This window comes from Fundulus heteroclitus, chromosome 9 (assembly GCF_011125445.2).
Source record: "Fundulus heteroclitus isolate FHET01 chromosome 9, MU-UCD_Fhet_4.1, whole genome shotgun sequence".
Lineage (NCBI taxonomy): Eukaryota > Metazoa > Chordata > Actinopteri > Cyprinodontiformes > Fundulidae > Fundulus > Fundulus heteroclitus.
In genome coordinates this window covers 24,050,706-24,122,794 of record NC_046369.1, presented here as the reverse complement: position 1 = coordinate 24,122,794, position 72,089 = coordinate 24,050,706, and the positions used below count along the sequence as shown (strand labels likewise).

Below are 72,089 nucleotides of genomic sequence, written 5' to 3'. Positions count from 1 at the left end.
ACAGAAGTATTTTAAAGTCTATTCTCTGAGATATAGGGAGCCAGTGTAAGGACTTTAGAACTGGGGTTATGTGCTCTACTTTCTTAGTCTTAGTGAGGACGCGGGCAGCAGCATTCTGGATCAGCTGCAGCTGTCTGATCCACTTTTTAGGCAGACCTGTGAAAACACCGTTGCAGTAATCAATTCTACTAAAAATAAACGCATGGATTACTTCTTCCAGATCCTGCTGAGACATTAGTCCTTTAATCCTGGAAATGTTCTTCAGGTGATAGAAAGCTGAGCTTGTAATTGTCTTTAGATGCTTTTGGAGGTTCAGGTCTGAGTCCATCACTACTCCCAGATTTCGGGCCTGATCAGTGGTTCCTAGCTGAAGCTGTGTGCTAACTTTTGATCTCTCCTCTATTGGTCCAAATATTATTACTTCAGTTTTGTTTTTATTCAATTGAAGAAAATTTTGGCACATCCATGCATTGATTTCTTTTCTTTTTTTTTTTTTTTGATTTCTTCTAAACATTTCCTCAGTGCTTGAACTGGTTCATAGTCACCTGGTGACATGGTGATGTAGAGCTGTGTGTCATCTGCATAGTTATGGTAGCTGATGTTTTTTATGACGCATATCACAGATAGGAGGTCACTAAGATCATCAAAAAAGTTTAAAGAGAACCAGGGAAGTGCCAAATACTGAAGCTGGACACAAGGAGGATTCCTTCATGCTATATTCTCCAGCTTCTAGACAAACTGAGACTGATAAAAGGAGGAGAATAGCGTTTTGGCTTTTCCTGCTGCAACTGATTTATAAGGTATGTCTAACCAAGCTGAATGTTGTTGATTGCGTGAACTCAGTATTACATGAATAATAAAAACAACTGTGATGTGTTCAGTTTTTACTCTACTGAACATTTTTACTGTATTTTCCATAAAAAATTAGTCTTTCTGCTTAAAGAAGAAGAAGCGACACATATGGAGCCTTTCTCTGGATCCACATCAGATGCCTCAATTAATGTGTTGACAGAAAGTGAGCAGAACGGCCACATGTACTGATTCTAGTTCTTTGTCTTGTGTGTTTTAAGCTTACCCAACATGGGGCTGACTTGCTACATCAACTACATCCTCCAAAGCGTCCTTAACCTGAGCTGCTTCGTTCAAGAGATCCACAACCAGCTGCCGGTGTGGAGCTCTCACCCAAAGTCCCAGCTCTTCAGGTACAGCACTCCAGACAATACAACATAATCAGTGTGAAGAACATCCAGAACTGTGTAGATTTGCATTCATACTCTGCATTGCAACAATATTTATACCCCTTCAATGTTTTCATAGTTTGCCACGATAGAATTACCACCTTCTGAGCATTTATTGGGGCCTTATGTGAAAAACCAACACAAGTAATGCATGACTGTGAAATGGAAAAGACTCCACTTTACTCTGATGCCCCTAAATATAATCCACTGCAACGTCGAATAGCTCATTGAACAGTGCAATCTATGAGACAAACACAGAGAGAATGAATGGTGAAGGAAAGCATTAAGAGGCAGCCACGTTGGCAATTGTGACTAAGGAGTAGATGTAGAGATCCACAAATAAGGTGGAGTATCTATCTACTGGACAACTACATATATTGTATCAATCTGGCCTTTATGGAAGAGTGGCAAGAAGAAAGCAATTGTAGACAAAGAGCCTTAGGGGGCCTTGTTGAAAGTTTAACACAAGCCATGCAAAGGAGACTACACACATGAGGAAAATGTGCTCAGGTTGGTTAAGAAATTTGTTTTAACTTTTTGGCCAGCAACATATCTGTGGTGAAAAACTAAAACTCTGCATCACTCTAAATGTGTCCTTCTCACAGACAAACATGGTGGTAGCAGCATCATGCCTTAGGGATGGACAATGAAGTTGCCTAGTACTGATAGGAATATAGATGGAGCTAAACGACTGACTGAGCTTGAGCTCCTCTGCAAAAAGGGGGGACAAATATATCAGTCATGAGAGACGCCAAGCAAGCAGAGAAATACCTCAAAGACCTGCAGCTCTGATTAAATTAAATGATTCAATAAGGTACTGAGTCATAAAGATCTATACAAATACATGTCATACCTTTCAGATTTTTACCTTTACAAAATCACAGTTAAAAAACAAAACAATTTTCTTTATCTTGTCAAGATCTAAGTTGGATGGAAACCTTGGTGATCAATTACTATGACAAAGAGGGGCTTTCATTTATTTTAACCTAAAAAAAGGTTATGTTCTTCACTTCTGTTCTCACCAGATGCTTTCTAGATATTGAAGTCTGTCGCTTCACCAATGTCAGTGAGGAGAAAAAGTCGGTTCTATCCTCTTTTAAATGGACCGTAGCTGAATATAATTCAGATTTTGATGATGACGGGCAGATGGTTAGTGCAATACTTATTTATACTAGATGGCACAGTGTCAATCTTTGACAGATTTTGTTTAACTCCTATCTTCTGAAGCATTTCTTTGGGTTTCTGAGCAGGATGGCCATGAGTTCCTCATCTGTGTTCTGGACATGATGAGGTCTGTGTCATCAGAAGTTCAGCTGAGAGCATTAAACTTTGGCCTGACCTACACGTGTCCAGTCCATGAACACATTTCACTCCAGATGTTGAACATCAGAACCTGCAGGGGGTATGAATGTATTCCATTTACTCTGCTGACTTGTTGCATCTCCAGGAGCACTGTGGTTATTTTTCAACTGAACTGTCCATTTCAGATGTGGTGAGGAGTCCTATACAGTGGAGGACTTTGTTAACCTCAGTCTAGACCTGGTACCAGGGGGATCGGTGGGTCGGTGTCTGCAGGAGTATTTCAAGGTAAGAGCAAATATATCTGAAAAGTTAACTCAATTTTGAGAGATTTAAAGTAAAAATAATAATTGTCTCATGCAGGAGAGCCAGATAGAATACATGTGCCACTGTGGAGCGCAGCAGTAATCCCTACAGAGCTCATTCTCCACCCTGCCAAAGTAGGTTACACAACCACACTGTATTCACTGCCATCCAGTTGTTCAGGCTGAGAAGTTTCCTTTATTTGATCCTCTCTGATCTATTTCTCCTTCCTCTCAGTGTGCTGATCCTGCACCTAAACACTTTATATTCACAAGGTCCTACACAGTCAAGAAGATAAAGAATCCCATCGCTCTGTCAAGAGAACTTGTGGTGAAGGAAGAATTTATGGCCAACAAAAATGTAAGAAATAGAAATTATTAGATATAAAATGAAGAATGGGTCTCAGAAATAATAAATCAGTCAGCTGCTCATGTCCTTCAACAGTATTTAAACACTATGATGTTTTGTAGACAACTGCTCATTATTCTCTGGTGAGCGTCGTCAGCCACATGGGCTCCAGCTCTGACAGTGGTAAGTGTTTGTCTGAGGTTCTGTTTTTCTGTCACAGTTATTGAAGTCAACATTTGCAGGATTTACTTTCGAGGCTAAAAATGGTTTCCCGTTGCTCTCAGGTCATTACATCTGTGACAGTATCCACAGAAGGCGGGATATGGGGGATTCAGCAAAATCTTAGCTAACGTATGATGATGAGCGTGTTAGCCAGACAACAGGAGAAGATGTCCGCCGCCGTACAGAAACCAACGCTTTCCTGCTCTTCTATGAAAAAAAGGGTAACAGATTGATTTGTGTTTCACAGCTACATTTTATTAGCTACGCTTCTCTGACATGCTTGCATTATTAATCAGTGCTACCCAGAGATGATTTTGCATACTTAAAATGTTCTTAAATCCAACAAATCTGAATGTATTTGCGTTCTCTTTCCAGCCCTTAAAGAGCTAACACACCTGCCATCAGTTGCTGACTGAGCTCTCCAAGACTTGGACTAACTGCCCATTCAGCAACAGGAGCCCCATTTCAGGCGCTGTATCCCTCGATTGCGAGGCAATGGACGCCCATGGTCTTTATCCATCCGGTGGAAGTCCCGGTAGCTGCGCATCTCTGCCCAGGCAGCACGAGCCAGCTATCTATGGCTTCCCCCAGGCGCCCGACGCTGCCATTCTTGTCTTGTGTGTTTTAAGGTTACCCAACCTGAAGCTGACTTGCTACATCAACTCCATCCTCCAAAGCGTCCTTAACCTGAGCTGCTTTGTTCAAGAGATCCACAACCAGCTGCCGGTGTGGAGCTCTCACCCAAGATCCCAGCTCTTCAGGTAGAGCACTCCAGACAATACAACATCATCAGTGTAAAGAACATCCAGAACTGTGTAGATTTGCATTCATACTCTGCATTGCAACAATATTCATACCCCTTCAATGTTTTCATATTTTGCCACGATAGAATTACCACCTTCTGAGCATTTATTGGGGCCTTACGTGAAAAACCAACACAAGTAGTGCATGACTGTGAAATGGAAAAGACTCCACTTTACTCTGATGCCCCTAAATATAATCCACTGCAATGTTGAATAGCTCATTGAACAGTGCAATCTATGAGACAAACACAGAGAGCATGAATGGTGAAGGAAAGCATTAAGAGGCAGCCACGTTGGCAATTGTGACTAAGGAGTAGATGTAGAGATCCACAAATAAGGTGGAGTATCTGTCTACTGGACAACTACATATATTGTATCAATCTGGCCTTTATGGAAGAGTGGCAAGAAGAAAGCAATTGTAGACAAAGAGCCTTAGGGGGCCTTGTTGAAAGTTTAACACAAGCCATGCAAAGGAGACTACACACATGAGAAAAATGTGCTCTGGTCAGATAAGAATTTTTTTTTAACTTTTTGACCAGCAACATAATATCTGTGGTGAAAAACTAAAACTCTGCATCACTCTAAATGTGTCCTCCTCACAGACAAACATGGTGGTAGCAGCATCATGCCTTGGGGATGGACAATGAAGTTGCCTAGTACTGATAGAAATATAGATGGAGCTAAACGACTGACTGAGCTTGAGCTCCTCTGCAAGTAAGAGTGGACAAATATATCAGTCATGAGAGACGCCAAGCAAGCAGAGAAATACCTCAAAGACCTGCAGCTCTGATTAAATTAAATGATTCAATAAGGTACTGTGTCATAAAGATCTATACAAATACATGTCATACCTTTCAGATTTTTACCTTTACAAAATCACAGTTAAAAAACAAAACAATTTTCTTTATCTTGTCAAGATCTAAGTTGGATGGAAACCTTGGTGATCAATTACTATGACAAAGAGGTGCTTTCATTTATTTTAACCTAAGAAAAGGTTATGTTCTTCACTTCTGTTCTCACCAGATGCTTTCTAGACATTGAAGTCTGTCGCTTCACCAACGTCAGTGAGGAGAAAAAGTCGGTTCTATCCTCTTTTAAATGGACCGTAGCTGAATATAATTCAGATTTTGATGATGACAGCCAGAAGGTTAGTGCAATACTTATTTATACTAGATGGCACAGTGTCAATCTTTGACAGATTTTGTTTAACTCCTATCTTCTGAAGCATTTCTTTGGGTTTCTGAGCAGGATGCCCATGAGTTCCTCATCTGTGTTCTGGACATGATGAGGTCTGTTGTCATCAGAAGTTCAGCTGACAGCAGTAAACTTTGGCCTGACCTACACGTGTCCAGTCCTTGAACACATTTCACTCCAGATGTTGAACATCAGAACCTGCAGGGGGTATGAATGTATTCTATTTACTCTGCTGACTTGTTACGTCTCCAGGAGCACTGTGGTTATTTTTCAACTGAACTGTCCATTTCAGATGTGGTGAGCAGTCCTATACGGTGGAGGACTTTGTTAACCTCAGTCTGGACCTGGTACCAGGGGGATCGGTGGGTCGGTGTCTGCAGGAGTATTTCAAGGTAAGGGCAAATATATCTGAAAAGTTAACTCAATTTTTAGAGATTTAAAGTAAAAATAATAATCGTCTCATGCAGGAGACCCAGATAGAATACATGTGCCACTGTGGAGCGCAGCAGTCATCCCTGCAGAGCTCATTCTCCACCCTGCCAAAGTAGGTTACAAAACCACACTGTAATCAATGCCATCCAGTTGTTCAGGCTGAGAAGTTTCCTTTATTTGATCCTCTCTGATCTATTTCTCCTTCCTCTCAGTGTGCTGATCCTGCACCTGAAGCGCTTCGTATTCACCAAGTCCTACACAGTCAAGAAGATGAAGAATCCCATCGCTCTGTCAAGAGAACTTGTGGTGAAGGCAGAATTTATGGCAAACAAAAATGTAAGAAAATAAAAAATGTTAGATATAAAATGAAGAATGGGTCTCAGAAATAAGAAATCAGTCAGCTGCTCATGTCCTTCAGCCATATTTAAACACTACGATGTTTTGTAGACAACTGCTCATTATTCTCTGGTGAGCGTCGTCAGCCACATGGGCTCCAGCTCTGACAGTAGTAAGTGTTTGTCTGAGGTTCTATTTTTCTGTCACAGTTATTGAAGTCAACATTTGCAGGATTTACTTTCGAGGCTAAAAATCGTTTCCCTTTGCTCTCAGGTCATTACATCTGTGACAGTATCCACAGAAGGCAGGATATGGGGGATTCAGCAAACTCTTGGCTAACGTATGATGATGAGCGTGTTAGCCAGACAACAGGAGAAGATGTCTGCCGCCGTAGAGAAACAAACGCATTCCTGCTCTTCTATGAAAAACAAGGTAAGAGATTGATTTGTGTTTCACAGCTACATTTTATTAGCTACGGTTCTCTGACATGCTTGCATTATTAATCAGTGCTACCAAGAGATGATTTTGCATACTGAAAATGTTCTTAAATCCAACAAATCTGAATGCATTTGCCTTCTCTTTCCAGCCCTTAAAGAGCTAACACACCTGCCATCAGGGCTGCAATACTGACCACTGCAACCATTGCCACAATTTACTACAGTGGCTTGCAAAATTATTGACACTTCTTTAACTTTTCCACATATTGTCATATAGAACCAAAAATATAAATATATTTTATTGGAATCTTATGTGAAAGATAAAGTGGTATACAACTGTGAAGTAGAAATAAACTTATACATGGTCTCTTTTTTTAAACAATATTTCTTGAACCAGAAATAACTGGTTTCTGGTTCAAATTGCTGTGTTTCTAAGAAATTGCTATGTTTCATAGAAACACAGAAATTTTCGTTTTTCATTTATTCACTTTTACCTCAGTGATCCAAGTTTCCCCTGTTTCATGTGATGCTACTGAGCCAAGAAATGCAACTTCTTCACCATCATCACCTGCTTGCCATATTTATCTTCTTGTTCCAGATCTGCACTCCTGCATAGTGACCCTTTTTTTTTTTTTACACTGAGTACTCGGTGCATTTCATGGCTTGCCTGCTCTATAGACATTATTAGTCAGTTCATGAGAGAGTGTTCAGGGTCGTGTTCTCTGCGACTCTCTGCACCCTCGCTCACCTGGCTACTTTGTTGAGTCTCCGTCTTCATTGATGCATTAGCGAAAGATCACAGCCTAACTTCAATATTTACAGCTGTTTTATCTCAGAAGACAAGACACCTCTGAACAAAAGAGCTGTACAGTCACAGCAGTTGATACTTTTCCTCTTCTCCCATGCACAACACTGGTGTCATTTCAACATCTGGGCAAAGGGGGGAAACTTTTGCAAAAACTCTAGAACAATGCTCTTTTTAATTAATGATTCTTTTGTGGTTTAAATTGACACTTGTGTAACATTTGTTATCATTGTGTCATTTTTCTCATGTAAATGGAAGAAGAAAAAACAATATCCGCTTCAAGAATCGTCCCAAAACAAAACGTCCCCACGTATCAGTTATCGCTTTGCCTGACATCAAAATAATCGGTATCGCCCTCTGTTTCATGTGATGCTACTGAGCCATCATCATCACCTGCTGCCCATATTTCTCTTCTTGTTCCAGATCTGCACTCTTGCATAGTGACGCTTCTTTTTACATTGATTACTCAGTGCATCTCTGGCTGGCCACATGTAAAAGGGAATCTTTGGCTTTAATGATGTCGACGTTATATAGATTTTCCTGCTTAAAATTGTCTTTAAGAAGATCCTGCTGTTTCTTAACAAACTCACGTTGGTGAATCCAAGTCACTGCTTTTTCTATAGTGAACTCAGGATCCATTTGCAGTTGCTCAGAGAGCTGTTTATCTCTTATTCTTACGAGTCTGTCTCCCGTCATTTCACTGTGCAGCCTCCTATAGCCACAGTGTTCTGGCAAGGCATGTAATGGTGTAATAAAACCATCTGCAGTCGCACTTGCTTCTTGTTACCTTTGATTAAACTCAGCACATTCAAAGCTAATATTCCTTCCGACAACAACGTGCACATCCAGTTGGTATTTGGGGGTGAGGTACTCACCTTATCGTCGCATAGTTTCAGTGAAGGAATCATTTCCTATCCTTTGTCGCCCATTGTATATATATCAGAGTTTTAACCTGGTTTTCTATTGGCTGCAACCCAAGTCCAGATGATAACCTGACCTGCCCAAAGTGTCTGATACATTTGGACCACTCTGGTATTAAGAGATCAAACTTGGGCAGCAGTAACTGATAGCTTAGCTCTCTCTGTGCCTTTTTGTCCAGGCCTGCAGTTCTCTCTGGTGAAGAAGGCTTTTCTTTCTTGTTCTTCTACTTTCACCCTTCTGACTTGTTCTTTTTCATAATATTCACTTGGTGTCTCGCTATGGGATGCAGCCTCCTGCAGCCCCTGGTAGAAGCATTTATCTCAATCCGCCAATCCCGATAGGCCGGTGAAAGTGCTCGTCTTACGCCACACCCAGTAGCACAGTCTACTAAAGCGTGTGCAGATCACGTCACCTCAATTCAAAACTTCTTCTCACCCAAGAGCTTATCTCACATCAGATCCTTACTTTTCTAGCTTAACTGCCCACAGACGGACCTTGCTAGATTCCGTCGCCGGACGCTAGCACTGTGCTCTGACTTCTGCCCTGTCCGCTCACTCCAGACCGGACCGGTACCATTTAATTCCGTTCACTCCACGGCAGAATCTCTCTGGGCTCCCCTCCGTGGACGCTCGAGTCGGTCGAGTATTTGGCACACCAGCTACTTTCTCGATCCGACCACGCTAGCACGCGAGCTAGCCACGGTCCCTTTCCCTACCAGCACTCCAGCTCGTTGGTAAATGGCAACCGTCAAAGCTCCTCACACCAGAGGAGACTATCGTCTCTGTGGTTGCGGGAGTAAAATTTCAGGGAAAGACACCCACCCGGTGTGCAGTACCTGTCTGGGGGTTGACCACGCCAGGTTAGCCCTCGAAATTCCCAGGTCCTGTGGGCACTGCAATGTGTTCACGATCAAGAGCCTCAGACAAAGACTAGCCCGCCAGGTCAGCATCTCAGACCGTAACCCATTCCTCCCCACCGCTGCCCAAAGTGCAGCCGCGGAGGGGGACGAGGACATGGCTGGGGAGGTCCCAGAGACTGGCTACGACTGGGGTACCCAGTACGAGCAGCCCCGTGCCCCCCGTTTCATCCAGACGTGCTGGATGTCAGCCCCATGGAGGATGATGACGACACCTTGTTCCTCATATCAGAGGACGAGGAAGAGGATGACACCTTGATGGCCCCAGCCCAGACTGGAAAGCCGAAGCTGCTGAGCTCTTCCACCACGGAAGACTGGAGAGCGAGCTCACCAGCTCCCTCCCTTCACGTGGACCTGCTTGACATGTGCAAACGTGCGGCAGAGAAGCTGGAGATCCCCTGGCCGGTTGCAGTAGCGGAGCCCACCCGGTCCCGCTACGAAGACAAACGGCTTCCCCTTGCGCGTAACGCAGCTTTTCCCCGTCTTCCCCGAGTTGCTGACTGAGCTCTCTGAGCTTGGACTAACTGCCCATACAGCAACTGGAGCCCCATTTCAGGCGCTGCATCCCTCGATTGCGAGGCGATGGACGCCCATGGTCTTTATGCATCCGGTGGAAGTCCCGGTAGCTGCGCATCTCTACCCAGGCAGCGCGAGCCAGCTATCTACGGCTTCCCCCAGGCGCCCGACGCTGCCAGCTAAGCCTGAGCAGTTTCAGTCTGCGCTGACCGAAAGGGCATACAAAGCAGATGCCCTCTCTGGCAGAGCTCTCAGCACCCTCTCCATCCTCACTGCCTACCAGGCAGAGTTGTTTGGCGCATCCGCTGAAGAGCAAGACCCGGACGCGTGGGCGGAAATGGCCCACGCGTCTCTCCGCATCCAGTGTGTCTCGGTCCAGGCCACGAGCAAAGTGATGGCAAACGCTCGTCATCCAGGAGCGAGCGAGATGGCTCAGCCTCGCTAACCTGACCGACAGGGAGCGGGATGACATCCTGGATATGCCGATCATTCCGGAAGGCATCTTCGGCTCCACATTGGCCACAATGCAGCAAAGATGCAAGGCAAAGAAGGACAACAAGGCCCTCAAACTGTCTCCCTCGAAAAGCCCCCGCGCCTTCACCTCCAGCGCAGCGCAAAACCTTTGCACAAGCTGCCTCCCAGCCGCCGTTTTTTTTAAAATGCCGAGACGGCCACCACCACCTGGCCAGCCCCTCCTGATGAGAAAGGAGCACGGAGCCGGCTGGCATGGTAAATCTGCCTCCCTGACCGCTGCGCCGCCGCCGCGACCTCTGTCCCCCAGGCGAGGAAGAAAAAGAGAGCGGCCTGACAGCCGCCCCTTCTTTGGATGGTGTCTCCTGCCGTTTCCTGTTGCGCAGGCCCACCGTTTTGGCTTGTTTGTGTGCGCCCCGTGCCACTGCTGCCCATTCCAGACCCGGTCCGCAAAGAGAGGGACATCGCCTCGGAGTTTTGCGCTGTTGCGCCCCGAGCAGATTGTCTAGAAGCACGGACATACACACACGTTCAAAGGATGAACGGGGTAAAAATAAAAACAAATCTGTCACAACCAGGCCATGAGCCGAGGGTGCAGATACTAAAAAAAAAAACAAAACAAACAACGCTCTGTCCATAAGCAGCGTGGCCAATCAGATCCCCTGCAGCCCTGCTCCCGGGATGGGCGTCACCATCCCCTGGGAACAGAGCGAAGCGCCCCGTCGTACCTGCGGTGATGCCCGGGGATCATTTCCCGTTTCTACCACAGGGGGGCACAGGGCAGGAGCCGCAGTATGCTTTGCTTTCTCTCAAATGGGAAATCTGGAAAGCAACAGCGGCTCCACCGTGGGTATTACGCATGATTTCCCGGGGATACAGGCTTCAATTCCCCACTGTCCCTCCCCGTTTCTCCGGAGTAATACACTCACAAGCACAGGGAGTATCAGCTCGAGTCTTACAGGAGGAAATCCTCTCTGATAGACAAACGAGCGGTTTCTGTCGTATCCCCCGTACAGAGTCTGTCAGGGTTTTACTCCAGATATTTCCTCATCCCCAAACCGGGGGAGGGGGGGGGGGGTGTCCATTCTGGACCTGGGGGCTCTGAACAAATTCCTGCGGAGATACAAGTTCAGGATGCTGACACATGCAGCACTGCTGTGGCTAGTAAGACCGAGCGATTGGTTTTCGTCCGTGGATCTGAAAGACACGCATTTCCACATTCCCATTTACCCCTCTCACAGACAGTATCTCCCATTTGCCTTTCAAGGGGTGTGCTACGAATACCGTGTTCTACCATTCGGCCTATCTCTCAGCCCGAGGGTTTTCATACGGTGCACAGAGGCCACAGTAGACCTGTTCAGACGCCGAGGGATACATCTGGCCACGACTGGCTCCTGTTAGCGCAGTCAGAACAGGAAGCCAGGGTTCACACACATATTGTCACATCACACCTGATGGATTTGGGCTTTGTGATAAATATGGAGAAGAGCCACCTATCTCCGACGCAAGAGATGTGCTTTCTGGGGCTATCCTTGTGCTCTGTGCTCGCCTGTCGGAGGAAAGGGGGACAACTTTCAGAGCTTGCCTTGCGCACTTCCGTCGGCACAGATCTGTCCAGTTCAGACTGTATCTTTGGTTGCTGGGTCTGATGGCCTCAGCCATCCTCGTGATTCGCCTTGGCCATCTTCACATGCGGGACTTTCAGCGCTTGGTTGCTTCGCTCCGGATGGAACCCGTCCGTCATTGCGCACGGTGGATAACGGTCACGGCGGACTGTGTAACAGCTCTGCGCTGTTGACGAGCCCCGTCCTTCCTGACCCAAGGGGTGCCCATGGGCACCGTCTCGTCCAGGAAAGTTGTGACCACAGATGCCAGCCTATCCGGCTGGGGCGGCATTCACGAGGGCAGGTCTGTGAGGGGTCGCTCAAGCCAAGCTCTCCAGCGCCTTCACATAAACTTTCTCGAACTCTCGGCTGCGTCTCTTTCCCTGAGACACTTCCCCCCCATTCCTCTCGGGTCACCATGTCCTGGTGAGGACAGACAACACAACAACAGTGGCGTATTTCAACCGCCAAGGGGGCTTGTGCTCTCGTTTGTTGCACGATCTGGCACGCGATCTGATCCTCTGGAGCAGTGCCCACTTTCTCTCCCTGAGGACGACTCACGTCCCGGAGACTTGAACACAGGTGCAGACCTGCTGTCAAAGGGGTGCGCCAATGTACGGGGAATGGACGCTGCACCCGCATGTCGTGGAGCAGATATGAGCGTGCTATGGCCGCGCCAAGATAGATCTGTTCGCATCCAGGGAAAACGCTCGATGCAAGCTGTTCTTCTCTCCGAACACCCTGAGTGCCCCCATGGGCATAGACGCACTAGCGCACGGTTGGCAGCACGAGCTGCTCTACGCGTTCCCCCCGCTGGCCCTGATAACCCCTACTCTCGCCAGAGTGAGGGCATCCAATCAGAAGCTGATACTGATAGCTCCACACTGGCTAGGACTACACTGGCTGGCGGAGATGTTCCAGATGCTGTGCGCCCAGCCTTGGCAGCTGCCATTGCGCAGGGACTTCCCCTCCAAGGAGGGGGGGAGGGGGGTGGCTTAGGGGGGGGAACAGTGTTCCACCCGCACCCAGAGCGACTGCAGCTGTGGGCCTAGCCCGTGAGTGGTTCAATTTGACCACTACGGGGCTCCCTCAAAGTGTAGTTAATACCATCCAAAACGCCAGGGCTCCCTCCACTAGGTATCTATATAGCTCCAAGTGGGGACTGTTTGAGCAGTGGTGTCTTGAACAGGACTACATTCCCTTTCAGTGTTCTTTGCCAGCGATTCTTGACGTTTTTACATGACCTGATTGATAAAGGAAAAGCCTTTTCCACGGTTAAGGTCTATCTGGCAGCTATAGCGGCATGCCATATAGGATTTGGGTACAAAACGGCGACCCATTACCCTTTGGTGTGCCGGTTTATGAGGGGCGCACGCAGGCTTCTCCCTGTCTCCAACCCTTTGCTGCCCCGGTGGGATTTGACGGTGGTTCTGGAGGGGCTCAGAGGGCCCCCATTTGAGCCACTGTTGGGGGCCAGTCGCATGTACCCGGTTCGCCCCAGGGTACACGCGTACCACTTCCTAAAGTGGTTGGTTCTTGTTTTCCGATCGAGCTGGCGGCGTTCTCCACTTCCCCCGGTGAGCAACGAACGCACATGCTGTGCCATGTTCGAGCTGTACGCTCTTATATGGACAGGACACAGAATGTCAGGAGGAGGGATCAGCTCTTTGTCTCCTGGGCGGACACCCATAAGGGACAGCCGATCACAAAGCAGCGCCTCGCCCACTGGGTGGTAGAGGCTATAGCTTTGCCATATGGAAGCAGGGGTCTGCAGCCCCCGGTGGGTTTACGTGCACACTCTACCCGCGGGATGGCCGCGTCCTGGGCTTTATTTAAGGGAGTGTCCGTTCAGGACATTTGTTCAGCAGGGAGTTGGTCCTCGCCTCTGACTTTTGTGCGGTTCTACATGCTTGACGTGTCTGGACCGTGTGTGGCCAGTGCGGTCCTAGAGTCATAACTGAACCTACGGACCCTCCCCACCGGCCGGTACTTGTTCAATAAGCTGTCTGGCAATACGGGAGCTACCATATCCCATAGCGAGACACCGAGTGAATATAATGAAGAGCGTTTGGTTATCTAACACAACCCCAGTTCTTAGAATAATATGAGCGAGGTGTCTCACCAGACAACCCTTCTTGCTCGGCAGTGAGAAGAGGTTTGCTTGTTGAATTGAGGTGACGGGGCTACTGGGCGTGTCGTAAGACAAGCACTTTCACCGGCCAATCAGGATTGGCGGATTGAGATCAATGCTTCTACCAGGGGCTGCAGGAGGCTGCATCCCATAGCGAGACACCTCACTCACATTATTCTAAGAACTGGGGTTATGTTAGATAACCAAACGTTATATCTTATTTGATATAACAGCAATATTAATCAGAATAGGACAGCTCAGACTCAATTATACTTCTCAACAACTTCACATGACCACAAGAGGGTGTTACAAGAACACTGTACTGACTTAGTCATTAACATAACAACAATGGCTTTCTTCTTGTCTGTCTTCTATAAAAGACCACATTTGTGCAGGGCACAACTAATAGTTGTCCTGTGAACAGATTCCTCCACCTAAGCTGTGGATCTCTGCAGTTTATCCAAAGCCTCCATGGGCCTCTTGGCTGCATCTCTGATCAGTGATTTCCTTGTTTGATCTGTAAGTTCAGGAGAACGGCCTTGTCTTGCGAGGTTTAAAGATTTGCCATACTCTTTCCATTTCCGGATGATGGATTGAACAGTGCTATGTGAAATGTTCAAAGTTTAGAAAATCATTTTATAGCCCAAGTATGCTTTAAACTTCTCCACAACGTTATCCCTGACTTGTCTATTTTTTTCCTTCGACTTCTTGATGATGTTTGATTTCCAATATTCTCTTAACTAACATCTGAAGCCGTCACAGAGCAGAAGAATTTGTACTGAGATTAGATTACCCACAGGTGAACTCTATTCAGTCATAAATCATCAGGTAACTTCTGGAGGCAATTGGTTGCAGTCAGAGAAAAGGAGGTTGAATCCCTTTGCACGCAGCAATTTTCATTTATTTGTGATAAATGTTTTACATCATGTAGAATATTCCTACTTCACAATTGTATACAACGTTATGCTGGACTTTCACATAAGATTCAAATAAAATACACATTTGTTTGTGGATGTAATGTGACTAAATTTGGGAAAGTTCGGAAAAGAGCCGGAGGCACGGTCTGAGTTCATCTGAGTTTATTTATAAGGAGAACAACACCCTGGTTGTAATCCTGTCATCCTCAGTGACAGAAAGAAGGTAAAAGAAAACTTCACCAACTCCAATTTTATATTCTATAATTTCTAGTTAAACTGGTGTTATAGAGTTGTATTCCATTACAGAATAATATTTCCTTTTCTTTTATCTTTATAGCTGCAGCACAAATGAAAAGTCTCAGGTTGGGGAGGCTAGTGTCCAGTTCAGGGCTTCACTGTTCCTGACAGTCCTGTAGATGCTCACAATGAGCTGCAGCTCCAAGTGTGACAGTCGAAGTGTCAGTCTAACCATTCTCCACCACAAAAGAAGTGTATGAGTTTTACATTATATATATTTTTAGATCCAATGTCCAGTTTCAGTTATTTTTAAGAAAAAAAAAATACAATATCAGATTTTTTCACCTGAGGAATCATTGGTAATTTGATGTTCAGTTTTTCCCCCACTTAGCCGCAATTTCAACTAATAATTTTACATCTCATCTTCTGGACCTTCTTAATTTTTTCGCTTTCATGTCTTCTTCACTAGTATCAATTGCACTGTTGAACTTGAGTTATCAACTCTAAAGAGAACCAGGGAAGTGCCAAATACTGAACCTGGACACAAGGAGGATTCCTCCATGCTATCTTCCCCAGCGTCTAGACAACCTGAGACTGATAAAAGGAGGAGAATAGCGTTTTGGCTTATCTTGCTGCAACTGTTTTATGATGAGGTATGTTTAACCAAGCTGAATGTTGTGGATTGTGTGAAGTCAGTATTACATGAATACCAGAACCAACTGTGATGTGTTAAAGTGTCTTCCTAAAGAAGACGGGACACAGATAGAGCCTTTCTATGGATCCACAACAGATGTCTCAGTTAATGTGTTGAAAGAAAGTCAGCAGAACGCCTCGTTCTAGTCCGACTTCTTTCTCACCAACTCCAATAACCACATTTCTGACCCTGGTTCTTTGCCTTGTTTTTTTTTTTAAGGTTACCCAACCTGGGGATTACTTGCTACATCAGTAGCATCCTCCTAAATGTCTTGACCCTGAGCTGCTTTGTTCAAGAGATCCACAACCAGCTGCCTGTGTGGATCTCTCACCCTAGATCCCAGCTCTTCAGAAACAGCCCACCAGACAATAAAACGTCACCAGTGTATAGAACATCCACAACTGTGTAGATTTGCATTCATACTCTGCATTGCAACAATATTCATACCCCTTCAATGTTGTCATATTTTGTAAAAAATAAAGTAGGGCCTGTAATGATTAAGTCTGTGGCAAAAGACCTGGTGTAACTTAAAACCAGTGTTGAGCCCAGTCAAGCCCCTGACCACCAGGCCACACCACACCACCAGGCTTGGGTTTTGGCGGACGTGTCTTGTGAAATACAGACAGCAGGTGCAGGACGCTCCTGCAGCCATGCTGCAGCCGTCATGTGGAAGGTTAGTTCAGTGTACAAGTCATGACAGGGTTCCTATGCAAGTTGCACACTTCCAAATAAAGCCTGAGTGTTCCCCTATCAAGCTACCGTCCTGTTGTGATATGCTGATGAGAACCAGTGCTGTTGTGACATGTCCTTATCAGCAGGAATCCTGTGGGATTCCAACTCCATCTCCCCATAGTTTTAAGAACCATGAAGATTTCAAATCTCACGTAGGCAAAAGTGGAATGGCCCCACTTTTTTAGCTTCCTACTTGTGGTCTCCTACGGCTGTGTTACAGAGCCAAGACAGGTGGTGCAAGTCAGGCTGTTGAGAGCGTCTTACCTTTTCCACGCATAGCCCACATTACACATTGCACCAAGCTGAGAGAAATGTAGGATGTTTTATGAAACCTACATAAACCTCATTCCCACACAATCTGTTGCTGACCCAAGAGACCCAGAGTCAAAGTCACTCACAAATGTGGCATGATGCCAGAATTATGCATCTTACAGCAAGTACGGCCAAAAAAAGTCTCCAAGCGGCCCACAACTGACCGAGCAGAGTTCATCAGTGAGCATTTATATCCCACATTTATGGGCAACACAGCAACCAAGACAGGTCAAGCCCATGAGGAAAAGGCTATCAAGATGCTGGAGGAAAGAGGCAACTTGGTGGAGAGGAAAGACCTAACCCTACATCCAGAGCATCCCTGGTTTAGAGCCAGCCCTGATGGAGTCTTGAACCAGACACAGCTTCTAGAAGTAAAACCTCCACGGGGATAACCGGCAGCATTTCTGCTCGCGGAGATGTCCGACCTCTGCATGGTGGGCAGTTCCATCTGGCCAAATATGGAAAGGGTGGATACTATCAACAGGTAAGTCAAAGTAAACACAGAGCCAAAATCCACTGCTACTCGTCATGTGACTATTATTACTTTTTCCAGATCCAGTTGACCATGCTGTGTATGGTACTAGAAAGCTATAAGCTGGTGATTTGGACAGCTAGCGAGAGCAAAACACTCTGAACAGTCAATAATACAAGTAGTGTTAAGGAAACGCTTTGGAAAACCTGTGGCATTGTAGCTTTTATTGTATCACGGTGCAGCCATGGAATGAGGACGTTTGTGTTTTTAGCAATCCAGAATGTCATTGTTTTGCTGAACTGACTGGCAGACACTTTAAAGCGTCTCGCTAAATCACAGGTAACTAAGTTCAGTTTGTCAAGTTTTCCAAGTTGATGGAAGAATCTGTGACCAGGAACATCGCAAACCAGAGATCATCGTGAATAAAAATGCCACAAAAGGACGGGTAGACAACATAAGACAAGCTGGTGACAGCCTACAGCTGCAAATGGAGGACTCTACGCTGGCCACTGGTGGTATTCTTTGACATGTTGGACATTTCAGCATACAACACCTTTGCCATTTGGATGGCACTGAACCCGGAGTGGAACAGAGGGAAGCTCCAGAAGAGATGCCTTTTTCTGGAGGATCTGGGAAAGGCATAAGTGAGCCCACAAATTGAGGAAAGACATGTCCCCAGAACCCCAGCCTCTGCAGTCATCGTGAGGAAGATTCAGGAGGAGAATGCTGGTGCCCTATCCACCCAACCTGCAGAACCACAATCTGAAGAGCCTTAAGTGCGTGACGTTGATGTCTGGCACTCATGTCTTGTGTGCGAGAGAGGTGTGTAAAATTCCTGATCTTTTCATTATTCTAGGTTGTGAGTTAACCTGACGCCGCCAGATAGATTTGCTTCACATATCCATCTGGAAACCTTCCGTTGAAGTAATTTTGGGAAGGGGCGAAAATACTGGTTAGCTGATTGGCCTATGTTGGTGATAGACGGGCCAAATAAACCAATCAGATCAACGAAGCATATGACGTACTCGTCAACATGCTTCGTCGTCGCTCTGTTAGGGGCGACGACGAAAACACAACCACAAGCCAAGCTACTCTTGCTGCTGCAGGTAAAGGCTCGTTAGCTCAGCAGAGAAAGCCAACGCTGATTGGACGTTCGTTTGGTGAACGGCTCCAAATTTCCTTTAACGGAGAGTAGCCAGACTGATCTGCGAGTGAAACCTTGAAAGCTCGCGAGATCAGGATGGTCTCACGAGGCTAGTTGTGAGTACCAGTAACAAGAAAAAGCGGTGTGAAGTGTGTGGAACCAAGATGGACAGAAAAACACAATATAGATTAAGTGTAAAAAGTAAATCTGCAACACACACAGTAAAACTCTGCCCCTCGTGTGGTGTACAAGCTAGTGGCTAAAGGTCATGGGGCTGACGTGTTATCTTGACTGATTGGTTTACTCTGTTCATATGTTCAGCTTGTGTTATACACCAGAAAGGGTTCAATTTCTGAGTTCAAAGACATAAAAGTGAGTAGTTTCAAGAAAAGCCTTGCTTCACATGTAAATTTGTTTCCACTCAGTTCATGATTCCAATTAATTTGCTTTATTACGTTTTAAAAGGTTATAAATGGGATCTTAAATTGTACGGGGCAAATATTAACCAAATATTTTGTTTATACAACTTGAAATTGGGATAAAGTAAACATCTGTTGAGTGTTTGATTGTGAGGCATTAAAACAAATAATTTCAAGGGGCCCACCAGACCCACAAACATTAGCAGAGTAGAGACAATATGAACATCACACAAGGGTTAAATACCTGTTTTAACAACTTTTAAACAGAAAAGGGAGGTAGGGGATAGAGATGACAAAAGCACAAACAAGATGTGGATGAGGTCACAATCCTGTCCCCCTCAGTGACAGAAAGGAGGTCAAATAAAACTTCAACTGCAGTTTGACATTTTTATCATGTCTTGTTAAGTTGGTGTTATAGAGGTGTATGGCACTACATTGTTTATTTCCCTTTCTCTATTTTACAGCTGCAGCAACAGTGAAAAGTCTCAGGGTGGGGAGGCTAGTTCAGGGCTTCATATGTTCCTGACAGTTCTGTCTCTGCTCACCATAAGCTGCAGCTCCAAGCTGACCACAGAGATGAGACTGAAGAGTCAGTCCAACCATATGAGTTTCTTTACATTAAACTTTTTAGAGGCCATCTCCAGATTCAGTTATTACAAAGTAAAATATAAATATACAAATATAGATGTGATATTTTTTGCCTTAGGAATCATTGGTTACTTGTTCAGTTTTTCTCCACTTGTCCTAAAATTGAACTAAATAACAGTCTTGAATTTTTTATCTTCTTCATAGTATACAATGCACTGGTGATTTGGAGGATGTGGAAGATGGAGCTCTGGATGGCTCTCCTGCATCTTCCAGAGAAGGACACTCCCAAAGTGGCCAAAACAGAGTGGAAGAAACTGTCCTGCACTTAACTGCCATTAGAGTCTTTACATTAGACTTTTTAGAGGCCATCTCCAGTTTCAGTTATTACAAAGAAAAAAAATTATAATATAAATATGAGATTGTTTTGCCTCAGGAATCACTAGTTACTTGTTCAGTTTTTTCTCCATTTATCCTCAAATTAAACTAATAACTTTGCATCTCGTCTTGTGGGCAGTCTTAATTTTTTGTGTCTACTTCATAGTATAGGAGCTCTGGATGGTTCTCCTGCATCTTCCAAAGAAGATGTCCATATTGACCAAGACGGCAGCGCAGAGGAAACTGTACTGCCCTCTACTGCCACAGAACAGATGTGAGATCCTATTTAGAGCTCTATAATATTTAAGTTTTTGTGTGGTGATTTTTGTGTTGCTTCATTGCCAGCTTCAACAACCAAGAGGACTCCAAGGAAGGAGAGGCTGATGTCCCAGACGACATCCAACCATCTCCCGAAATTCAAGATGTGACAGAAAAGACTCATGAGAAAGAACGGTATGAAAACCGTCTAGTCTGGATTCAAGATGATTGTATAGAATCACATCTGCACTCCCACAATTGGGCTTTTTTTCTATTTATTTAAATTATTTCTTTCTCTTGTTATTATCAGCATTAGACACTTGTTTAGACACTTGTTTTATGATAAGGTATTGTTACATGTCTGTGAGACATGTTTGTGTTTTTCCTCCTCCCCCTCTTGTTTCCTGTTTTCCTCACAGGTTCAGTGTACAGGCTGGTGCCAATTGCCCTAATTGGCTCATGGACTGAAGGGCCACTCAAGTCAGCCCTATATAAGGTGTTCAGCTCAGGCCAGCTGGAGAGGGGTTGTGGGCTGACAAACCAATCCTTGTTGCACTGCTTGGCTGTCTTTTGTGTAGAGGTTTGTGGTAGGAGTTAAGGGACTAGGTAAGTTTGGGGTACCCTATACAATACCACCATGTAGGATGATATCTCTGTTACATACACTAGGTAAGTAGGCTGGTGCCACGCATGTAAAGTTTTTTGTTAGGCTTTTTGTTAGGCTACGATAGTTGGATTTTCTTTTCCTTTATTTTCACTACTAGATGGTAGAAGGTAGGCCCTCTTATGTTTTATTCATTGGCTTGACTCTGCACAGCCTAATGGTCTCTTTTTTTCCCCCACAGTTTGTAAAACCTTTTCTGGGATTTTTGTAAACACCAATAACCCCCCCCCCCCTTTTTTTTTATGTTCACAAGGCTCCTTGTTGGAGGGACTGTTTCTCGGCTGGCCTGGGAACACCTTGGGATTCCCCTGAGGAGCTGGCCTAGGTGGCTGAGGAGAGGGACGTCTGGGCCTCCCTACTGAAGCTGCTACCACCGCGACCTGACCACGAATAAGCAGAAGACAATGGATGGATGTCCTGTCTCATACTTGTGGTCGTTGCGTTACCCTCCCTCCTTCAGTTGGTGGGGGGGGGGGGGGGGGGGGGGGGGGGGGCATAACAGTTTGTTGAACCAAACTGAATGTTGTCGATTTCATCAACTCAATGACGCATGAATAACAAACAACCACAGCATGTTCAGTTTTTGCTGTACTGAACGTTTATACTGTATCTTTTTAATCACAAAAGAGTCTTTCCTCATGAAGAACAGGGGACACATATAGAGCCTTGCACTTTAGATCACGTCTGTTGTCCGCAGGCTGAATTCAACAGTCCAGGACTCTCTGCCAACTACATAACCAATAGCGTACCGCGCACGTGACGTCACCGACTCAAGAGCAACGCCCCTTTTGCCGCTTAGTAAGGGCATAAAGGTAGAGAACGCCCGTAGCAACCAGCTATTACACGCACAACAGAACCAGCGATATGACCGACTTTGCAGCCGTTAAACTTTCCCAAGACGATGTTCCAGGTGCACGTATTACTGGTCGTACTGTCGAAGAACACACCAACCTTCAACTCAAACGATGGCTTGAGTGTCGAGGGCTTAAAAAAACCCCTGAAAACGGGCCGAGTTGATCGAACGGTAAGCTTCGTTTTTTTTTTTTTTCCTGCGCGGCGGTCATGGCGTCGTCGGCTGTTTTTTTGTTTGTAATCACCGTCCAGGGATCGGTATATGTTTAATGTTTGTCTTATTTGAAATGTTTTTGAGTAAGCTATCCTGGTAGCAGGGTATCATGTTAGCGCCTGCTACCATGATAGCCTATATGCTATCATGGTAGCAGGCGCTTCAATATTAACATGTCGGCCACCAAAATACTCTTACCTGTTCACTACTTGAAGCCGCTGGAATTGGGTCAGGATGTTCTTCGGTTGGGCCCTTTCCTCCAACAAAATGCTTGCTACATATGTATGTGAATTTGGTAACTTTTTCCGGGTTGAACTGTTGTGTAGGCTGACCGCACTGGTGTACCCAGCGCACACATTTCTCCTTGGCAGTCTTGAAGAAAACATCCTTCATAAGCGGCCGATCAGCGTACCTCGAGTCGCTGTTGCACGTTCCATAGCAACAATGTTTAAAGACCATGGTTTTAGATTTGGAAAAAGCAGTCGTTTACCGAGTAAAACCAAGGGTAACGCACGTGTCTTTTACAGCGACACAGCGGCGGACTATGCAAGCTTGCTCTACTACGTACCACGTGATGTGACGTCATCGTGACGTTACGTTTCTAAAAATAGCTCGCTCGCGGTACGCCATTGGCAAAGCCCTTTTCAAGGAGCAAGGAAACCATCCCCAATCAGGAGCTAGTCTGCTTTGGGTAAACAAAAGCACGAGAATTGATAAATATGCTTTTTACAGAGTACATTTTTACAAAACCCTCTGCTCTAAAACTACTATACTACATTTGAAAACGGTTTAAACTGTTCCTAAGGATAAAAACTTCTGAAAATAGAGGATATCTTGGATAATTTTCTTTTTTGGACGATAATTGTATATCTAGACACTTTATTCATTAAACAAAAGGTTTTGGGCTTAATCCACACAATCCAAACAATTTGATAGTATTGGAGTCATTCCACTTCTCAATTGACAAATAATGTTTAAATAATGTTTAAATAACAGACATATTAATCAATTAACTGATCTGGAAAAAAGTTAATCTCAGTTGCTACTATTTGACAGGTCTGCATTGTTTAATGTTTATTACTCTACTTTGTTATCTGTACCTTCAGGGGCTCGTTCTTCGTACGTTGCTTAAAACATCCAAGATCAAACGAGACATCCAAGATGATATCATCGTGCTAATCATGATCCGGCTAATTGGGTTCTTCGAACACACCTGTTTATGATTAGTATGGCTGGATTGAGTTATCTGAGATAACTGCGCGTTCATGCATCGGTTTAAAAGGGAATATGTATCGATGGTAGAAACAATGATCAGCAGCGATGCTATTGGCTGTTCAACATGGCCAAAGATTGGCCACAGTTTTTCTACCAGCAGAACAAGAGCTTTTAAAAGAAGGTTATGCCGAATTTGTCGTTAATTAAAACGACAGGGAAAACTTCAAAGTCTGCTAAAGCCAGAGAGGATGGGTCATTGAGACTGGTAAATGATGATGAGGTGAACCCAAACAACAAAATTAAAGTTACCAGAGTGGATAGAAGACCCCATCTCTGTTTATTTGCACTCAAAAGATATTGGTCCAGGGGAAGAAATCACTTATAATTATGGTGATTCTGACTGGCCATGGAAATGCAAGGTATTTAGAAGTGTAACTATACTGTCACAAGTCATTCTACCAACTTTGTGTACTCCAACTAAGGTAAGCGTACCCATTAAGCCCAGGCACCATTTAAGCCCATTTGCCAATTTGAAGTCAATTTAAAAAAAAAGAGGGGCCCTGTCTAATGCTATTCATTATTTTGTCCAATCACACAATTTCTTAATTATATGTCAGTTTTTATTTGGCACCAATCACATTTGTCAATATTAAATAAGGCCCGCCTACATCCGTGCAGTCTCAAGGAGGCTCAGATAAAGTTGCTTCAAAACATTGGTGTTTTCGGACCCCTCAGAAAGAGCCTCTTTTCAGCTATTTTCAGCCACTGACTTGGTAAGTACATTCATATTATGTAAATTGGGAGATTATTGATTTGATTTTTGTGTGTAAACAGGTAATTCTTTGTCATATTTTACTATTTGGTTTTATGTGGAAAGATGAGTCATGCTAGTTAGCGTAGCGTGCTAATCATTAGTCAATACATGTAGACAGTGTTGTAGTACTCGAGTCCGAGACTCGAACTCGAGTCCGAGTCATTAGCTAAATTTAGAGACTCGTGACTTGACTTGGACTTGAGCACTGATGACTCGAACTTGGACTCCTACATTCAGATCATTCTGATTCGGAAATTGAGAAAAAGACTCTACTTTTTTTTATATCATTAGGCTATAATTTTAATATGTCATTAGAATATTATTTGGTGTATAATTTTAATATCTAAATGTCGTACAGCGCACGTGACGTCACCATCTCATGAGCAACGCCCCTTGCCGCTAAGGTTGGGCAAACAGTGTGAGAGCGCACGTAGCAACCAGCCATTACACATGCAATAGATACGATATGACCGACTTTACAGCTGTTAAACTTTTACAAGAGGATGTCCAGGCGCCCCTTTTACTGGTAGAACTGTGGAACAACATACCAACGTTCAGCTCAAACGATGGATTGAGTGTCGAGGGCTCGGAAAGACGGGCCGAGTTGATAGGAAGGTAAGTCGTTGTTTTTCTCCTGCTTGGTGTTCATGCCGTCATCGGCCGTTTTTTTTTTTCTGTTTGTAGTCACCGTCCAGGAATCGGTATAAATTTTCCGGCCCGCCGAACAATTTAGTCCGGTCCGGTGGCCAAATGCATTATCATTATCCAACGGCTGTATCTCCTCGCTGCATCGACCGATCCACACCAGATTTGTTGTGAGTCATGGGGGAACACTGCCGAACGCGTTTGTGGGAATCGCCCGGTGGACGAGCGAGGAAAATGCGTAACAGCATCTGCGGTGGCGGGCGGTCGGCGGTGTGCGAACCCCGCCCGCCGGCCGGCACCGCGAACCCCGCCCGCCGGCCGGCACCGCGGCGGTGGCCAATAGGCCGGAGCGCGCTGGCGTTGGCTGCGAGGGCCGATCTACGCCGCTTGCGGCTTTAACATCCTTCATATGCGGCCTATCAGCGTACCTCGAGTCGCTGTTGCGCGTTCCATAACAACAATGTTTAAAAACCATGGTTAGGAGACGTCTTAGACTTGGAAAAAGCGGTAGTTTTACCGAGTAAAACCAAGGGTAACTACAGCGAAAGAGTTATTAGTGCAATGGAATGTTACTGCTTCATGTCATACATCACACGTCAATAGTGACTCGACTCGGACTTGACTCGGATGAGTAGTGGACTCGACTCGGATTTTTTTTTTAATGACTTGGACTTGACTCGGACTTGAACACTGGTGACTCGAACCTGGACTCGGACTCGAGGCATAGTGACTTGACTACAACACTGCATGTAGATCTACTGATAGATACACTGCTTAAGGATTAAACATTTTGAGTATACACACTAAATGTTATCTGATTCATTTTACATAAATCTTCAAATTAAAAACACAAATAAGGGTTTGGATGGGTGAAATATTTTCAAAAAATGCCTTTTTTCCAAGGTGGGCTTAAATGGTACAGTGACCCAAAAAACAGCTAGCGTAAGCTAACTTTGAATAAGAATTCCTTGTTAATTCAGAAAGTTTGGCAAAAGAGGGATAACTATAATGGCAAGTTTTAAAGCTTATTTAGGCTACAGGCATTTCTGTATACATTTCTTGCATTTTGGTAACAGCATATTAGCTTTATTTCCCTGGTAGTCAGTGTAGAACCATTTAAGCCCAGTGTGTTCCATTTAAGCCCATCTCATGTGTTTCAATAGAAAATAATGACATTTTGAGGTTTGATAGCTTTTTACTGTAATCCTGTGTTTGATTTTCTCATACCTCACTAACTTCATTAACACAAGTACATCACAGATCACACACTGCCCAGAATAATTGTTATGTACGTTAATTTTGCATAACAATTTCACGGTAATTACAACAAAAATTACAACAAAAAGGAAAAATTACAGCAACTGTCCTAAAATCATCGAGGCATGTCACCTTTACCATGAGGGCACAATTAAGAACTTGTCTCTCTTAGCAAGATGGAGTGGACAGGAAGTCTTTGAGAGAAAGATTAAAGGAGAAAGTTAGTCTTGAGGCTCATCAGGGATGCACAACCTTCCTCAGTTCAGGAGTAGAGAAGGAGATTTCGGAGTGTCTTCAGGTAGGCTGTAAACAAGGTGTTAGGCTAATCTAAATAGGCAAATTAAGAACAGAATTAATGTTGTAATATGATCTAAAGATGGCTTGACATTCCTTGACAGAGGCCCAAACAACACCTACAACCTTCCCTTACGGGAGAAGGTGGAAGATGTGGAAAGGAAATTCATTCTTTGCCAAGCAAAGCTGAAGGGTGCTGGCCCTTTTCGTCTCGAAAATCACAAAGCAATTGAAAGTCTTTACAAAAGAAAGCTAAAAGAAATGAAAGTGGCCGATCAGTAACCTGTTTACAATGTTGGCCTATTTCATGTGTGTTTCAAAGATATTGTTGGTGTTATGTCATTTTCTACTTTAAAATAAATAAATTTTTTATTTTGTCAATATTAAATGAAACGTTAAGTGAAATGGTAAATACTGAAACCGATGAAATTTAGTTTTAGGCCTACTTAATCATGTTTGTGGTGGTCCATTGTTACAAGCCAAACATTAAATGCAAGTTAAAAAATTAAATTGTGTATAAGATGTATAACATGTTATTGAATAAATATGTGTTTACTACCAAAAAAAATAAAATAAATGTTTATATTTGTGTAAATAAATGTGGTTGTGGGCTTATTGGGCTTATTTGACTTTATTCATAACATTTCTTTAATTTGTTATTTAAAATATGGATAAGTAAATGAATACACTTTCAAATGAGAGATTAATCCATCATTTTAACAAATGATCATCTTTATAAACCATCTTAGTGTCTATGAAAAATATGTAAACTTGATATGATTTTGGTGGGCTTAATGGGTACGCTTACCTTAAATATACCCTTCAAATTTGTGTTCAGAGTTTCAATATAGTATAACTAGTATGTAATATATTTCAGTGTCTAGACACACGGGTCCTGTGTAATACTTAAGATGTGAGGTGCAGGAATAAGGACTGAGTTTTGCAGATTAGGAACAAAATCACATTCAGTGATTGTTCTTTACATTTCAGACATAAGGAGATGCTGCAGGCTGCAGATGTGGACGCATGCAGGTCCTTTTCAGGCAACACACCAGAGGTTATTTTAATGTCTAACGACTTTTTCACTTTTACTATTTTAAATATGAACTAATAAGAATTTTCATCCATAATGTTAAGATAATTTTCAATTAGGAACATAGAACATTTATTGGTATGGATATTCTACACTACACAATTGTCCGTTAGGATCAAACTCTTATTTTAGGATTGCACATTTTTGGGCAACAGGACTGTGATCAATATCTCGTCCCTGAAGAAATGTCAAGTTTAGAAAAATGAGCTACATGTGGAGGACCTTTTTTTGCCTCCGAAATAGAGTGGTTTGAGATGCAACGGTAATTTATTTTTTGAGAATGGAAGTGGGGTTCATCTGTATATTTTGAACGTGATTCTACATGAAAACTGTTCCATGTATAGCTCTGCTATAAGTTCAAAATGAGCCATTTGCTGCTGCACTGACTTTAAGTACTTAACATGCTACCTTTCTTTATTAATTCTTAAATTTCTCTGTCTAGTTTGCAACCAGTCCTGGCACAAAAAATGTTATGTTAAACACAAACTGGACATCTCTGAACTTCTGCAAGTGGTAAGCTTTTTAATAGAATTATTCTAAGTGAAATGCTATCTGGGTATACAAAATCTAAATGCTTTTTAATAATTCTTAAATCTTACTCTCCAGTAGCACATGATGGATTTCCTGAAGTTTCTCCTTTCATACCTTTTGAAAAGTAGGGATGGGTCACGCATTTACAACAAAAAGCAGTACTGCTTGTACTGTAAGCAGGGATTAATAAAAATTGCAAAGCATGTGGAGCGTGCTCATCATAAACCTGAAGTTGCACAAGCCACAGCTTTGCTCAAAGGCTCCAGGGAAAGACCGTTACACCTGGAGCATTTGAGAAACAGGGGCAACTTTACACATAATGTTAAGGTACTAAATAGCGGCACTGGAACACTTGTTCCACGTAAGCAACCCAGGAAAAATCTGAACCCAGAAATTAGCTTCACTGTACCTATTGTCAAGGATTATTCACAACAACAAAAACGTCTTCTGGAGGCACATGCTTATCTGCAAGTTCAAGCCAAATGTTGACAAAAAAAAAACAGGCAAAACCTGAGTTCAGGCTCTCTGTGCTTTTGCTGTTCCCCCTCTCACAGGAGTGATGACATAGTTCTGGAAATTTTTGAACACCACGATTCAAGATGAAGTTTACACTGCTGTAAAGTCTAATGAACTCACCATAGAAAATGGACGCCATCTTTACAACAGACTTGGATATGATGCCTCAAGACATGAGTACATTCGTCAAAAGATGAGAACTTGGAAGACTTTTGATAATTCAAGGAAAACGACCCCCATGAAGACGATTAAAGAGCAGATAAAACCTGCAAATTCTATGCTGGTTGTAGAATCTGTGAAACCACTAGCAGGTTTCGCTGTTGAAACAAACACCTACAAGTGCCCTAGTCTACCATTACAGGTGGATACAGCTTGACAGATATCACAGCTGGTGTCGAGCAAATCTGCAGAAGTACAGTGCAGCTAAAGATGATTTTGCATTCATAAATGTTTATGAATCCAGATGGCACGACTCTTGTCGGCTGCATCGCTGAGAACCCTCCAGAAATCCAAGAGGAATGCTCCACAGTTGCTTCCCTTCACTAAAGATGTCCAGACCCTTCATTCATGTCCAAGTAGGCAACAACATTTTTACAATGAACTATCAGCAGAAGCATCTCCACAGACCTGGATGAATCTGATTCTGTTCAATAGACGCAGAGCCGGGGAAATATCAAAAATGCCCCTTTCAGCTTAACTGTCCTCAAATACCAATAGTGATCAGGATGATCAAATTAAGAGGCTATATCTGACCTTGCCTTCGGCATTTTGTCAGCACCTGTGGAGCCAAAAGACCAGACACACTCACTTCAACAAAACCATGCAAGCACACAGCAACTGTCTTAGATTTTGAACCTGAGCAATACGGAGTTGGATCAACTGGCGAATTTCCTTGGTCATGATATAAGAGAGTTCATGGGTAGTTTTACAGGCTTCCAGAAGGCACCCTTCAACTTGCTAAAATTCGTAAAGTCCTCATGGCACTGGAGTAGGGACGTCCTGTTGACTTTAAAAGGCAAAAGCCTTGATGACACAACCATTGACCCTGAAGGTACTAGGTGTCTTTTTTGCATGTATTTCTATGTAAATTTTTACTTTCTATTTCAGAGGCTCAAGTCGCATTCATCAGGGAACAGAGACCGGATATGGACGACAGAATGCTGAAATAACAGACACTAGCACACCTTCACAAACCTGTAAAAGCGAGTCACCTGCAATGGGTAAAAGTATTCCATCCATCTGTCCCTCTTCTTCAGCACCTTACACAATTAATTTAGGTTTTAGTTTGAATTTGACTTTTTATGCATATCAAAGCCACATAGTGAATTTCCCTGCTTTATTCAGTAGGTTGTATTGCCCTTCTCTAATTTTCTTTTCCACAGAAGCAATCATCTTCTGCTTACCACTCTCCATGCTTTCTCGTGATGCTTTGCCTCGCTCTCATGAGTCCGGACCCCATGTGTTTTGCTCTGACCGCCGAATCCCATAACCTGACATAAGCCAGACGCATGTCGCTCCGCCCAGCTCCACTCACATACATCTGGGACATTGCCCATAGAGAGTGATTTCTCCAACCAATTTTATGGTCTGGCCAATCAGGACACAGGGCTGGAGTTTCATGGATGTGACGTAGTGGAGACGCGACTGTGACGTGAGACTGTTTTGATAGCAACGGCGGCTCGTCGAGGAAGCAAGCGTTAACATTTATGCTGCTATTTCTTCCGTGTTGTCCAATCTACCTAATATTGTTTCATTAAAAGAACATCAGAGAACGGCTCTGAAGGCTTTTGTTGGTGGAAACCATGTTTTCGCCCTTCTCCCGACCGGATTTAGCAAGTTTTGTTTTCCGGGGCGCGTCCGCTGCAGACGCACCCCGGAGCGATTAGCGCGAACCATGTTAGGAGGCCTTTAGTCCTCAACGCGGTCGGCCCGGGATCGACTCTGACCCGCGGCGCTTTGCCGCCTGTCTTCCCCCCTCTTCCTGTCAGCTCACTGTCAATAAAACGCGTGCCACTTGAGCCGCAAACACATAAAAACATTTTTTTCCTGCGTCGCTCTCACAGCGTCACCGGTTAGCTTCGGTGTGAGTGGTTGAAATAGCACGTTGATAAAGATGACAGACAAGTGGCTTATCCAATCATATGCAAGAATTTTTGATAAGGCCCAGCCTTCAGTAAAGGCAATTTCTATGGCGGTGTCCCAGATGTATGTGAGTGGAGCTAGGCGGAGCGACATACAGCTGGCTTGAGTCAGGTTACGAGTCCCATCCGAGACTATGTAAATCCACCCGATCCCGAGAGATTTGTGCCAGGTCCCGCGGGACTTCCCGCCCGGTGCGGGGCTCTACTATGAATCTCTCTTTTGCTGCCTAATCAACTATTTATTTTGATTTCAAGCCCATATTTCTTTTCTTTACATTAAAAAGGAGAAAAGGTGACAAAAATAGAGTAGAGGGAAGAGAGTGCAGAATAAGGTCCTCAAAGTCTACTTCTACACCTGCAGAAAGAGATACAGAAAGAACAAAACCAACAGAAAAATTTCAGACAACCAACGCTAATGGTGAGGCCACTGAAAACTACGCAGTATTATGTATATAGTGACAGCCAAAGCTAACTATAGGGTTTATATGTATAGAAATGTATCTGTACGCACCTGTAGGTGTTTGAGAGCATGAGCTTGTATATGATGTAAGTTTTATACATAAGCAAAATGCTCAATAGTAGTTATGAGGAGCCAAAGATCCGCCAACCGGAGCACCGAGGCAGACGCCAGAGAGACCAGAGCCCCAGACGTCCAAAAGGCCACCAGAGCACAGAAGGACCAACACAGGGAAAGCTGCCTCATACACCCCAGAGAAGAGCAAAGGGGGAGCCCCAGGAGATCCCCCAGCAGCCACAATGCTGAAGTGCCAAAGGGAGCTGCAGCGATGAGCCTGCCGGCTCTGCCAGCAGCCAGCTACGCCAGAGCAGCTCCAGCCATGGGCTTCAGTTTGTGACGCACTTTGCACGCCACAAACTCAAGAAACTCACAGGAGCTTTGCAAAAGTGATTTGACATGGCATGAGAGCGCCACGGTGATGATACAGAACATGAACTCACTTCACCGTCATCGATGACTCCATGTTGTTTCAACATTGGGGAATGTCATTACAATATCCGACGTTTGTTGAGCTTCAAAGTGAGAAAACACAAAACAAGCGCCGTCTGCGGAGTCCTGCGCGACGACTATAACTGAGCCTTACGTTAGTCTCTCTGGTAGCTGGTTAATGACAGTAGCTATATTTAAAATGTGTGCAGATAAAAAGGTAAAGAAAGTGTTCTGCATGCGCCGTTTACTGGCTTAAAATCAAATTATCCAATCATGACGTGCGCTTACTTAGCCTGGCCAAGCAGATTAAATTTTGTCTCTCTTTGATACAGCTGAAGTTAGTCTGGAACTGCTCCTGTGGCTCTACGCTTCCCCAGGAGTGAATGCTGCTTGTCGGGACTTTGATGCAATCAACTGGTTTCCTTATATAGGACATTTTTGACCAATCTGTATAATCTGACCCAATCTGTATAATATGATTGAACTTGACTTTGTAAAGTGCCTTGAGATGACATGTTTCATGATTTGGCGCTATATAAATAAAATTGAATTGAATAAAAAGTTTTTTTTCTGGGGCGGGCTTAACAGGCACAACATAAACCAATCAGAGAAACTGTAGACGTGATGTAAAAAAAAAAAAGGCACAATCAGACTTCCGCTGTCAACATTTCACAATATGATTCAACATGGCGATCCGCGATCAAGCGGAGACTACGGTGAATGATTTTACAGAAGAAAGCACACTAGCAAACAACGCTCCGTAGTGGCGGCATTCTGGTTTGTTTTGGCTGAGGGATTCTCAGGTCAGGGTTAGCTACGCAACATATAACACCCGTCTGTGATTGGTCGGCATCAGGATAGAGGGCTCTATGGGCGCAGTTCTACACTCAGTTTGCTGTATAGCAAAGCAAAAGAGTCTGGCTGGCCAGGCTAGCATTTACTAGCACCAAGCTTTATTAAGAGAAGAAACTCTGACGTTCATAGAATTGTTAGATTTCCCTAAACAACCGCAGATTTGTTTTACTTCTGTTAATGCGAAAAACAAAACTAACATAAGACCAATATGTTGTTTCTGACTGTTCTGAGTGCATTTAATGGACCTGCGCTATAGGTTCTGAGAGTGGCTGAGGCATTACTGGTTTCCATAATTAAACACCGGCCTCAGCAAGTCATGGTGCTGCAGATGTTGGGAGGAAATGATCATCCCTCAAAGCGCTGCTGCCCCGTCCTCCACATGCATGCGCAGCAAGTTCATGAGTTAAAATGGACGCTGATCGGATTATGGATCGGCATAAACCAGCCCTCACTCAACCACAATGTCGATCCGACTGATGGATGGTAATAATTTGTTTAACTTTAAAGTTTTAATTTGCTGACCAAATCTGAGTGAAGGCGCTATATAGTAGTGAGGAGCAAGGCTACAAATACATTTTTCTTTTGTTATGTAACCATAACAACATTTTGTTGAGACACTTATAAGACGCAGACCAAAATTAAAGACCCTTACAGAAAAAATTAAAACACAAAGTGTCCTTAAAAGGACATCCTCAAAAATGTAAAACCCTCACAAGAAGAATAAAATGTCTAACACCCTTTTTGACTCTTCAAAGAAGAGGTGAAAATTGAAAATGTTAATTTTTTTGTCCGATTCATCGATCAATCAAAAAAAAAAATTGACAGATTAATCTATTACAATAATCATTAGTTGCAGCCCTATATCTTTCTAGAGCACGGCCTTAATCTCCAGTCAGTCCAAAGTCCTGCAACTTTTAGATGTGTCCCTGGCAGGACATCGGCCCTCGGAGACTGGAGTTTGACACCCCTGTTTTGTTGTCTGGTGGGCTGTACCTGAAGAGCTGGGATCTGGGGTGAGGGCTCCACACCGGCAGCTGGTTGTGGATCTCTTGAAAAAAAACAGCTCAGGGTCAGGAGGCTTTGGAGGATGGAGTTGATGTAGCAAGTCAGTTTCAGGTTGGGTAACCTTAAAACACACAAGACAAAGAACCAGAGTGAGAACATGTGCTTTAGTTTCAACCCTTTTGAAATGTAGTATAGTAGATTTAGAGCAGAGGGTTTAGTATTATATTTTTCACAATAAGGCGCACTTAAAATCCTAAGATTTTCTTTAAAAAAAAAAATGTATGGTCTGCCTTGGGCGTAGTCCACTCCAAGGAGGTACGTGGGTACACGTATGTGCACAGCTCATTCTTTAAGACTTCTTGGTGGCAAAAAGTCTTCACATCAAACTGTTTTATATGCGACACAGAGCTTGATACACTGAGCTGCTCCAAGTAGGCGGTCGCAAAGACTCGCAGCATCACAGTCCCTCTGTTCTCACCACAAATGTGAGCCTGCTGGAAAAGAAACGGCTCTAGGTGCTCAGCTAGCTAATCACACATTTTACCATCCGTTCCGCCATTTCGGGCCACTGGCAGAAACTGTGGGAATTTGCCACAAGAAACGTAGGCAACAATACGCTCGACTATAAAAGGTAAAATGTCCCAGGAGAGTCAGCGTGGACTCCACCAAGCTCACAGTACGCATAAGTGAGAGGCAGGCTGCGCCTGAGTAAGCGCAAGCAGCAATAAACCTAGTAAGTTAATTCAATATAAAAGTTCATTTTTGCCTAATGTTAGAAACAGGGCTGTGTAGTCCAACTACTCTGTCCTCCAAACAGAGACGGATAGCTCTCCTTTTCAGGAGAGAGCTGTGTACGTGAAGGGGCAGAGTGATATGACACACTTGAGAAGAATATTTAGTGCGCCTTATATGCAGACAAAGACACGTAAATTCACGGTGCGCCTTATTGTCTGAAAAATAAAGTATTTATCAATTCTTGTGCTTTTGTTTACCCAAAGCAGACCAGCTCCTGATTGGGGATGGTTTCCTTGCTTCCTTAAAAAAGGGCTTTGCCAATTGGTTGAGTCCTGGACTGTTGAATCCAGCCTGTGGACAACAGGCGTAATCTGAAGTGGAAGGCTCTATATGTGTCCCTTCTTCGTTTTCCTGTGGAAAGACTCTTTTGTGATAAAAATAAAATATAGTATAAAAGTTCAGTATAGCAAAAACTGAACATGCCGTGGTTGGTAATGTTATTTATATGATACTGAGTTGATGTGATCAACAACATTCAGCTTGGTTCAACATACCTTATTAAACAGTTGAGACAGGATTAACTCAAACACTATTTTTATCCTTTTGTAAGTCTGAGTTATTCTTGACTCAGGAGAAGATTGCAGGAAAAAACTTGGTGTCCAGGTTCCCGGGCTCTCTTTAGGCTTCGGATAAAAAAAAAAAAAAAAAAAATCATCAAAATTAATATCAGTGGAATTACAAATCATGATGAATTTCTTTTTTCAATAATAAGAAACCCAAATAGTTGATTTGATGGCACAGACCAGTTAAAAGCTTTTACCTCTGTTCTGTGGCAGAAGAGGTCAAAAATACTTCTCCGCTGTCTTCTTTCGCGGTGTGTGAATCTTTCTCAGTGGCAACTGAGGGAAGAGTGCCACCATCAGGAGCAGTTTCCACCTGGACTCCAAGTTGTCCTGAAGTGTCATTCATGACGCAGACACAGTTGATAAAAAGAGAGAGGTGTTTAACTGTGTAGTTCAGCCATCCTAAGGCTGAATCCTATTCCCTACGCTATCCACGCCCCCTTTTATGATCACATCACACCATTACTTAAATCCCTTCAGCGGATCACGGTTTGTTTTAGTATATATTTTAAACTTTCAGTGCTTGTTTTTAAGGCTCTCGAAGGAGCAATAAACAAATTTTCACCACTAGTTGGGGCTTGAGCATTGTCTTTCGACCAAAACAAGATGTGCATCAAGTCACACCTCTCTCTACCTCTGCTCCAGCTGCAACACGGCCCCCATCCCCCCCCCCCCCCCCTTTTTTTTGCAAAGGATAGATACACAGCAAAACAGCATCACCTTTCGGAGGAACCTTTGTAGTGAAGAAGTAAGTAACTCATAACGTAATAATGCTATTAACAAGAGAACGTTTTGCTCTCCGCCATTGTGTGCCTACGCAACACTTCTCTGATTGTGACATTTTAAGACAGGGAGGGGCTAAGCCTTGAGTGGCAACTGTCCACATGCACGTACGTGCATGAGCGGCCAGCCCAATTATGTAAACAAGAGAATGGAGAACAGCGCAGAGATGGTGTGTGATATGATACCATAGTTCATTTAAAAAGATACCTTTAGTTCTTCACCAAACAGTTTTTTAGTTCTTTCTATCTGTCAGCTATATAGCTGAACACTTAATGAGCTTGTTGAGTGTTTATATTGTAACAGAAGCGCCTAAAGAGCATTTTGCATCCTCATTAAACAGAGAAAAAGTAATCCCACACCACACTCTCCTCAGACTGCTTCATGTTGCATCTGCCTTTACTTTTTTTTTCTTTTAGTACTGCAGTCAGGCTCCACCTTAGAACTACCGTCAGCACCGTCTACTGGATGGCGGCTATACTACAACACTGAAAGAAAGTCTAAGTGGATGTTATCAGTTATTTGGACAGAACAAACCTTAACCTAATTAACCATTAATTGACAGTTAATTGTAAGTAGGTTATTTATTTGCATCCCTAATTGGAATTGATTTTTAACTACAGATAAACATTATTTAATGTTCCTAGATGAAGATTTATTTCTACTTGAAGTGAAGTTGTCACTTTTCATTTGTGTGAGTTTGCTGTTAGAATAATGAAAGTGCTCAAATCACTCTTTCAACTATTGTCCTATAATCAAAGCCAAATGGGTTGGTATTCTCTGTACAATACCTGACAAGTCGAGAGTTATTTGATAAATATTCAATAACTTAAAAATGTCTGTAATTTCACAACATTCCTAATACGGAAACGTGCAGACCATAATATGCCAAGTACCTAGTTATCAAGTCTTCAGCAGACTATTTTGTGCTAGTTAAGGGAGGACAAATATATACTGAGAGTTCTAACAGAGAAATTATCAACAGAAATATAGAGAAAAATACTAATTGTGTGAGTGCAGATGTATGATTCTATACAATCATCTTGAATCCAGACTAGACAGTTTTTTTTACCGTTTGTTATCATCAATCTTTTGTGACACGCTCTGACATTCAGGAGCAGGTCGGATGTCGTCTGGGACATCAGCCTCTCCTTCCTTGCAGTCCTCTTGGTTGTTGAAGCTGGCAATGAAGCAACACAAAAATCTTAAAACAATAACGAATCAACATGACTTCATTTGAAACTTAGAAAAACTATCAACTTTAAATATTATAGAGCTCTAAATAATAACTCACATCTGTGATGTGGCAGTTAAGAGCAGGACAGTTTCTTCCACTCTGTTTTGGCCACTTTGGGAGTGTCCTTCTCTGGAAGATGCAGGAGAGCCATCCAGAGCTCCATCTTCCACATCCTCCAAATCACCAGTGCATTGTATACTATGAAGAAGACAAAAAATTTAAGACTGTTATTTAGTTCAATTTTAGGACAAGTGGAGAAAAACTGAACAAGTAACCAATGATTCCTAAGGCAAAAAAATATCACATCTATATTTGTATATTTATATTTTACTTTGTAATAGCTGAATCTGGAGATGGCCTCTAAAAAGTCTAATGTAAAGAAACTCATATGGTTGGACTGACTCTTCAGTCTCATCTCTGTGGTCAGCTTGGAGCTGCAGCTCATGGTGAGCCGAGACAGAACTGTCAGGAACATATGAAGCCCTGAACTAGCCTCCCCACCCTGAGACTTTTCACTGTTGCTGCAGCTGTAAAAAAAAAAAAAAAAAAAAAAGGAAATAAACAATGTAGTGCCATACACCTCTATAACACCAACTTAACAAGACATGATAAATATGTCCAACTGCAGTTAAAGTTTTATTTTACCTCCTTTCTGTCACTGAGGGGAACAGGATTGTGACCTCATCCACATCTTGCAGGAGATGGGTCTGGTTTTTCTTCTAAATACACACGGATGAACTCAGTCAGGCTGTGATGAGACTCAAAAATTACAACCGCTTTTCTTTGCTGCTTATTAATTAAAATGATCAGCTCTGATATACATACCTTGTTATGAAGAGACCAACGATGCCATTAGGAGGTTTTCCTAGTCCTAGGAGCCTTGCTGGTAGCAGGGGGAGTGGTGGAAGTGGGAGACCGTGCAGGCTGATATCAGCAAAATAAGGAGAAAATGTCCAAATTTTGGGTGTCCAAGTCATTCGTTGCAATAAAATAAAATAAATTGAAACCACGTGGAAACAAATTAGGATTGTTATAAAACTTTACCTCTTCTGCAGACTTGAGCTTTCGTCATCTCCATCCCGTACCTCCCTTTGAAGACTTTTCTGTTTAACAGTTGTAAAAACAGGTATTCAAGTTTAATAATGTTACCTTTTCACAAATAAGTAGCAACAAGTCAAACTAAATTAAAATCAAATTCAGTGGAAATCACCTTAGTGCATTAAATCAAATCAGCAGATTACACAAAGAATCAGGTTCATACCTTTTGTTGTTTACAAAGGAAACAAAGAACTCTTATTGAGCAAAATAACTCAAAACCCATGTTAAATTTAAGCAAGTGCTTCTCTATCGTGTTAGTGGGTTTGCAAATGTCTGCTAAGCAATATTTTAACTGCTGATAGTTGAATGCATGGCCACAAATTAATTTTAATGAATTTATTAATCTGTCAATAATTTTTTTGATTAATCAATGATTTGGACAAAAATATTTTTAATTTCGTACACTTTTCTAAAATAGAACTTTTGGACTTGATAGAGCAAATACCTTGTTAAAAAAACAAGTTGCTACTTGCATGTTCTGTTGCAATAATATTAAATAATATTAATAATATATTAATATTAATAAATAGTTTTGCTTCAAATATGCTGACTAGCAAAAGATCTCGTATAAAAGGTGTAGATGTTAACTCCATCACTGAAACCAGCCAGAAGGAGGAGTGATTAGCCCCTAGCAAAGGCAGCTTAAAGGTCTGTAGCTTGTAGGCTAAAACCTCTGCTCTTCTGTCTGTCTCTCGCTCTCTCAAACACAGTTTCAAAGCAGACAGGAGTTCAGACAGACTCTGCCTTATTTTATCATTAGATGTGTGATCCAGATATTTCTCCCAGCGGATTACTCCTTAAAAATATACAAGGCAATCTTGCATGTTCAGTTATATAAATACTATCTATATTTTTTCCTTTTATTTATTGCTACATTTTATACTTTACCATTTCTTGCAGATTTTTCAACAGGGTTGGGCAACGCCCAGGAGACGTCTGTCTGAGCGGGGAGGAGCCGAGTCGGGCGCCGCGAAAATGGGTAGGGCTGAGGGAGGGGGGAAGAACTGCGCCTCATGGTGGTAGTGGTTGGTTCCTGCCCCATGGGCCAGCCTGTTAAATAGTCAACAAATAAGAAGTTAAACCACACATTTACATTTAGAATTTCACAGTAAATCATATGAACACATATGCTATGCTGGATTTAAGTCTGTCATTTTAACTATAAATTGTATACTGAGTATAAATTACAGCAATATCAATTGCGCTAGTTAGTGCTATCCTAGCGGCTAGGATAGCACTAACGGTTAGGATAGCGGTTGACATACAGCATCACCATGAAACCACGGAAATGTTTTTGCTAACTTAGTGCTAAAACAGAAAAAAGATATATATATTTCCAAGCTTCAATGTCCGACGTTAGTGCTGAGTTCCAAATCAACTCACCAAGTTGGGCAATGTATCGAAATGTAAGCGCGAACTATCCGACCGTTATTTCGAGCGGCTTTTAATGGCGGAAAGGTCCTTTCCGGTGTCAGTTGAACCACTTCCGGTTTCCGCCAGTACTCCGGAATAAAGTAGACCCCGCATCGACCGCTCTCGCCTATGTGTGCGGACGGGATTTGGGGGCGCCATCTTGGAGCAGTAGACAGCTCATCTCAGTGTAATGTGTTGACCAGGAGCAGAATCAATTTTTATCAACTATAACCGTTGAATATTGGAAAAAAAATTTGTTTTGCTTAAAACATTAAAACTACAGCTATTATAACAAATGGTCTAGTGCGTTTAAATAATCTTAGTGGGGTTAAAAGTAATAGAATATTCTGACAGGATGTATGTTTCAAAACACATATAATATATATATATATATATATATATATATATATATATATATATATATATATATATATATATATATATATACCTTCCAAAAAAGAACCCGTGATAGGCGAAATCCATGAAGTAGTAACCTTTATTTTTTTTTTACAATTATGTGAAATCCTGCATAGTACATTGAAGCCAAAGAACAAAACCTTTTTACAGGCCCAAGCATTTGTTTAACAAATAAAAGTACTGTATAAACTTTTTTTTTGTTATTTTTTTTTTACAAATAACCACTGTGCTGTAAAATAATAATTTGATCATCAAATTCTAAAATTTTAGCTTCATCTAAACCTTCTACCTGTATGTTAGACCCAATCCCAACCAAGTTGTTTAAGGACATATTCCCTTTGATCAGTGGCACTATTTTAGACATGATTAATCTATCCTTAGTAAATGGATATGTACCACAAGTTTTGAAAGTAGCTGTTATTAAACCTTTACTTAAGAAACCTTCTCTTGATCAAGATGAGTTAGTAAATTACAGACCTATATCTAATCTTCTTTTCTTATCTAAAATTCTTGAGAAAGTAGTTGCTAATCAACTTTGTGAACATTTACAAAGTAATGACCTACTTGAGGAGTTTCAGTCAGGCTTCAGAGCTCATCATAGCACTGAAACAGCTCTGGTGAAGGTCACTAATGATATTCTCATGGCCTCAGATAATGGACTTGTGTCTATACTTGTCCTGTTAGATCTCAGTGCTGCGTTTGATACAGTTGATCACAATATTCTCCTACAAAGACTTGAACATACTGTAGGGATTAAGGGGAAAGCATTAGGCTGGTTTAAATCTTATCTGTCAGACAGATTCCAATTTGTTCATGTTAATAATAAATCTTCCTCAAACTCTAGGGTCACCTGTGGAGTACCACAGGGTTCAGTCCTTGGACCAATTCTCTTTACTATATATATGCTTCCGATAGGCAAAATTATCAGACAGCATGGGATTAATTTCCACTGTTATGCTGATGATACTCAGCTATATTTATCCATAAATCCTGATGAATCCAATCAATTACTTCGACTGCAGTCATGTCTTGATGACATCAAAAGCTGGATGACTTTAAATTTCCTGCATCTAAATTCTGACAAGACCGAAGTTTTAATCTTTGGGCCAGAGTCCTCAAAAAATAAACTTCTTAACCAATCACTTAATCTGGGTGGCATTAACCTGGCCTCTGGTAATAAAGTAAAAAATCTTGGTGTTATTTTTGACCAAGACATGTCATTTAAATCCCATATTAAACAGGTTTCCAGAGTTTCCTTTTTTCACCTCCGGAATATCGCCAGAATTAGAAACATTCTGTCCAGGAGTGATGCTGAAAAACTGGTCCATGCATTTGTTACTTCAAGGCTGGACTATTGTAATTCTTTACTATCAGGAATTCCACAAAATGCAGTTCAAAGCCTTCAGCTGATCCAAAATGCTGCAGCAAGAGTTCTGATGAAAATCAACAAGAGGGATCATATTTCTCCAATTTTAGCTTCCCTTCATTGGCTTCCTGTCAAATCAAGAATAGAATTTAAAATTCTTCTTCTAACGTATAAAGCCCTTAATAATCAAGCTCCATCATATATCAGAGCTCTGATTACCCCGTATGTTCCTAACAGAGCACTTCGCTCTCAGACCGCAGGTCTGCTGGTGGTTCCTAGAGTCTCTAAAAGTAGAATGGGAGGCAGATCCTTTAGCTATCAGGCTCCTCTCCTGTGGAACCAACTCCCAGTTTTGGTCCGTGAGGCAGACACCCTGTCTACTTTTAAGACTAGGCTTAAAACTTTTCTTTTTGACAAAAATTATAACTAGTGACTCATGTTACTCTCAGCTACCTTTATAGTTTTACTGCTATAGGCTTAGGTTACTGGAGTATATCAGGATCTAATTTTCTCACTACATTGAGTTCTACTGTTCTTCAATTATGCATTATGTGTTGTCATTTCTGCTTTAACTTTCTGTTCTCTCTCTTTTCTCTTCATAGTAGGTACACCTGGTCTGGCGTTCTGTTAACTGTGACATCATCCAGAGAAGACGGCTCACCCGCTACTACCATCTAATGTAGAACAGATTACTAGATCAATGTGTGCTTCTGTGCTTTTTTGTTTCTCTTGTTGTGTCTCTGTTCTGTCTTCTGTAACCCCAGTCGGTCGAGGCAGATGACCGTTCATACTGAGCCCGGTTCTGCCGGAGGTTTTTTTTCCCCGTTAATGGGTGGTTTTTCTTCCCACTGTCGCTTCATGCTTGCTCAGTATGAGGGATTGCAGCAAAGCCATGTACAATGCAGATGACTCTTCCTGTGGCTCTACGGTTCCCCAGGAGTGAATGCTGCTTGTCGGGACTTTGATGCAATCAACTGGTTTCCTTATATAGGACATTTTTGACCAATCTGTATAATCTGACCCAATCTGTATAATATGATTGAACTTGACTTTGTAAAGTGCCTTGAGATGACATGTTTCATGATTTGGCGCTATATAAATAAAATTGAATTGAATTGAATCAACACGAACTGAAGGCTTCAAATTGCACAGATCACCACCGCCCCACCGCCAACCGAGTCATTGGATTAGAACGGGAGAAAATTAAAAATTATTATGAATAAAAATGCAGTACAGTAGGACAAATAGTGACTCATGTGTATTTCACTGCTCCTCTGACTGAGCCACTGCATCGTCCGTTCTGTAGCGTTTTTTTTTCTTCTAAAGCCCGCGGTGCAGGTGTTTTTTTTTCGGGAGAAGAACATAGTTATTGGTAGTTGTTGTCTTTTTTTTTTTGTTCTGGGCAAAAATATCCTTATAAACCGACATGCCACCATCGGTTATGTTTGAGAAGTGTAATAAATGGCTCATCAATGCAAATCCCTAAAGCAGCGAGACCGTGAAAGGTGAAATGCGATATAGGGTTCACTGTAAATATATGTAACATATATATATATATATATATATGCTGTTTATTCACTAATAGCCAACAAAGCTATGGTGCCTTCATGGAGCAGATGCAACTTTGGAGCGACTAAGTCACGGAACCGAGCGCGAGGATAGTGGGTAGAGAAGAGTTTATCAGATATGAGTGCGCGCACGTGATGTTTAAACGCTGAATACCTCACTCACATCGCGCTAAAAAAAAAGACTCCATAAAGGGTATACGCAATGCTGGCTGAAAAATAAGTGGGTATACGCCATATACTCGCATATACCCTGGACTACTCCACTGCCTGTCCGACTTCATGTGAGATCGTAAAGCATTAACACCCAAAGCTTAATTTTTTTGACAAACACGGCATTACAGATAGACAACAGACTCTGGAGGCACAAAGTCTGACATACTTGGATAGGACAGAATGACTGATTAAGGGAAGATGTGTCAGCTAGGACACGTCTGCATTATATGATCTTCTCCACAAATGTGATGAATGGAACACTGATATACTGTGCATGCCCTGAAAAGGTGTAGGGTGTACACAATTGGTCTTACTTAATGTCTGTGTGAGGAATGAATGGGTCTCTCTCTGGCATCCAGTAATCTGCCCGTTGCGTTATTCTGTATGAGAGCCCAGTACTGAAGCTGTAAACATCCCTCTACCTTTTAGATTAAATATGGTAAAATATAGTTTTGGTTTCAAAAGTCTTTTTATTACTACAGAAGTCTACAATAGAAACACCACATTATTCGGCAAAAGAACCTGGGGTGACCGCAGCCAAGTCAATTCTTTAACAACACGCAAAGGTATATAAGGGTGGAACAGTTCAGATAAATAGGAAGGGGCTGCAAATCCAAAGGGCTAAAAACAGCAGAGAAGTAAGGAGCAGACAAGTTACAAACTTGATGGCGCCAAACTGCAGGCGGGCAAGGTTTAAACAATTTAGCGATAGGAATAAAATCAAATAAAACAGGTTTGTGATCTGAAAACAGTGCATTACCCATTTTCAAATTACGAACAGAAAAGCTATAAGACAAAAAAAGGTCTAAAGTGTGTGCACGGCCATGGGTTGGGCCATTCACTTACTGAGGGAGGCCAAAAGCACACCAGAGGTGTGTCAGGGCAACACATATGAATATTAAAATCTCAAGCAATTAAGGCTTGCTCATATTTTGGGCTAATTTCCCCCAAATCTAGTTTACCAGGTTAACTCAGAATCCCTTGCTATTTATACCACTGACTGTGGGTTCAGACCAAACAGCAGATTGCATGACATGGGGTCCACAGATAATGCTTATCCCCTGCGAATAGGGCTTATGTCATGCAGACACTTAGTCTGCATTGATGAAGATTGACTTACATCAGCATGCCTAAGGCAAGTTTTAGATACATCTTTCTTCCAACACCGCTGAATCAAATGAATGTCCCATTACCAGGCTTTTTAGAACTTAATCACACAAGGAAGTAAGTCAGTGTTACAGTTGAAATGCATCAACAAATTGCAGGGTAGTGGTTTTTAAAGACTGAAGGTTGAGAACACTGTCCTACACATGCCATGGATCTCATTGGAAGCATTTTGCTGCCATCTAGGGGACAGAGTAATACCAAAATATGCATAATTTACAAACAAAACATATAGTTTGTGCACTGTTTAAATGAACAATGTCTACTTAACGGAGAATCTGATTGATGATGAAAACACAAATAACTTGAATACATTTAGGCAGGGGAACCAGCACTTTTTTCCAATTGAGACATCTAATAATTATTTATTGACTCAGAGGTTGTGATATAATGTCTTTAGGTCTTTAAATGTTCACCCAAAGCAGGTTTGGGAAAATAAGGAAAAATGGGGACATCACTGCAAAAATTACTGCACTCTGTTCTGAAGCAGTGACACAATGTTCATTTTAAAAAGGTCCTCCCAAATACACAACGTGGGAAACAAATAGGCATCACAGACTTTGAACGTGGCAAACCTTCACTTAAAAAAAAAAAAAATCACATAATTATATTATTTTTTTCCCTATGAAAAGCTTTTTTTTTTTAGACACAAACATATGAGGCCAGACAAGAAACAGTGTGACAGCAGCTTAAAACTTTGATGGCTAGTCTAAGACGTCGCTATAAGCTATGAGATCTTATTGTTATAAGATCTTTACAATTTTTCCGTAGTAGCGCTTTGTAATCAGTTATCTGTACCTTTGCAATTAATCCATGTTTTTCTTTCAGTCTGTACTTTGACCTGCTATAAAACTGTCTTCAATTACAGACAGTCTCTGCTAACAAAGGAGCACTGGGATCAGTGCTCCTTCTTCCTCCTACATTAGCTGCTGATTGTCGTACCGCCATAACATAAGGGTGATAACACAGTCATTGCTCTCTGTCAGAAAAGTGTCAGGACTTTAGGGGGAACCTGGACAGGATGGAGCCTTTTCTTTCTTTTCACCTCCTCGATGCAGCACTTTATCTTTTTCATGTAAGCTAAGAGGAGGGTATGATGGACTAAAGCTACAGTGATTACTCTGGAAGCATAGCAACATGAAATACGTGTAAAAATCAGGTTAAGAAGAGCAATGATGGGGGAAAAAAAGCAATGCTCTGCTTCGCAGCATTTTTTAAAAACTACACACATTAAGCACCCAAACTGTTTCTTTTGCCACTAGCGTCTCCCAACAGGCGAGTGCCCCCTTTCCCCACATCCTGTGCAATCAAGCCGTACTCTCCATGTGGCAGTTTCTCAGTGTGAGACAGGAGACTGCCCCATTCAGGGTAGATTGGACCCTCTCATCCCTGATAAGGAGGCATGGATTGGCACCACACAAAGGGCTGTGTGGAGCACGAGGAGCTGCTTGCGTAAATTCTTTCAGTTGCTCATGAGTTGTGAATGAATTTTTGAGTCAGTGTGTGAAAGAAACCTTCACACGGTTGCTAAGTAACTGCTAACACCTAAAAGAAAATCCTTTAAGTCTATATTAAAATCTGTGGCTATACAGCATAATTGGGCTTGGGTGAAATTTTTTTGAAGCTTTTCAGAACAGACAGCACATTTTTTTCCTGCATACCAGAAATGACTAAAAATATAACTTATACCTGAAGCATTCAGTGACCACTTAAAAGCAAATCATTACCAATGATGAAACATAGTAACTTTTATATTCTAAGGAAGCTGCATGGCTGTTCTTTCAATTTCAAAACGAAGGCTAAGACCTGAGAGGTGCTCACAATTTTTCCCTCTCATTTAGTCCCCCAGTTCTGAGATTGCCTGGGTCCAGCCCCTGTATTTTTTGCGTTCACACACACACAATCCAAATGCTTTGTGCTGCAGATGCTGTGCATCTTTTCTTGTTTCCTTCGCTGCTTATGTGTTCTTCTTCTTCACAGGACACTGGATTGTGTAGCCAACCCTGTAGGCCTGCAGGTACACGCGGGCCTGGTTCATCCTGCAAACACAACCACGGGGGGGGGGGGGACGACAACAGTGTTTTGAACGCTTCAATTATGATTCAAAACGGATATTAGGTTTTCCAAATTGTCTTAAAATGTCCAACTCCTTCAAAAAAGACTTACATAACATGATTATTTATATAAGCATTTTACACCCAGAATAACTAAATGCACACCGGAGTACAGGACATTGGTAGGAAAACAACTCACCTGTATTTAGTGCAAAGCTGAACTCCCAAGGGTCCACAGCGATCAACGTAGCTCTCTCTGAAAGCCTTCCTCACAGCACGAGCTGTGCTGACCACCGTGGTGACCACAGGGCATGTCCTGAAGCACACAGAACCATAAAGACCGTGTACTAGAGAACTCATGATCATTAAAAAACATGGAAATAATGACAGTGCTAAAACTGCTGGCAAAGTTTTACGTTTAAGTTGATTTACGGGACAAAGATTAGCAACCAGCTTCACTCTATCATGGGAATTCTCTAAATGGTCATAAGGCCTGGGATGAAATCAGACAGACAGACATTAAATGGACACCTGACGAGTACCACCCATCACTCCTTTTAAGACAACGCTGCTTTAGACCTTTGACTTTATCTTCACAAAGATTTGTCCGGGGTCGTCGGACTAGTTAAGGTGCTATACATGTACAAGACGTTTACCATTTCAGCCTGTCTGATATAGCAGAATGCAGACTGGCTACCTAAGCAGACAGACCAATCTCCATAAAGTAGCATATAAAGTAGTATAATATTTTTAGCACAAAACAAATATTTACTTGAGAGCAACCTTTAAATGTAGGTGTTTATCTAGATTTTTGCAGGGATCCTAAAATAAAAACAATTAATAAATGTGCAGAAGTTATTGTTGTGCCTGTAATAATTCATATGTAGTATCATTTTCGCACTGGAAAACATAATTGCTGCATTTATGCTTTAGGTAAATGTGGTAATGTTATACATTTTAATTCAAAATATTTATTTCAATGCTTTGAAAACCTAAAAACAGCAAAAATGTGTAGAATCTCTCTGTAAAGTGTGGGTGGTTTTGAAGAAATTTTGGTTGTTGCTCCTTGAAAGTACCTCAGGCAAGCATCAGGAATTGAACAAATAAAAGATGAACTTTATACAGCATGCGGTGCGTGACAAAAATGGCACAAAATAATCAAAACAAAAAAGTCTCTACGATAACAGCTGGGCCATACTGTCAAATCCTAAATAGTTATATATATATATATATATATATATATATATATATATATATATATATATATATATATATATATATATATATATATATATATATATATATATATATATATATATATATATATATATATATATATTAGGGCTGGGCAAGTTAACGCGTTAATTTCGCGTTAACTCATTAGACTATTAACGGCGATATTTTCTTTAACGCGCATTAACGCATGTTGCTCACATGCTTTTATTTTGTGAAGGTCTGTTGCTGCGGTGTAGGGGTTTGAATCAGAACAGTAGGTGGCGATAATGCGCCAATAACCTCGCTGTCAGCCAAACCTCGGATTCAGAGTAAGAAAGGTGCTGGCCGGAAAAAAACTAAGCCGACATGCGGAAGGCGGTGTTTCCCGCAGGAATTTGCTTAGGCGAGGCGGTGAGTTGGCGGCCGGAACAAGTTTTGTGCGGAGCGGAGCGGGGTCTGCATTGACGCCGTCGGTGAAGTCGCTTCTCGTTTCAAAGTATCGATGTGTTTTTGCCTGTTTTTCCCTGCCATTCACTATATGCACGCGAGAAAGCAACAACAAAAAACCGCGTGTCAACGTCAAATAAACGCAAGCATATCGAGTTAGCAAGCATTTCAGTTTAAAGTTCTTCCAGCATCGAATATGACAGAAACAAGTTAGTTGTAACCACTGCCAAGTTAAACTTTGGTATTGAACATAAAATGGTAATGCTGCTCCCTGCTGTTACCTCAGAAATTGCCTGTTTTTGGTAGATTTTTTCCTAAGTAGTTCACACATCTATCTATCTATCTATCTATCTATCTATCTATCTATCTATATATATATATATATATATATATATATATATATAGACAGGCCTAGAAGGGAAGCTGGTGTTAAATCTTATTTAAATATTATATAATCTCATTTTTACACTTACAGCCTCTCACAGCGCAGTCCTGCAGTGCCTTCTGGACAGGCACATGTGTTGTGCGGGCTGCACGCAGCTCCATGTTGACAGGGAGGGACACATCGTGTGGTTACAGCTACAGTAACATCCCACAGCATTACCAAAAGAAAATACCTGTTGTTATTATTTTTATCCACCTATATACAGTACACATATGGATTTAATTGGTCATTGACAAACCTTTTTCACAGAGACTGCCGGTGAATCCTTTGGTGCAGCGGCATCTGTTGAGGCCCTCGCACACACCTCCATTCCTACAAGGTTTCTGACATTGGACGGGCTCTGTTGGGGACAGAAGAGAACAAAGGACTAAATGCTGTCTAGCGTAATTCAGTTCGACATGGCTCATCTCTGCACCTGTTAGTAAGAGTCAGTGACCAGAAAACGACATCCAACAGATAGCAAGGTAAAAACAACTGACCCGTAAACTGGAGTGCGTTTGCCTTGGTGGTAACAAGACCTCAGGGATGAGGAACTCTATTCTGGTTTTATTTGTTTTAAGATACAATCAAACAGTTCCCTTGCTTATTCCCTGAATCCCTCTTATAATTTAATAGTTGCCTAAATTAACAACTACTAATTACAATGGAAGCTTTGCTGCTGTATTATACAGGCTTTTTATCATCAGAAATAATGTTTTTATTCTTCTGCTTTTCTTCCTTTGCGACACTTTCTTTGTGCATAAAACACTTGGTTCAGCGTTTGCATAGATTTTATTATTGCTTTGAAGAGCTCACTGTATTAAAATACATGTAGAGGCTACAGTTAAACTAAAAGACAATATTTTACCAATCTGGCACCGAGCTCCTTGCCATCCAGCAACACACGTGCATTTGTTAACATCCACACATCTTCCCCCGTTCTGACAGGCTGGCGTGCACAGCGCTGCAAAACATGCACAAAAACCTCTTAGAAACACGCCATTTCCTCCGATTCTGTTGGTCCAGTCTGCAGTCTTTAAATTAACATTTTCCTCTATGGAATGACCAGTTATAAATTACATGGAGCTGCTAAAGCGTTCATGAATAAATCTGCAATCAAAAACCAACACTCAGAGTTGTTGGATCCCATAAGATGCGTGTAACTGTTGCCGGATGTGTTGTTTACTCACGCAACAAGCACTGAGGGCCCGTGTAGTCAGAGGGACACTGGCAGGTGTCAGGGCCTACACAGCGACCACCGTTGGCACAAGGAAGCTCACACACAGCTGAGCTCAGAGAGATGCAAAGATGTTAAACCTGAACAGTCACAGATACATAAAACTGGAACAATTGAATAATAGAGAAAGCAAACCAAAACCTCCCCTGCAAATGCATGCATTCTCTGAGCAGGAATGAGTGGGCATCCACAAAATAATGAATGTTCCCTTTAACGAGATAAGACGAAGTACCTGTGTGGCAGCCTGCTCCCGTCCAACCAGAAGGACACAAACACATGTTCCAGCGCATGCAGGTACCTCCATGAGCACAGGGTGGAGAGCACATGGCTGAAATAAACAACCAACATGGGTTTATTGCACCCTCACTTTACAATTTACTTTAAACAATATCTTACTGGCTTATAGCTGCTTAGAGAAATGTACGATTGTTGTTTACAAAAACACAGTAAAGAATATACATTGGATTCATTTCTTATTTTATATTTCAGTGAAACTGATTATTTCAGAGCTGCTTTTATTTCAACCTGATACCCTTACATCATTTGCACAATATTATTAGTACAAATTAAATGGACTGAGACCAGATTATGCAGAGGAAACTTCGCCCGTTTGTTGTTTTTGCTGGTACAATTTGTGCCATTTGGCTAATACTTATTTATTAGTGAGAATCTAAAATATTTTCAAAGTATCAAAGAATTTTCATTCAATAACAAAGTTTTTTTTTCATCTAAAAGCAAATGGCACAGGCACCACCCAGAAAAATAACTTTACAGATTCGCTTTTTACAGGATTCGACTAGTATTTTTAGTTTTTAGCTGTGGTGACTAGCTCCAAGTCTTTGAGGCAGGAAAGCCTCTTTACCATCACCCTAATCTTTATCTCTCTCCATAGTCATTGCATCAGATTCGGGTCTGAAATCTGGCTGGATCACTCCAGAACATAAACATTACTTCTTGCGCGAGTAAACATGTTAATAAAATGGGTAAAAAATGCTTTAAACCTAAATCTGCCTGGCGTTATGAATCATTTTGGCAGAACTAAACTCATGACTTACAAAAACTTTTTTTTTCACACTGTGTGGCTGCTTTGCTGACAGAAGTGGCTTTTGCAGATAAACTTAACCAAAAGCTCTTTGCACGTTCGACAAGGTCAGAAAAAACATCTTGGTCAAATTATAACCAATAATTTAAACCTAAATCTGCTTGGGGGTATGAATCATTTTGAGCCTACCTCCTGTGATTACCAGGTGAATATCATTTTATTTCTCTTCATAATAAAGCATTTTTGACAAATTTTGCAGCTAAATAATCATAAAAAGAAATGAATAATTCCATCTCTATTTCATTTTCTGAAACACTGAAATATTACTCCCTCATTCTATTGATTGTTCTGATCCCTTTCAGCCTTGTAAAATATAACTGATTATGTACTTTGATCAAACCAAAACAACTTGAAGCAACTTAAAGGGGAGATATCGTGCTTTTTAATGCCTTCCGTTTCATATTTAAATCATTAATTTGTGGTCTTTATTTTAAGTGGAACTGCAATACTTTGGTCTGAATTCCTTGTTAATTTACCCCCACGCTCCCCCTTTTAACCCCTGCTCTGAGGTGCATCTAAGAGCAACTTGTTTTGATGCTTTCTCTTTAAATCTGAAGGAGGCACCCCACTCTCCTCCAGGTCGCAGAGCTTTCTATTCAGCCATTTTTGTAGTACTTTGGAGAATAGCATAATGAACCACCAAACATTTTGAGAGATCCTTCTGCAGTTTCATCATCCTTCAGCTTGGACTACAAAATTGCTCAGAGAAATAAAAATGGCGGATTCGCGAGACTGCTAGGCTGGAAGTCCATGACCTTGTTTACCGGCTTCCGAGCACATACTGTGACGTAATTGTTCAAAAAACGTAATAAAGAATAGAGAAACTATTATAATATGACCCAAAACGAATATAAGGATATCGAAGCAGAACCTGGAGAGACTACATTTAAATTTTCTGCACATCCAGGGACTTTAAGTACACAATAAAATGTAAGGGCTAAAAAATTGGATTTTGCGTGATATGTCCCCTTTAAAGTCAGTAAATCCCAGTTTCCTATAGATATCAAAAATTACTTTAGCTCATAAGTTGTTAAATCAGGCATGAAGTGCCTGCCTGTTAGGTACGTACAGTACATGGGTACAAAACCGCTGAAGCTGCAAAGTCATGAAATTAAGAACAGGCAAAAATGACCAGCATCGCTCTATGCATAATCCTTTACATGGAGGTTTGTACCTGAGCAGCCCACGCCAGGGTAGCCTGGAGGACAGTCGCAGCTGTTTGGCCCCACACACACTCCGTAGTTGTGACACGGTGGGTCACACACAGCTGTAGCAGATAAGAGATGCATTAACACAGCTTTGTGAAGGATGGAATAAAAGAGTTACTATTAGCACACATGTACATGTGGGTCATTCTTATCAGCGTGTCAGACGGGCGTTTGACTTACGTCGACACCTGGTGGGGTCGTCAGTTCGAACCTCATACCCCTCCCTGCAGGTGCAGTTGAACCCGCCGGGGAGGTTCACACAGAGCTGCTCGCAGCCTCCGTTTGCGAAGTCTCCACACTCGTTCACGTCTCCCGAGGAAGGACAGATGGAGAGACATTTTAAAAGCCCGTGGAATCAAATTCTGTTCAGTTCTTCTGAGACACAACGACGAAACAAATTTGGATGCAAACATAGTGCATCAAACTTGGCGGCAGCAGAGCTTGTTAAGATTTGATGACAGACAATCAGATTTCTGCACTCCCAGCTGGTGTAACTCCTTTCTGTGAGCACCCTTATTCTGGCAAGTGGAAAAAAAGATGAGCGTTTAATGATGTCTGTGAAGCCCTTCCAGCTTCTATTATGTTTTTAGCTGAAAGCCCGCCGCAGTAAATTTTTAAAAAGATTACACTTGGAGGAAGGTTTCAACAGATGGTGAAATCTGAGGAAATTCAGGATTGCAGTTATGTGATTTAAGTCAAATCAACTAAGAGATTTCCTTACATGAATATGGCCTCAAAGAACATGCTGAAAACGGCAGGAGCAAAGTGTGAAGAGTGAAGGTGAAATCTCACCAACGCAGCTCTTGAGGTCCTCCCCGAGCTTCCAGCCTGCTCGACAGCTGCACTGAAGGTCACCCTCAGCTTTCAGGGAACATACATGGTCGCAACCTCCGTTTCTTAACTTGCAAGATGTGGCATCTATTCATGTCACAAAGAACAAGAGCTTTAATTACCTTAAGGCCTTACAGGCCCACAGGAATTATTTTTTTTTAAATTAGCCCTGAGATGGAAAATAACAGAGTAGTTTTACACAGAGGAGGCCTGAGTTGTCTACTTTTCAAAAAACAAAAGGAGCATGAGACATAGTAAGGGTTTTTTTGGGGGGTGTTTTTGTAGTGCAGCTTCACAGCAGAGGATTCAGAAGATCCTGAATCAGTTTGACGGGAATGCTCGGCATCATATCTCAGGTTTTGGGCTCAAAAGACAGCAAAGTGGCATTTTTTCTAAAGCTTTGTGACACAAAGAAACAAGACATTTGTATCAAGTTTGTCATTAATGTAGAAATCAGGGTACCAAAGAGTACACATGGACTAGGACGCAGGTTACTGAGCTCCCGAAGATGATTTATAGTAAAATTAATGAGAAAAACAGCCACAGAGTTTGGGAAAAAAGGTTTCATGACTCAAGTTGATGGACCATTAAGAATAAAGCTATTCATACCCCAGGAAGCATTGGATTTAATATAACTTTCTTAACAACATGTCTCTTCAGGCAGGAAGTAATACTGATGAGGTCATGGGGTCACGAGACACCTCTTGGGAGTCCCGAGATAATTTGTTGCGAATGTGCTAAAAAGTATTTCCTTATTTGTAAAACCGATACCAAAGAATTTTAGAGCAACTTTACACGCTGCTCAACATTCCTAATTTTAACGCAGAGGGAAAGCTGCACCTTTTCTGTAAGAGTTCTTATAAAAATACTGCCGGATTCTTGTAATTCTATGACTTTATTCTCATTATCACTCCATAAAAAACACTCTTTAAAATTTAAAATATGATTTATGTATGTCCTCCATAACATCCTAGCAGACAAACCTGGCAAGTCAATGTGTTTTTCACATGCACAACGAATGTTAGTTATGTGTTAAGGAACCCACTGCTGCAGGTGAGGTTGTCGGTGTTCAACAAGAGGGGACGGGGGCAGTGGCAGGTGAATCCCCCAGGAGAGTTGGTGCAGGTGTGAGAGCATCCGCCATTCTGGAGTTTGCATTCGTCGATGTCTATGTGCACGCAGGCAAACACATGGGAAAATTGTCAATATAAACTTTGAGCGGTCTAATCTCGCTTCTGTACATAACATTTTTTTTTTCATTGACTAATCTTTTAAAATGGGTCCACAGTACACCCATTTATGTCCAGGCATGCTAACTTCCTGTCTGACAGGCACACACGAGAACAGAAACCAATGGAAAAAATTGATTACATATTCATGGACGATTTTTTTTCTCTGTCTCTCTTATGCGTACTGGTAAATTGCTGAAGCTGAGCTGCTTTAAATTACTGAAAATGAGCGTGCAAACTGCTGTATTAAGTGAATGAGTGTCTGCGGGTGACTGACCTACGCAGGTGTGGCCATCAATGTGCAGCTGGTAGCCCGGCTTACAGGAGCACCGGAAAGAGCCCATAGTGTTGATGCAAATGTGCTCACAGGTCCCATTTGGAGCTGAACACTCATCCACATCTGGGAGGGGAGGGGAGGGGGGGGGGGGGGGGGGGGGTTTCAGAGACATTTAGATAAGTTCTTCTGCACAACATAACACCACATTCAAGAGTTCACTTAGGCTTTAACCAAACGACAGATGTACAAGTCTTTACAGGCTTGGGTCAGCTGAGTGCTGTTTGTTAGTGGCATTTAAGATTAATGCAAAGGTCCAAGGAGACTTGATTTCTTTGCTGCCCTCCCCTGACATGTAATTCGAGTGAAAGCACTGCTAAATTCTTAATAAAATGTGAACTTTACTTAATCAGCTAACAAGTGTTGCTGGTGGAGTGCAGAATTTTTGGGTAAGTAAACTTTAGTCATTCCTCAGCCTTTAGAAACAAAGAGCCGGATATGAATTTGGGGGATTTGCAGGTAATATTCAGCATTTAGCACCTTATTTCACCGTGTTTCTTGTTTACCGCAAAGAGATGCATCACTGCACCTCATAAGACATAATTCACTGGCTATTAATTTACTTACAGGGTTGAAGACACCAAGTATGGAAATTAAAGAGCGTGAAGATTTGGAGGTAGCATAGCGTAAAACAACAGTGCATCTTAACAGACATCATTCAACGCTCTTGGTGCTGGAATAAATAAATGAAAAATGGTGCACAGGGAGTGTTATTGGGATATTGCAGTAAATCTGAAACCAACACAGATTACAGCAAGATGACCTGCTATTCATTATTAATAATTATCTTTAATGATTCATTCTTTATCTACAAACTTAAGTTTTGCAACTATTATTAGATGCACCTGTCAGAGATTAATGAATCTGTTAACTGAAAAAAAAACAACAACATCTGCTTCCAAACTATTTTAAATGGTATCTTTTTTGTTCTGCTGTGATCTTCACAAGAATCAAGGCCACCATTACATTAGATCTAAAAGTACAAACATATATGTGAAAAAATGTACATGATGTGAGTGCTATGCATGTAACACAATGAAATGCATACTGAGTTAGCATTTGTTTGTTAATAAAGAACACTACTGAACTTTGGCTAGACCTTAACTTTTGTCATATGAAAATTTACAGTATTTAAAAAACAATCAGTATTGGAAAAGTGTTAATATTTTGTATGTACCCGAAAGCAAAGAAAGGAAAGTGTTTTTTTATGCTAACTTCAAAATAGAATAGCAGAATAATTTTAGTTGTGTCCAGTAAATAACACACAATTTGAAATGTTTTGGACAAAATAACTCCTGTATGTTCTTCCTGCTCTACACCCAGATTCTGAAAGAAGTTAGAAAAATAGTAGGTTAGACCTTCAATTAACCGTTGTCTTTGGCAATCACAGGACATCTTTCATGGTTGTTTAAGGCTAGCTAAAATTAAGTAGTGGACTTTTTTAGTCTCAAGCCCTGGTTTAGCCTAACCAAAGATAGTAAAAGCCAGGCTCGGCTAGCCCAGATGATTTTACCCACAACCACCTTTCAAACATATTGAGACATCGATAGATGTTTTTTCTTTTTTTGTGGAGGTCTTTTCACCTATCTATTTTTGACCACAGTTTCACGTGTTTTATGTGGACGTCAGTGTTGCTATTTTATGTCAATTCATCAAAAATATGTTTGAGGGGATTCAGTGCGGACCCTACAGTGTCTTTTTACTCTCTTTGTCACTCGCAAAAATATGTATTTATTTTCTGATCAATATCCTCTTCCATATCTATGTCCTACATTACCTGTGCAGTTGCGTCCACCCTGGTCAAGCTGGTAGCCTGCAGCACACTGGCAGCTGTACGACCCCACTTCATTGGTGCAGTTGTGTTCACAGTAGCCATTGTTAAGAAGGCACTCATCAACATCTGGAAATGGGGACAAACTTGAAGGACCTTCATGCTCTTGCACAGGTGAGCAAGTTTGGAGCCGTGTTTGTGGGGAAACATGCGCATAAATAACTCTTACCCACCAAAGCAAGCATGGCCGTCTCCATTAAAGCCCTGGTAACACTGGCAGAAGTACGAGCCGATGATGTTGCCGCACCGAGCGTTGGTGTCACACCTGTGACTCCCTGATGCACACTCGTTCTCGTCTAGGAGCGGCATTTCAGTTATCTGTTTTCAAAGCTGCATCTAAAGCTCAGTTCATTTCTGTTCCATAACCGCTCTGCCACCCGGGATAATTTTAATGGAAGGCATAACAGCAGGCATTAAAACCCGCGCACACAAGGAAGCTGACCCCGTCGTCGGGAAACAGAGTTTCTCCACAGAGAGACGTCAGCACTAATTGCTTACCTTCGCAGTGTGTGCCGTTTCCCCGGTAACCGGGTCGACAAATACACTTGTAGCTGCCGAGCGTGTTGTCACACACACCCTGACCGTCGCACAACTCGGGACTCTCCGTACATTCATCCACATCTGGGACAGAAACAGAGAGCGACACACAGTGCTTCTAGTTGTTTTCATTCACAGCGGAAAAGATTTCCACTTTATTATTTCACACCCTGGTAAAATAAATTACATTTGCACAAAGAGGGACGAACAAAACCCAATCAGGGTTCTCATTAGGCATAAGTGGTTGTACAAATGTCTCCTTTTGGGAGAATACATCATTGTGACAATTTCGTCCAAGATTCTCCATTCTTCTTGTTATTTAGTCTGTTGATACGACCATTTATGTATTTTCTGTACTTTTGTACGATCGTCTTGAATGTGTATTTTCTTTGCTCCTATCCCCCCCCCTCCCTTCCTGCTTCAGGGCAGGGGCTTCAACCACAGTTGCACAAACTTCCATCTGAAGTAACAGTACCCCTAAGGTGCTTTTTCATTGTAGGAACTAATTTTGAGGAAGATGGTAGAAATATACACCAGATAGCAGCACAGGTAGAAAAATAATGATATTTAAAGTGTACTATAAACTATTGGAACGTTTTCTGATAGGAGGTGCTGCAGTTTGTTATACTGGTTGCATATTCACTGATAAAGTTGTCTTGCAGTTTAAGCTCTTTCACCGTACATTATTTCAACATTTAACAGGACTAATTTGTATTTTTACTTGCATACATAAATTTATAAAATCATCTTTTAGGAACACTTTTTTGTGTTTAGTCATGCTCTGTTTCTCTGATATTAGAATACGTCTGATTATTTGAAACCTGTAAGTAAAAAGGCAATCCAGAAGAAATCTGTAAGGGGTCAAATACTTTTTCCCAGCACTTTAGGCCATAAAACTGAAAGTGCTTCATGAACATTTGCTGTTGGTGTTCAAAATTCCACCGATGTTCCCTTGTGAGGGTCACAAGGGAACATCTCTTTCAGAATGCAACAAGAGTGTTTTTCATTACAGGATGGATGAAAGAGGAAGAAGCAGGTAATAACAGAGGCTTTAAGAGTAGGCTTGCAGCAGATAGTTTGCAGGAACGGATTGAAGCTATATACCCCCTACTTTCAGGAGAATTATTCCCAGATACTGAAAGTACTCGCTCAGATCCAAATGTGAGTCCATTCAACGGATGCCTAATAAAAGACTTACCAACACAGGCAGGGGCTTCAGCTCTGAAGCCTGGCTGGCACTGGCAGAGAAAGCTGCCAGGAGTGTTCACACACACGTTTCCCAGTTCGCGGCGACACTGCTCCTCAAAGCTGCACTCATCTACATCTAGACAGGTCGCAAATCAACAGCTGTCAACGTCCGGGTGCTGGGCCAATGTTCAGGAGGCTTATTCATAATTAAGCAGTTTTTTCACGGCCATTCTATGCAGGACTCTTTCATCCTTGCTTTTTTTTTTTTTTTTTTTTCTTAACAAAGGCAATGTTTGTATCACATCCCAAAATGCACCTTACCTACACAGCCTGGTCCATTCAAAGCCCTCACGTATCCCACTGGGCACGAGCAGGAGAAGGAACCAGGGGTGTTTTTGCATTCAGCCCCTTCCTGACAGGCCTGCAGGCCCGTCACTGCAGCCAGAGCACATTCATCTATATCTATAAAGAAAACCCAAAGGAGGTGTTCTTTATAACCAGGACACAAAAGCCCTATCTTTATGAAAATATCTATCTTTCCCTCCACCACACATACACAGCACACGCAAACATTTATGGAGGCGTACGAACCCTGGCACACTCCAGAATCCATCAGGTAGCCACGGAGACAGGAACATGAGTATGAGCCGGGGGTATTAGTGCAGCTGGCATGGACACCACATGGCCCTGGTCCTTCTCCTCCACACTCATTAACATCTGTTGAATTGAGACAGATGAGGGTAAGATACACGATCAAATATGGCATGACGTAGAAGTGTTAAGTGCATAATTACAAAGAAAATAGAGTCAGGTGCAAGGCTGCTACAGCTGCCTGCCCAAAATAGCTCCATGTTTTCATAATTTGTCATTTTTCTTTCCTGTAGCTGATCATCACATCCCCATTTGCATAAATTCATTGCATTCATCCGTCCCAATCAGTCTTGGCAAGTTTCTGCATTGTGCACAGCCTGCCTACTGTCTTTACTCTCTCATAGTTGCACAAGATCCTCAGAGATTTCCCTGGATTTCTAGTACCACAAACATCACCTTAAATCATCGCTCCATGCTCGTAAGTCCGCCCATGTCTCACCTTTACACCCAGCTGCTCCCTGTAGAGCGAACCCCACAGGGCATGTACAGTTGTCACCGTTCTGCACTGTTCCGGATGGACAGCCACAGCCAGCGCTGCCCTCCTGCTTCACCTGGTTTCCCGGACACCGACTCGGCAGAGCCGCGGTAATCGTTGGAGCTGGTTGTGTAGAAAGAATAAATAAATGCAGCACCTTGCTAAAGTATTCATACCCCTTGAACTATTTCACATTTTGTCACGTTGCATCCGCACACTTCGATGTATTTAGTTTCGATTTTATGCGATTGACCGAAACAAAGTAGTGCATAGCTGTGACGTGGCAGGAAAATAGCACATGGCTTTCAAACATGTTTAAATTGAATAGCTGAGAAAGGGGGGGGGGGGTTGTATTTCTATTCAACACCTTTTACCCTGACCAGTGAAAGCCAGAGGAACTAAAAGCTTTTAGATCAGCAAAGAGTCCACCTGTGAACTCTAAAGAAAAATTCAGCATTTCAACTCCAAAGAATTGAAGCAACAGCTTGAAATGACATTTTTTTTAAGCCGATCCAGCTTTACAGCTACAGTATTGAGTTGGCATTTTTGTGACTAAAACCAACACACATGAAATGATGATTACAAGATTAATAATGCTGAATCAGTTCAATTTCATAGCTCAATTTTGTTTTGTTCTTATTAAATTGTTGATGTGTCTTCAGTTTTGGGACAAAGGATGATGTTAAATGCAGCTCAACCCCAGAGGAAAACATTTTGGAGGCTGCAAAAGACTTGAGACTTGGAACGTAGATGCGAACACTTTCACACTTAAAGATGTGCAGATCTGAAAAGAGACATTACCCAAAAATCTTACCCTTGTGATTGCAACAAAACGTGGTTGTAAAAAGTAAGGGTCCTGAATACAATAAAATTTTACATTTCTCTATATTCGCTAAATTTGAAAATGTTAATGGTGTAAGAGTATCTTGGTATTGTCCCACAAAAAGAAACTGAAGGACAAGTCCAACGTACAAGAAAACGCCCAGAAAACCTACATGTGCTTGCTGTATAACTCTGCATCACTTCTGTGATATTTCTGATTTCATTCTCAATCTCTGGATTCTGAAACACAAAACAGCAAAAGAAAAACACGACAAAAGAAAACAAGGATTATTCATGCAATTAAGTCTAAATGGAAAGTCAGGTTTTTTTCTATAGTGTGTTTCTAAATATAGTTGAGCAAGGTGATTTACAAGTTAAACAACAGCAAAGACAAAACAAAATCAATAAAATAAAGATTATAAAACACTGTGAAACAGAGTAAAAACAGGCTAAAACATAGGAACACACACCTGCATATGAAACCTGACAGGAGGCAAACAGACCTTGAATTACTAGCCGATGTAAAACCATGAGGTTTAGGACAGGACTTAATATCAAGAGACAGGTTGTTCCAGAGTCGGGGGCTGCCACTGCAAAAGCCCACTCCTCTGTGCATTTCACATCTGACCTCAGTTGCGTTAAGGCAATCTGCAAAATATCGATGCTCTTTTTGGGTTATATAGCTAAAGCAGTTACCCTAAATAATTGTTTGCCAAGGCTTATAACTTTTTTAAAACAAGGAAAAATTAAATTTAAAATTTGTTCAGAAACCGACCCAAGGGCACATGTTCTAAAACTGGAGTATCATCTTGCCTTACAATGGCTGCTAAAAGATGTGCTGCAGCCTTTTGGACTGATGGCAACAAAAGCAGAAAAGATTGTTCAAGGCCAACATGTAGTAAAATGCTGCAGTCCATTCTAAAGACAATGAAGGCATTAATATGCTACTGGGATTGTCCAAAATAGATGAGATTACCCTTTGACAATTTTACACAGCGGATACTACTTAAAGATTAAAATTAATCAAACAAACTTAGAAAACAAACAGAAGATACCTTAGACCACTAACCTGGGCCCTGTTGAGTTTGGACTCTGTTTGTTTGAGGACTTCATTGTCATTTCCTTCATGGTTGCTCAGACCTTCAGTGACCAGCAAAAGCAGCAGCAGCAATGCTGACACGAGGCTCCTGGGGTGGGTCATCATCTGAAACTGCATCAGCAAGTCGGAGCATTTACTGGAGCACAAAGTGACCGAGAGTTTCAAGTAAGTCAGACAACAGAGACACGGAGTCTGTTTGGTTCATGTTTAGGCATGAAAGGCTTCATGTGGGGGGGGATGGAGCGCCCTGTAATTAAAACAAGCCCTACCCGGCTGTCTGCATCGAGTTTAAAAGTACCAGAGAATGTTTTTGAATGTTTTTGAATGTTTTTTTTGAAAATCTTCATGTCTAACTCAATCAGTACTAAATGTTAACTTCACAGTGGATATCCCTGGAGGTCTTTTGATGAAACAGTTAGTGTTGTTGCATTTATTTAGCGCATTTAAAATAGAACAAATGAGGAAAGTGCTTCATGAATCAGTCAAAAACAATACAAATTCACTGAAAGATGTAGTAAGTAATGAAACAGAATCTGCTCTAAAAGAAGGTCCCCGAAGAGAAACGAGTGTGAAGGAATCAGCTACAAGACACAACAGTCTCGTTCATCCTTATATTAAATGAAATTATGAAACTATAGTTTTGGTACAGCCACTGCAGAAGCTTGGTCACCTTGAGTCAGCAATCACTTTTTCACAGTTGCATCAGGACAATTTTTTAAACACAATGCATTAAATATGCTAAAGCGTACATGTTTAGGTAGTAGTAGCTATAGTGAAACTTTTAACTAAGCTGAAGTGGAGTTTAATAACTAGTGCAATTTAATGTTTACACAAATAAAATTCAACAAGGATTTTCCAGCTGACTACAACTTAGAGTTGGCCCCACAATGTCATGCTAGTAAAATAAATCATCGTTTTTTTTCCACTTTAAAGTGGAAAGCCCCTGCGTGTTAGAGTTTACGTAAGTGAAAAGTTTACATGTGCAACTAGCGGGAACTTCAATGTTGGCAAGAGCAGTTTTCTGCTATTCTGACGCGGCGCAGATCTCTTTATGTGACTCACCGTCACGGACAGCAAAGGTGTTCTGGGATCAGTGCCGAAAGACAGACGGAGGAGATCCATACATACAAGCGCGATCCGCACCTCGATCTCTCCTTGATGGGCAATCCTGCAGCTGCAACCCAGGCTCCTCGTAAAAAGTAGAGAGGAGGGGGGGAGGCTGCTGCTACAATCCTGAAGTGATTCCACATCCTGTGTTGGAGCTCCGCACTTCCCATTCCTCTGATAACACACACACACACACACGCACACACGCACACACACACACACACACACACACACACACACACACACACACACACACACACACACACACACACACACACACACACACACACACACACACACACACACACACAAAGAAAACAAGCAGAACCAAGGAAAAGGGCCTCCAGGCTCTGCTTCTGCAGCTGAGTCCAGAATTAGTCGGACCCCAGTTACATTTCACTTTGGAAATAAGACAACAGTCCCTCAGAATATAATAAAACGACCATAAAGGAGTATCAATTTAACGGTAAAAAAATTTATATTTATATTTTATTCAAATTAGCAAAAGTTGGAATGATTCAGTGGGACATTATAGTAATAAAACCCCCTTTTTTTTTTACACGTTACCAGCTAGCTATCTGCTGCTGTCGTGATTATTTGTCTTTGAGGAGCTCCGAGTCTTTGGTTGGAAGGCCTCCTTGCCATCACCCTAAACTCCCTTCACAGACACACAATCAGATTAAAGTGGGCACATTTATGTCGTTTCCAGTCAGAAAAAAAACATGTTTTTAAAATTCAAAATTACTTTAAATCTAAATCTACCAGGGGTGTAATATGAGTAACCTTTCTTTCCCCTATGCATGGGGCTGGGTAGAAAGCCATATTGCCCACATCAAAAACCGCCTGCCATAAACTATGTTTCTTCAGTGCTCATGTAGAACCAGACAAAATGGTTTCATCTTCTTCAATTGGGGATCAGAGATATTGTTCATTACTAAGGATTCTTGTACGGAAAAAGATGTATCTCATGAATATAAGCTAATTATGCTTAAATCTGTTTTCTATCCTGTGAACTCTCATCTTCACGTAAAACAAATAATAATAAATAAATCACTCTGGGAATACATATTCTGTTACTGCAGGATACAACCCATTTTAAACTGTGTGGATAGAAAACAAGATCAATGCAGTCTGAGGCCCAAAAGGTCTCATCGTTTCTCTCTGAAGCACTCAAGCAAAAGCCGGTGACAAACTCTAATGAACACATCCTGCAGGGGCCTTTCTGTTTTGATTTGTGACCGACACGAAGATGAACTTTCCATCCTGCCTGGTGCTGTAAATATCTGACAGCGGAGCGACCCATCCGGTGAAAAGTTCACCTGTCTGGAGAACCTAATAGCAAGAAATTTCTATATTTTAAATATTCACAGTGAACAGAAAGCACGCCTGTTGATACTTTCCCAGTGTCATTAATGGCTTGAAAACAATTTTTTTCTTATGATCAAAATTCTTTTAATGGGCTTTGGTTTTATCATCTGCATGTGAGGCATGCACACCCTCCCAGGCAGTTCAAGGAGGTCATATATGTTTTTTGAAAACATTAGATGAAAACCTTTATGTGAACACAACAGTAATTAGGCAAAGATCATGCTAGGAATGTAAGAATAATTTCTCCAGAAGACTGTAACTCTTCCAGAGAAACTTAACCTAAACGTTGGGACAGCTTAGGTTTTATTTCCTGCTTTCTTTTGTGTCATTTGTTCAATTTTAGCTCCTCGGTTCATTTGTTTCACACCCGTGTTCAGAAAGTATGTCTCTCAGTGTATTTGTTCCTCGTGTTTCAGTTTCCTGCTCTCAAGCTGTGGTTGCACCCTCTCATTCACACTTTTTCTCTGCTTGGTTTGCTCACTTATTGCTTGTGATCTAGACTTTGTGCATTTGTTGTTCCTCGAGTGTTAGTCGCTCGCACATTTTCTTCTTGACTTGTCACCCACCCGTTGGATGCAATGCCTGATCTGTCTTTAATTGGACAAGATTATAATATATCTTCAGAATACACACTGAAACAATATAAGTCAATTGAATCCTTTATTTTAATCTCGGTTTTGGACAATTCTTTATGACAAATTCGAATAGTAAAATAAAACTTGGAGAATTTCACATGAACGTCAGTCCATTTATAGTTTCAGGTACGTAGTTTACACGCACTCACCGAGGGCATGAATTAAATAATTTGGGACTTCTGCTGATTTATTTGTCACTGCTCTTTGTAGGATGGAAGGATTAGACAACAAAGAACTGTGAATTTTAAAAATAAAAACTGGTGCCCAACTTTGATTTTGTTGTGAGTTTTCTCAGTTGTGTGCATGGTTAAAAGAGTAAAGGCTTAGATAAATACCTACACCACCACAAACATTTGGATGAAAACCCTTTCAGCAAGTTGCTTCTTTAACCAGCATTGGTCCTTGTGAACAGCACCCAAGAAGAGCCACCGGAAAATAAAATATAACATTTCCCACCAGAATGATGCCAGAAACTTAGCATTGGCTGCTTAAAGAGTGAGGGTTCTCTCAACATCCCATAATGGGCATGTAATCAAATATTAGTGGGCATTTATGTATCTATTTGAACGAGTTGGTAAGATTTTGATCTTGCATGAATTGGAGAAAATCCCCATTAACTTGTGGCTACTCCCAGTTATTGTTAAAAATGAATAAATTACCAAGGTTTACTCCCACACTAGAAAAAAAAAGAAAATTTCAATAGTTAAAAGTCTCAAATTTAAATGTGATTTTTGTTTGGGACAATTTAACATATGACCTGAAAAACACGTAAAATGTAAGCCATTGGTTTTAAAAAGACAATTTATTGAGTTTTTTTCCAATGCAAACAAGACATTCTAAAACATCATTTCACAAGAAATTAAGAAATCTACATTTGTCCTAATAGTCACTTGTAGCTGAATCACATTTAGTAACAGTGAGACAGTAGTTTTCAGTGTTTCAACATTCCTAATCGCCTGCTGAATTTGATCTTCTTTCATAAAAGAGGTCATAAAAGTCTATGCTTGAACTTGCAGGATCTTCTTATTTTACAAATATCACAAACAAATGACAAGACAACGCAACAACATTGAAATCCATTGTGGAAACTCGATAACAACTGACGCTAACTATGACAGATTTTACATTCGGTTTAAGGCAAAAAAATGCTCTTACATGACAAAGATCTCTGCTGTGACACAGAGATCACGTAGAGTGCAGACCTGAGGGGCCAAATGGGTGGCCTTTATACAGGCAAGTCTTTTACAAGTGCTTTGATCAAACAAATCAGTGTCAGACTTATTTACAGCAATTCATCATATATTTTAAAACCACTTATACAGATTAATGCAAATAAATAAAGAAGTGAAAAGAGCAAAAAAAAAAGCATAATCACGCCTCAGACTAAACACCAAATGAACAAAAACATCTTTCAGTGGCAGTTCTTGCATTCAAGGCACCCTGGGAGAGCCCCTCCTTCTGCTGTCCCCGACCCCCTCTAAAGCGCAGTTTGTGAAAACATACTTTCTTAAACATGCCGGGGCAAATTCTCAGCTATCCGGGTCATCGCAACAGCAAACAGGCTTTAATCGGAGGCATCCGGACTTTTGCTCAGTTTTTCTGAAAAGTGCGAGCTCAAGCGCAGATATGACAAAGACTCCTGGATAGGTGTTGAAACGTTTTCAGAAAAACTGAGCACAAGTGTGGTTGCCTCTGATTAAAGCCTGTTTGCTGATAATTTCTTACAATTTCCCTGCTGGGGCATGGATGGGAGGAGTATCGCTCAGACACTCCAGCTAGAGAAAAAACAGAAAGAGGTCTTGGGGTAACTTGAGCCTCACTCCACGTGGGTGGAGCACAAGCATAAAAACAATATAAAACTCGATATATATATATATATATATATATATATATATATATATATAGAGGAGAGAGAGAGAGATGGAGAGAAGAGCGAGACAGAGAGATGGGATGAAGAGAGTATGAGAGAGAGTAGAGAGAAGAGAGAGAGATAGGAGAGAGATGAGAGATATACATACATAAGACATTAGATATGGATAGATAGATGAGATATAGTATAGATATATATGTATATATATATTATATTATAGCTATATATGTATATATATATATATATATATATATATATATATATATATATATATATATATATATATATATATATATATAAAGACACACACATGCAACCCTTTCCAATTCCACTTTCCACCTTCCCAAGTAGCAAGTATCAAAAACAGCCTCTGACTTTTACTTGCCACAGCTTTAGGGATCAATTCAAATGTAATTTGATTATTTACACTGTCTTTACGTTAAAATGCAAATGAGGGAACATTGTTGTTTTTGATTCAAATGAACACCCTTGTAACATTTTACTTCCTCAACGACGGCTCTATAATTGTCGGTCTGATCTTTAAGCTTGGTGAAATTATAATGAGTCATTAATTCAGTGAGTGATGTCTCCCAGGCAGAACGCTGCTCTTTTCACGTGATTAATGTGCAGTTTGGGAAATGTATGCAGGAACTGTCCGCGGTGTTGTTGTATGAAATATGAACGTGTGTTGAAATCTTAAATGCGTTCAGATTCCCTCTGCTCTGGTTGAAGAAGGGCCGTCAGAACAACAGTCTGTCACACAGTTTTAGATGAACCTACAGTGTTCAGTGAAGCATCAGCGTGCGTGCGGTACAGCTCAGATATATAGACGCATCGTTGACAGAAACAGTCCTGCATGAATATTTCTCATATGACGGCAGGAAGATATCAGAAGGGTGTGTCCATCTGGCTCCCCTTTGCAGCGGGCGACACCACCCCGTAGCTCCTCTCTTGCCACCTCAGCCACTGCATGTGAACCTCTTTCTGCACCTACAACACAAGGTTACATACAAGGGAGAACATCCATATGGTTGAAGAAAAAGACAAGAAAAAAGCTCTCTGTCCTCAAAAATGTACTCCCTACAAAGTGCATGTTCACTAATAATAATTAGCAGCAGCAGCAGCAACGACTTGTTGTTTTCCCTTGATCTGAGACAAATTAACGAAAAATTGGATATCGGCATTCTGACTGAATCTCATTTTATAAAATCATATACAATGTTTTATGGGAAAACTACCTGTAGACAGACTTACAAGTGGTGTGACAGACAGCGTCTACGGACTACCATTTCAACAGCTGGATTAGCTAAACCGTCACAAGTAAAACCTGAACCGATTGTGTGAAGAACGAAACAGACTTTTAGCTGCTTCCGTTCACTGCTGCCATGTTTTACAAAACCCCACAGATGGCTGTCCATTGTTATCCGGACACAGATTGCTAATATTAAGTATTCTGGTTAGACAATTGTTAAAAGAAAAAAAGGACATCAGAGCAAATCAAGGCAAGGTTGCAGATCAGAACCAAATCATTAATTACAACATTTACAGAAAAGAGTTCTAGCTTTTTTTAATCATAATTGTTGACACAAACACTTATGTAGTACTGCAAGGCACTAAAATCATAGAGCTGATCCATTAGGCCTCTAAACTATTGCCTCTCGTACAATATTTCTCATGTCTTTTGCCTTCTCATTGGATAAATTGATGTATCAATCTTCAAGTCAAGGTAATTTGTTTTTGGGTGACGACTGTGTTATGCATTGATGTCCCAAGTTTGGTCTTTCACACGGTATGATTCTTCCACAGCTAAATACGACATTCTGGGCTGCTTGGTGCTGCTTTCTTTATTTCTCTTTCGTTTTTCTTTAACATGTCTGACTCTGGGCATGACAATGAATTGAACCGTCATGACCTATAAACCTAAAAGCTGGTGAAAAGAAGTTGTTGTACAAATGGGAACATATGCCCTTTAAAAAATACACTGCAGGCAAGAAAAAAAAACTCCTAAAGCAAAACTTAACTTCAAGCTCTGGCCTTTCTTTATCTGCAGGGCAATGTCTAAATTAAAAGAAGCAATCCACGTCAATATTCAGTCTGAACCATTCTTCCCCAAGGCTCCACCGAAGACTGACTTAGACCTTAAGTTAATGCACACGGACAGATAAAGACAGACAGGTGATGCTCTGAGACTGATGGGGGATCTGCCTTGCATTAATCATCGTAATTATTTAAACCACTCTGGGGCCTTCACTTATGCAACAAGGCGGAAAGAAGAGACCGCTTGTTTTGGCACTTTAAGACCCGGCAGCTTTTCACCCTGCCCCTCTCACAGGTCTTCAGTATTGCTAAGCAGATTTCTTATGCAGCAGAGACCTGGAAATCATCTGGGAGTTATTCTGAATGTGTTAAAGCTACTACTTGAGTGTAGTGTGGTTTGTACCGACCTCTTGATTGAGAAAACAATAGAGGACTGCAACAAGAAGCCCCTGTAAAACAGATGAGTTGTATTAATAATAACTAAATTCAATGGATTTCAGACGGCATTTGTGATTGCTTTTCTAGACGAAAGCAATTCTTGCACCTGGCATCATTTACATTCACAGCACAGCTCAGCCACAGAGATGCATGCAAACAGGTTAAAGCAATGCACGTAGGTCGATGAGAGACAGACGTGTGCAAAAGTTTTAACCCACCTTCAAGTACTGTTTAGGTTTTCCTCCAAGTGGTTAAGTTTTTGAAAAAAGGCGATCTGAATTTGAGCATACTCAAAAGTTTTAAAAGTGATTTTGAGTAATGGTCTTGTACCTGACCATGACAGCATCTTGTGCACTGTGTACTTAAAAAATAAGAAAAGTGGAGTAAAAAATGGAGTAAAAGTGTCGGACCTAACAAAGTATGTACAGCAGATGAGCTTTATCAGAAGGCTATTTAAGAAAAAAGCCCCAAAACCTAACACAAGACCTCAGAGTGTCATGGCTTGTGGTAGAGCGGGTAGACCCAAGTGCAGACAGGCATGTGGGGGTCTCACAATGAGGCTGTAGATTAATTAAAATAAAGGAGAACAAGCAAATTGGCATGGTGGAAAACAGAAGGAAGTGATAAGAATAAAGAAAACCGACTGGCTGTCCACTGCTGGGGTGATTAGTGGCATTGATCCATGTGAGACTACATGCAGCACATGTGAGTGGGAACCTAAATGAAGGAGATGAGATCAGATGACTAGTAAATACAAAAAAAAAAAAAAAAAATGACATAAAAGGATCTAACTCAATCAGAAGGTAAAACACACAAAGACCAAAGAGTCTCAAGACAAAGAACTGGATCTAGTAAGACAGACTGTGAGTGACCGAACAAAAAAACAAACATAATCACAACCCAAAATACAAACCCAAAATGGTTATCAAAACACATAGACCTCAGCGCATGTCAGGAAGATATGGGTCCCTCAGAATCCTCTAGTCTGCCACTTATTCAGCTACTTGCTAGTTTGCAGTTACTAATATAAGTCTGTCAACTTAGGTTAGGGAACAGCCTGATGGTAACAGCAGCTAAAGCCAAATTTAAATAGCTCTTTTACAAATAATATATAATCATGGTTCATGCCATGTGTTAAAAAATATTTTATTTCTCAATAATTTATAGATCAGAGGATAATTGTATTAACAAGCAAAGACAGAAACAACTTTACACTAAAAATGGTACATTTCTGTACTAAAAAGAAGCAAAAAGCTAATGCAGAGCTCATGGCATTTTAAAAGACTTTTAATGTTTAAAAAAATAATAAAAAAGTGGAGGCAACAAATAGTAGACACTGACCATTTTTTTATGTTTCACTCTATTGAGTTATTTTTTTAAATAATTTCTGAGATTCATTGTCTGAAATTAGGGAAACAGTATTTTATTTTTTCATAATATTCAAATTATTTGTAGATGTAACTATATATGGTGTAACATCAGTTGACGTGCATAATCCCATACAGCTCATATTTTGACCCCATGTAGAACCCATATACAACATAAATGGGGGCTCTAGATGGTTTTTGTGCTACTGACCAATATGGGTTCCACTTTAGGTCCAGAGTTGACCTCCGTCAACCAAATAAAGGCAATTGACATGGGTCCAATATGTAACCCACAGACAATCCAATCGCATTTTTCTCCAATTTACCACCTATGCTACATTTCTAAATGTTGTCTGGGAAACTGAAATCTAATGGTTAGAAATATTACCCAACACCAAATGTTTGGAAAATGATATACAGTTAAAATTTGATAGATGTGAGATTTGAGAATTTTCACAAGTAGGACTTATTGACATAATTCACCAAAATATGTAGCAGCAAGGAGAAAAAACTGACAGATAACATTACTGTAAAGTACATGGGTACAAAAGGGTTTGTGTGCATGTACGACATGGAAGCAGGCTGGGATGGAAAGGCAACACCTGGGTACGAAAACGAGCTTTTATCATAAACTAATCGGCACATTCGTACCTGAAAGGATCCCAGGCAGAGCTCGATATAGAAGCGCAGGTCGTTCAAGTAGTCAGGCAGAAAACTGGAGAACATGTAGTGGGTCCCAAACAGCGGGATGAGGAGGAGGGTGGACTTGGCCAGGCGCCTGTTGCACAGAAGGAAGTAAAACCCAGATACCAGAGGTGAAACCTCCAGTGGGAGACAGCGCCTGTCTCATCTGAATGCTGCTGATGACCTGGCGCAAGTGGTCAAACGGAGGATGGGATCTCAGGTGTGAGGACTCCTCTGTTTGTTCATATATGTGCATTACAGGCCATAGATGCACTGTAGCTGATGCACTTAAGTCAAGCATCTTCTAACATGCCTTGATATGTCTTTTATGAAGTCCGGAATATTGGATGTGTAGTGCTGGGGCACTCTAAGTCTATTAGTGAGCCGATTTCAATTAGAAATTCTGATAAGGCCTTTGGTAAGGGGAAAGGTAGACGTGGCCAGACTGAGCAGACTGTTGTTCAGCACGAAAGGAGAATGAATTATTCAAAGCACACTATGAGTGTATCAACAGCTTTTGCGCAAACTGCATCTTTCAACATCCGAGACCTGAAAAGTATTTAAAGAAGTGTCAATCATCTCTCTGAAAAAATACGTCACAGAACCAGGAGGTTGAAAAGTATAGACTTGGTCTGGAAAAGATGAATCTAAACTTAATAAAAGCAAACCTGAGATTTCAAGGTTGCAACCAAGCACTCTTTTTTCTTTTGAAATATTTCCATTTGTTTTCTGTAAAGTGACCTTGAGTGTCAAGAAAGGCGCTGTTAAATAAAATGCATTACTATTATTATTAACAGACTTCAGTGGTCTCTGGATTATACATTTACATACAATCAGCATGCGGTGGCTGAGAAAGAGCATCGATGCTCAGACTTCACTGTCTGGGCATTACTGTACCTGTACTGAGAGGAGTTGTTGAACTGGATCAGCCGAGGATTTAGCTTCTGTATGAGGATTCTGATGATGTTCACGAAAAGCATAAAATTGACCTGTTGAGAAAGGAATAGAGTGGTGTCTGTTTGATTTATATTCTCACAAGCACAAGTGAGTAGAAGATATTCGTGCCTACATGATTAATAAATGTCAAGGCAAAGCGATGACCAGCCAGCTGTATAATTGAGTTGGACTGCGGGTAGACATTTTGTATTCTGCTCCAATAGCACAAAATTATTTTCTTTCAACAGACTTTTTCCTCCAGTGAAATTCTCTAAGATGAAGGTGTAAAAAATCTTTTCAGAACTAGCAATGGCCGTTGCATGAATGGAGCCTTGGGAAAGCCCTCTTTGTGCCCCCCTAAGCCCCACTTACTCCACATTACATGTGAAACCGAACACGACCAAATATATATGCACTTGAAAGATGAAGCCTGTTCAAAAAAAAACGAGACTTTTTGCTATGTAACCTATTGTAGGTAGGTAGGAAGAGTACAGTGTTTCAGTGAGTAAATAATATATAGGCTCTCCTTCACTGTTATCTGGACATTGCTGGACATTGCACTAAGCAATAGAAAACTCTGTTAAGGCACAGTTAGCTACTTATATATATACATATATATATATATATATATATATATATATATATATATATATATATATATATATATATATATATATATATATATATAATTATTTTTTTATGTTTTGGTCTACAAAAAGGATATCTCAAAAACCTTTTCCTGATTGTGTGAATGAATTTCTTAGATCCAGATTTGAGCCAGCATCAAAGTAGGCAGGCCACAGTAATGTTAGTAACCTTTTTTTGCATGGCCTTCAAACCATGTGGAGCAGTTGTGTGTTGTCGCGTGGATATGTGCACGTGTTAGCTACTTATAAATATATATTTTCTGTCGTGCTCAATTGCATGTCTCCTTGAGCGGTGAGCCATTGTCAGAAACCATCACTGTAGATCACAATCTCTATCACGCCACATGAATAAATAGATAATACTTTGCTTTGCTTTGGTACAACGTGAACATGTACCGCTATAGAGACAAGAATCGGTCCCTTAATGATCCACCAGTACGGCGAGTCCTTGGTGTTGTCCCAGCATCTGTAGAGGAAGACAGTCATTCTAAATTCAATTTTCTGCATCTTGTCAACTGAGCTTAAGAAAAACATAA

General features: G+C 41.5%; 2 protein-coding genes and 3 long non-coding RNA genes across 10 annotated transcripts in view; all 5 read right to left on the bottom strand.

Moving 5' to 3' along the window:
- Positions 1-34,199: 34,199 nt before the first annotated feature.
- On the bottom strand, positions 34,200-34,859 carry LOC110368663. Its single transcript, XR_002428282.2, has 3 exons — positions 34,722-34,859; positions 34,456-34,584; positions 34,200-34,312 (listed from the first exon to the last, which is right to left on the bottom strand). It is a non-coding gene; the product is annotated as an uncharacterized LOC110368663 (long non-coding RNA).
- A 1,523-nt stretch (positions 34,860-36,382) lies between these two features.
- LOC118564072 lies at positions 36,383-37,453 on the bottom strand. The gene is made up of 4 exons (XR_004931607.1): positions 37,367-37,453; positions 37,187-37,260; positions 36,599-36,739; positions 36,383-36,484 (listed from the first exon to the last, which is right to left on the bottom strand). It is a non-coding gene; the product is annotated as an uncharacterized LOC118564072 (long non-coding RNA).
- Positions 37,454-37,599: 146 nt separating this feature from the next.
- Positions 37,600-39,088, bottom strand: LOC118564073. Its single transcript, XR_004931608.1, has 3 exons — positions 39,023-39,088; positions 38,528-38,689; positions 37,600-37,644 (listed from the first exon to the last, which is right to left on the bottom strand). It is a non-coding gene; the product is annotated as an uncharacterized LOC118564073 (long non-coding RNA).
- Positions 39,089-44,010: 4,922 nt separating this feature from the next.
- On the bottom strand, positions 44,011-61,728 carry si:ch211-221n20.8 (multiple epidermal growth factor-like domains protein 6). Of its 6 annotated transcripts, none has more exons than XM_036141286.1 (22): positions 61,608-61,728; positions 60,435-60,600; positions 59,539-59,605; positions 58,508-58,666; positions 58,009-58,134; positions 57,739-57,879; positions 57,428-57,553; positions 56,191-56,313; positions 55,866-55,988; positions 55,639-55,761; positions 53,805-53,927; positions 53,344-53,466; positions 52,260-52,385; positions 51,648-51,776; positions 51,434-51,526; positions 49,390-49,485; positions 49,111-49,206; positions 48,789-48,884; positions 48,180-48,281; positions 47,970-48,075; positions 46,034-46,150; positions 44,011-45,819 (listed from the first exon to the last, which is right to left on the bottom strand). In XM_036141286.1, exons 1-22 carry the CDS (start codon positions 61,712-61,714, stop codon positions 45,738-45,740), a joined length of 2,550 nt encoding a protein of 849 aa, XP_035997179.1. In that variant the 5' UTR covers positions 61,715-61,728; the 3' UTR covers positions 44,011-45,737. The 6 variants fall into 6 exon arrangements, with proteins under 6 accessions (XP_035997179.1, XP_012720322.2, XP_021173328.2 ...); XM_012864868.3 differs by having other exon boundaries at positions 60,435-60,575; positions 61,527-61,708; XM_021317653.2 differs by having other exon boundaries at positions 61,527-61,707.
- A 4,025-nt stretch (positions 61,729-65,753) lies between these two features.
- ghrhrl (growth hormone releasing hormone receptor, like) overlaps positions 65,754-72,089 on the bottom strand; it is a 35,348-nt gene continuing 29,012 nt past the window's right edge. Inside the window, exons 9-13 of the mRNA XM_012864754.3 lie at positions 71,950-72,019; positions 70,868-70,959; positions 69,938-70,064; positions 67,889-67,930; positions 65,754-66,434 (exon numbers count right to left, since the gene is read on the bottom strand). Of these exons, the coding sequence (XP_012720208.1) occupies positions 66,333-66,434; positions 67,889-67,930; positions 69,938-70,064; positions 70,868-70,959; positions 71,950-72,019 (433 nt within the window). The 3' untranslated portion in view covers positions 65,754-66,332. The remainder of the gene's footprint in view (positions 66,435-67,888; positions 67,931-69,937; positions 70,065-70,867; positions 70,960-71,949; positions 72,020-72,089) is intronic.

Bases quoted from the DNA above. Each gene is read 5' to 3' on its own strand.
- si:ch211-221n20.8 (XM_036141286.1), bottom strand. From the start codon at position 61,714: ATGTGGAATCACTTCAGGATTGTAGCAGCAGCCTCCCCCCCTCCTCTC. The intron at 58,135-58,507 runs GTGAGACATGGG...TCAATTCAACAG, and splicing joins GGGAGCAGCTGGGTGTAAAG to ATGTTAATGAGTGTGGAGGA. The intron at 49,207-49,389 runs GTACTTCGTCTT...CTCTGAGCTCAG, and splicing joins GGGAGCAGGCTGCCACACAG to CTGTGTGTGAGCTTCCTTGT.